The 72,089-nt window shown below is 40.4% G+C and overlaps 6 protein-coding genes and 2 pseudogenes across 6 annotated transcripts in view; 3 read left to right on the top strand and 5 right to left on the bottom strand.

The window, feature by feature from the left end:
• LOC127752588 (acyl transferase 1-like) overlaps window positions 1-840 on the bottom strand; it is a 4,134-nt gene extending 3,294 nt beyond the window's left edge. Inside the window, exon 1 of the mRNA XM_052277998.1 lies at window positions 1-840. This exon is cut by the window's left edge and continues 511 nt beyond it. Coding sequence (XP_052133958.1) covers window positions 1-840 — 840 coding nt within the window.
• Window positions 841-8,673: 7,833 nt separating this feature from the next.
• On the bottom strand, window positions 8,674-13,595 carry LOC127752587 (acyl transferase 1-like; annotated as a pseudogene).
• A 1,178-nt stretch (window positions 13,596-14,773) lies between these two features.
• On the bottom strand, window positions 14,774-16,364 carry LOC127753155 (acyl transferase 1-like). The gene has a single exon (XM_052278622.1). It carries the CDS (start codon window positions 16,346-16,348, stop codon window positions 14,972-14,974), a length of 1,377 nt encoding a protein of 458 aa, XP_052134582.1. The 5' UTR covers window positions 16,349-16,364; the 3' UTR covers window positions 14,774-14,971.
• A 2,751-nt stretch (window positions 16,365-19,115) lies between these two features.
• Window positions 19,116-23,468, bottom strand: LOC127753261 (spermidine hydroxycinnamoyltransferase 2-like). Its single transcript, XM_052278737.1, has 2 exons — window positions 22,945-23,468; window positions 19,116-20,117 (listed from the first exon to the last, which is right to left on the bottom strand). Exons 1-2 carry the CDS (start codon window positions 23,398-23,400, stop codon window positions 19,191-19,193), a joined length of 1,383 nt encoding a protein of 460 aa, XP_052134697.1. The 5' UTR covers window positions 23,401-23,468; the 3' UTR covers window positions 19,116-19,190.
• An 11,279-nt stretch (window positions 23,469-34,747) lies between these two features.
• Window positions 34,748-37,423, top strand: LOC127753074 (spermidine hydroxycinnamoyltransferase 2-like; annotated as a pseudogene).
• Window positions 37,424-39,741: 2,318 nt separating this feature from the next.
• On the top strand, window positions 39,742-41,258 carry LOC127752586 (acyl transferase 1-like). Its single transcript, XM_052277997.1, has 2 exons — window positions 39,742-40,185; window positions 40,329-41,258. Exons 1-2 carry the CDS (start codon window positions 39,742-39,744, stop codon window positions 41,256-41,258), a joined length of 1,374 nt encoding a protein of 457 aa, XP_052133957.1.
• A 1,420-nt stretch (window positions 41,259-42,678) lies between these two features.
• Window positions 42,679-45,934, bottom strand: LOC127753099 (serine decarboxylase 2). Its single transcript, XM_052278564.1, has 5 exons — window positions 45,559-45,934; window positions 44,609-44,840; window positions 44,052-44,245; window positions 43,798-43,931; window positions 42,679-43,424 (listed from the first exon to the last, which is right to left on the bottom strand). Exons 1-5 carry the CDS (start codon window positions 45,809-45,811, stop codon window positions 42,834-42,836), a joined length of 1,404 nt encoding a protein of 467 aa, XP_052134524.1. The 5' UTR covers window positions 45,812-45,934; the 3' UTR covers window positions 42,679-42,833.
• A 9,600-nt stretch (window positions 45,935-55,534) lies between these two features.
• Window positions 55,535-64,902, top strand: LOC127786307 (uncharacterized). Its single transcript, XM_052313662.1, has 8 exons — window positions 55,535-55,852; window positions 57,633-57,911; window positions 58,115-58,374; window positions 60,757-60,898; window positions 61,113-61,484; window positions 61,589-61,720; window positions 62,357-62,485; window positions 62,595-64,902. Exons 1-8 carry the CDS (start codon window positions 55,712-55,714, stop codon window positions 64,665-64,667), a joined length of 3,528 nt encoding a protein of 1,175 aa, XP_052169622.1. The 5' UTR covers window positions 55,535-55,711; the 3' UTR covers window positions 64,668-64,902.
• The last annotated feature ends 7,187 nt before the right edge of the window (window positions 64,903-72,089 follow it).

The raw sequence follows: 72,089 nt of genomic DNA, 5'->3' as shown, positions 1-72,089 counted from the left end.
GGCGAGCAGCTGGAAGTCCGTGCAGCGCCGGCCGAGGCGCGCGGGGAGGAGGCGCCGTAGCGCGGCCATCTCTCGCCGGCCGAACAGGAAGTGCCGGGTCACCATGGTGTCAAGCGGCGTGGAGAGCATCACGTCGTTGCTGCTGGCGCCGTCGATGAGCGGCTTGAACGCCGGGTACGCGGCGGCGACGCTGGGTGGCGCGCGCGCCATGACGAGGTGCCTCTCCCACACGGGGAGCACGAGCGGGCGCGGCTCGCCGCGAGCGAGGTCGGCGATGGCGTTCATGAACTGGCTGGCCCCAAAACCATCGGCGACGCAGTGGTTCCCTTGCATGGCAATGGCAAATCCTCCACATTTGAATTCCGTCACCTGCATGAAGATCAATGGCTTGTCAACGACGGCGACATGCAGGCTATCTGATCTCGCGTTGTCGCAGACGAGCAGCTCGCCAGAGCACGGGAATGGCAGCAGCAGTGGCTCGCCGAGGTCAGCGAGGCGCAGGTCAGCCTCGGCAGCGACGAACACCACCCCTTCCTCGGTGCAGTCCACCACCAGCTTGCCGCAGGGAAGCTCGCGCAGGCGGCCGGCCAGTGGGTAGTAGTACACGAGCGCCTCCCCAATTGCTGTCCGGATGGTCATCGTCGGCGGCGATGGGACGTCGTTGCCGGAGCCGGAGCTGCGGAAGAAGGCGACGAGTGGGGTGTACTCGTAGTGGTTGCGGAAATCGTCGAGGTCGGAGAGAAGCTTGGTTTCGTGTGGCGTCGGCCGTGACGGCGCCACCAGCTCAGGCTTGCTCCGACGTGCTACCAACCTACTCCTACTCGCCATGGTAGTATACATGCTCCGACCCGCTCAGGCTTGCAATTTTATTTAGCAGGGTGCATGCGCGTGTATATATAAAAAGCAGGGCGGCTGTCTCTACCACTCTGGGGCCTCATGGTGATATGCAAATTGGGGCCCTGAGATTTAAATTTTTCATATGTATAGTATATATCAATTATTCAACCTAATTTACAATCAATCATTCAATCCAACATACACATTAGTACAAATTTACAATCTGCTCACTATCTCAACTCTCAACTCCCATGAAACCTACCAACTAAAAAACATGGACGTAATTAATAACACGCAAAAAGCATACATTATATTGTATTACCCTTCAACACGATGACAGCTATGCTACAGAAACTTTGACTTCAAAATCTATTAACTTATCTATTATATATTAAAATTCCATTAAACTTTCTACAAACACCCTCAAGCCACCACGTGGCACTCTAATAATTTAAACAAAAATCTAAAAAATAGAAGAATATCTCACTCTTAATTTTCATTTAAAACGGTGGACCCACACATATATATTAACCATCTATCTATTATCATATAATAAAAGTCTATTAAACTTCCTACAAACGCTCTCAAGCTGTCACGTGGAACTCTTACAAACGTTTTTAAGCCGCCACGTGGCGCTCTAATAATTTAAACAAAAATCTAAAAAAGAGAAAAATATCTGACTATTAATTTTCATTTAAAACGGTGGACCCACGTATATTAGCCATTAGATCAAAATTAACTCCTCCATTACCTATCCCTCCGGACCCACACCTACAGACGTACTTCTCCGCAAGCTCACCCTTGCACGCAAATTATCTACTCTGATTTTCTCTCTTATTATCATCTTTGGGTTAGCAGAATTTCTTTTCCAAATACACTATATACGTGGGCATCATAAATTATTATAGATCTGTTTTTCATGGAGATGGGTCAGCCTCCGCGAGCTTGATTGATGCCATCTAACTCTTGATTCTTTCTTTTTTTTCTAACTAGAAAAAATTATCCGTGGCTGCAATGGGTGAAGGTTATTTTAATTTTATTATTGTTATACGGTTTAGCTAAAGTGAAATTGAATGTGGGAATTTGCATGGATATTTTTTTTAGAAAATCATGAGCTGCAATTAGGAGTCCGCATGCGAATTTTTTAAATAGATTTCTTATATGACTCCTTTTGTATTTCAAAAAGCAAACAAACTTAACATCTGACTCAAACATGAATCTGTATTTCTAAAAGCGAACGAACATTAAAAACCGACTCAAACACGGATGACGTACCAAAATACTGGCGAGAACATCTTCAATTTTGTAATAGTAGAGATATAATAATTTGTTGAAAATACTTCACCCCGGGCGACCGGCGCGGGGGGAGCCGGATCGGGCGCTCCCCCCGCACGCGCCCTCTCCCACATGAGCACCTGTTGGGCCCACCCATTTCTCCCTCCCTTTTTTCCACAAAAGATGTTTCACCCAATGTATTTACAATGTTTCACTATTTGTAGATCTAATGTTGTAGTGAAATAAAATATTCTTTTGCAACAAAAAACCCACATATTTTGGAACCCCTCTATTAAGGGAATTTGGTTTATTTTTTGTTCCACCAAAAATGTTTCACTATGTATAGATCTAATGTTGCAGTGAACTGAAATACTCCATTGCAACAAAAAAAAACCCACATATTTTGGAAACCCCCTATTAACGGAATTCGGTTTATTTTTTGTTCCGCTAAAAAATGTTTCACCTAGTTACTTATAATGTTTCACTATGTATGGATCAAATATTGCAGTGAACTGAAACATTCTTTCACTATTTGCTGAAACATTGTTTTTATATAAGGTGAAACAACACCCGTTTTAAACGAGTGAAACATTTTTGATCTACTTAGTGAAACAACTCCGATATACATGGTGGAACATCGTGCAATATTTAGAATAATTCAATAATAAGCTAAAATTTTTTTTCATCGGAATATATCCATGTCTGGTCTTGTTTTGAAGATTTAATTGCAACGAATTTAATGGTGAATCGGATCATGATTTGAATAAGTAATTTAAGAGAAAAATTAGTTTAAAGTAGTTTTTGCACGTAAATCGGGCGCCCGATTTTTCTCAAATCGATCAGGCGCCCGACGCGTAGAGTCATCCATAATTCGTTATCATAAATTATTAGATCTATTTTTTGCATGGAGATTTGTTTAGGTGAAAACGTGCAAGCACTAGGAATTTACAATCGGAGTGATTTGGTGCTGTCAACAAACAATTATATTAAGATGATCTAGACATTTAGTTTATATACACTTTAGCGTTTGTAGATTTTTCTTAATTAAATCATCAATTCAAGACTCCATATTGACTATGTTTTCACTACTATATCATATATCTTATGTGTCATTCCACCGACACTTCTATCCCGCCACGTGACACTATCTAATATCACTGATGATTTTCACTTAAATTGATAGACATGTTATTTTAGACTATTAGATCTAATCTATATGTAGTTACCTGTTGAAAAAAAAATAAATATGTATTAAAAATAAAGCATACCTACTTTTTTAGGAAGAAATAAAACATGCACAAATACGTACGACAAAAACCGATAAAGCCAAAAAAGAATACGTTGTAGACATGTTATTTTAGACTATTAGATATCTATATGTACCCACCGATAAAGCCAAAAAAGAATACGTTGTAGACATGTTATTTTAGACTATTAGATATCTATATGTACTTACCTGTTGAAAAAAATATATGTATTAAAAAATAAAGCTTACCTACTTTTTTAAGGAAGAAATAAAACATGCACAAATACGTATGACAAAAACCGATAAAGCCAAAAAAGAATATGTTGGGAGTACCATTTGGAAAAAAAAACAGTCTTTAAAATAGAATTTTCTATAATGTAAAATAAACTATATTCCTCCAGAAATATATGCAGATGTAAGATCTATAATATCAAATCAATGGTCTCTAATCATTAATATTTTCAATTATATTTGTATTCAATTGTGATTGTTTTATTCCTTTAATTAAATGAAATATTTATGTCGTATAAAAGTTACATTATGATCCTAAATACATCATGACACATTTGACAGATATATAATAATTCATGTTATGATAATTTTAAAATAATTTCACATCATATTTTAGGGGTCAAATATCACTTGATAAATGTACAAAGCTAATTTAAATCTACATATGTGAAAAATAAAAAAATAATTTAGTTGTGATTTTTAAATGAATCTGATATAATTCTAATTTGTTTTGATATCAAGTTCTCAAACTTTTTATCTGGATTTTTTTCAGAACTTTTTGATTGGTATCTAAGTAGTGAGCAACAAAGGTTCATAGATATGATAAAAGTATCAAAAATATTTCCAGCCAATTATCTTTGCTATAATACAACCCTTTATTCATCATTAGATTTATGGTCATATATGTAAGTTTTTTTCCAAATAGTTTTGGAAACAAATGAACACCATGAATAATAAACTACACATGATATATCTTCAAGGAATTCCAACATGTCAATCATAATTGATGGATGTATGCCAAATTAACACCCCGCCGACGTGACTATAAGTATACTCCCATGAATTAAATATTGTAAAATAATTTTATTTATTTAGGCTTATTTTATTGGTACATATGCAGTTTCATCTACTAATAGATACTTAGCTTTTAAACAATAATAATAAATTGTGGTGATAATAGGAGAAGTTATACGTAATCGGGACAGAGTTATTTTTTTCAATCTAAGAGACATTCCTATCATTGAAGTATATTAAAATTTAAGGTTTATCTCATTGTATAGAAATGATGAGATATGATTTCTTTTAGTATTATTTTATAAACAATAAATAAGATGCCCGCGCAATGCGCGGGCTTGCTTCCTAGTTCTAAATTAATATTCGTCTGGGTGTTCTATCATTGATAAGTTAGGATCACGTAAGTATATAATACAGACATACAGATCAAGTACTATACATTACAACCATATAATATAGCTGAACAAAAGCATGCATCATATACAGACACAAATACATATATACAAGTAGTTACGTACCTGCTGGCTGCTGGCTGCTGGCCTCCGTGCTTTTCATATATACTGGTCAATATGCAATTCCACAGTGTCATCGTATCACCACCGGAGAAACAATCTTTGCTAGGTCAGCTGATTTCCACAATAGTCCTAGTTCTAATAAGAATCGGGACCAAAGATTGTTTTTAGTCCCGGTTATAAAAATTTTGATTTTTAGTCCCGGTTGGTAGTATCAAACAGGACTAAAGATTATCACTTTAGTCCCGGTTGGTACTACAAACCGGGACTAAAAATCTATCTTTAGTCCCGGTTGGTAAATATTTCTCTCCCCTCTCTGATCGGTTAAGTTCTAGACGAAATATTTAGAGATACGATCGTCCCTCTCCAACTCCCTCAGATCCCATCCAAGCCTCCTCTTCCCCTCCCCTCCCCTCCTCCCCCTTCTCCCCTTCCTCCTCCTCCCCTCTCATCCGGCGAGCGGCGGCGGCGGGCAGGCGGGCGGCGGCCGTGGCGAGCGGCGCCGAGCAGGCGGCTTGTGGCCGGTGGGGCCGCTCCCGGCGGTGGCGGGCAGGCGGTCGGCGACCGTGGCGGGCGGAGGCAGCCGGCTTTGTTTTCTTTTTTTTTTTTGATAATCTGTGATTCATTGATTGAGATGTATAATTTTGTGATTCATTATATACTTGTATGGATCTGAGATGTATAATCTGTGATATATTTGATTTGTTTGTAATTTTTTAGGATTTGTGATGTATTTGATTTGTGTGTATGAGTTACTTTAAGATTTGTGATGTGGATTTAGGATGTTACTTTGATTTGGGGATTTGGGGTACGATTTAGGGATATGCATACCACTCGATTTGGGAGAAAATAAAAAAGAAGAAAAGTGTACCATCTGAATTGCCCGCTACCCTCTCTTTAGTCACCACGGTTCAACCTATCGGGAAAGGGAAAAATTTCGGGGGTCACCGAAATTCCGAAATTTCCGAAATTTCGGAAATCTTTCGGAAATTTCGGACGAAATTTTCAAACAAAATTTGAATTTAAACAATAAAAAAGAAAGAAATTTGACCAAGATCAGAGTATAGATAAGCATCGAGTCTATTAAATCCAAAGCAGAGGCACAGGAGAATGAAACACGCAAGGATGCAAGGCTAGTGCGGCTTGTGTCGTCGTCCGGTCGTCGTCGTGCTGCCGAAGAACGATGGAGCCGCCGGCGGCAACTCCAGCCAAACGGAGGATGCGAGGCCCGCGGCTTGTGTCGTCGTCGTGGTGCCGAAGAGCCGCAGAGACGCCGCCGGCCACTCCAGCCTCGCGAGGCCCACGCGGCTTGTGTCGTCGTCGCGCCGTGGAGCGCCGCCGCCGGCCACTCCAACCAACCTGCCGCCTCCGGTTCCGGCCACCGCCGCCGCCGCTGTTCGCTAGCATGGGAGGACGGCGACCTGCTGCCTGCTGGGCGAGCCGCAGGAGGATAGCGAAGCAGCAGCCGCCTTTGGTAAGTGAGGAGGGGATGGGAAATTGGGGATTTTGACCGTGAATTTGGGGATTTTTGACCATGAACAGTGTTTTGCCGAAATTTTTGACCGGAGCTCATGTCTATCGGGACCCACCGAAACGGCCGAAATTTCGGAAATTTCCAACCTGACCGGGACTAAAGATGATGGACCAGGGCTAAAGATGGACATCTTCAGTCCCGGATTCCTACTCCCGGTTGAAAACCCGGGACTAAAGGGGTTACCAACCGGGAGTAAAAAAGATTTCTTCACCAGTGTATGGTCGGCCAATAGATATCATTGGTTGTTTGTACAGTCTTCGAATTAAGTATTTATTTATTTAGGGCAAGCTTTGGTATTTCGTCGCTGTCTCACATCCCGCGTGCAGGTATTACATGTTTCCTCCATCTAAAAATCTAAAACCTATTCCATTGTTTGATATTTTAAAAAATTTAAATTATATTTGTAATCTCTATGTGCTAAATTAAATTATTGATCGGAATTCAAGAAGCTATTTTAGTATTTATTGGTTACACGTTCGTAGATTTTGTCATATAGTGTATGAGTTAATTACTTCTTAATTTTGGTGATAAAATGAATATTTCTTAGATTTTGGAACGAGGGAGTACTGTTACTACTATGTGCAAAAATAACAAATAAGTAAGGTTCTTAGTTAGGATTTAAATTTTTATGCTACGATGGGGGTATTTGGTAGCTCACACGCATGCACGTGGGAACCAGACCCGTACCTCCCAAGCTAGGACGCCAGTAACGCTTAAATCGAGCTTCGCTCGCGAGCCAGGCATCCGCGCATACATGCAGCCTCCTTGTTGGGATCAACGCTTGGACTTCGTCTCATACCCTCACTTAATTATAGCCCCACTACAGTGCTCTCTACTGATAGTAGAAAACAATCTAAATTGTTAATCTCATTTGATCAAAGGGTTCAGAGGGTTCAGATTTATTTTTGTTATCACCCTAGTTAGTGCCAGCAGAAACATAGAGGTGTATTATTGTAAACAAAAGTGTGAACGGGTATTATTGTCATTTAGCACTAACTAAACATTTTATTCTTCCTTTTTATCTTTTTATGGAATATGAGCGATGCCCACACAATGGATGAGAGGTTAGGATTAGGGTTTTGTCGTTTTGGGCATTTTACTAAGGAAAAAAGCCAATATAACTCTCTCAAATATAAGTTTAATCCGATTTGTATTCCTTACCCGTAAAACCAGGCATAATGACTCCTCTAACAGATAAAAGCAGTATTGATGGTGATATTCCCACTACTATAGAAGAGACTATTGGTGCCGGTTGGGAAATACCCATCGGTGCCGGATTTCCCAACTGGCACCATGGAGACGGCACTCATGAGAATAACTCAAAGGTGTCGGTTTAATAACCAGAACCTTTGAGGTATACAATTTGAAAAAAAAACAGCTCAGCTCAATTTGAGCCAAGCTGATGCTTCACAGCCATCAAAAATAAATTCAAAAATTGCTCCGCCGCCATACCTCCGTGCCACGCCGTCGGCTGGATCTGCTAGAGAAAAGCTTCTTCCAAATCTAGAATCAAGATAGGGTAAAGCAAAGAAATGGTACGGATAGAAAGAGATGGATGGAGAGAAAAGAGTATTTGAGTTGGCACGGGTACTCACCAGAGGTAGAAGCAGCAGAAACAACATCGTAGATATGGCTAGATCCGGCAATAGAGGGGAGAGGAGAGAGAGGGGGAGAGAGCCGGGGGTTGCCGGCCATGTGGAGGCGGTGGGGAGAGGCTGTCGCCACCGAGCCACCGCTGTCTCCCTTCCCGCCAGATTTGGTTGAGGGGGGGCACTGTCGTCACCACCACCTCCCCTCCCGCCAGATCTGGCAGAGGAGAGGACGCCATCGCTGCCGCCGCCGAGCCGCCACCGCCTCCCCTATACCGAGAGAGAGAGAGAGTGAGAGAGAGACGGAGAGAGAGAGAAGTATGTGGTGGAGGGATGTGCAGTGGGCGAGGGGATAAGGGTGGGGGCGTGTGGGGCCCTCTATGTCTCGGTTTGGCTCATCTTGATTATATATGCTGGTTTTTTTTTCATCCAGTAAAGACGATATTCATCCAGGTTCCAGGATCTTATTGCAAAACAAATGTTCAGGGTCCACAGAAATGAACAAATGTTCGAATTTTCGGGGAGAAAATGATCAAATTTGATAAATCTGACCAGATTTGAACCAAGTTAAGATGAAATATGGAAGTGACATATTCTCTCGGACCACATCGAAATGGATGAAATTCGTCGAAATTCAGACCATTCATCTAGACTCTACATTCGGGAGCTGGAGGTGGTAATAGCACCCTTGTCGTGCTTACTGCTCAATCTCATCATCAACCCTGCAAGCTCCTCTGCAAACCTCTCCATCACCGAGGCGGCAACAGCATCGACGCCACCACCGCGTCCTCGCCGTTGGCGTTCCTGCACCTCACCAGGAACGTCGCCAGCATCGGCTAGGCCATGCCGCTGACCACCCACTCCCCACACCCAGGTCCGACACCACGTACACCCCATTGAACACCATGTCGTGCCCATGCAGCGACGCCATCAAGTCCACTGTCGATCTCCCGTACTCCTCCGTCACCCGTAGCCTCGCCTCGCAGACCAGCTCCACCATCTGGGCCAGCGTCGCGCCGCACAGATCGCTGGCACTGGCATCGGTGATGGAGTAGGCGAGTGCGTTGCCGTAGTACCCCTCCGGGATGTGTAGCCACCATCTTCCACGCATGCTAAGAGGGAGGTACGCACTCGCCGGTGCGGGGCATAGGGCAGCGCCGCCGTGCGGCACTGCCACAGCGCGGCGGCGAGCAGCAGGAAGTCCGTGCAGCGCCGGGCAAGGCGCGCGGGGAGGAGGCGTCGTAGCACGGCCATCTCTCGTCGGCCGAACAGGAAGTGCAAGGTCACCATGGTGTCAAGCGGCGTGGAGAGCATCACGTCGGTGCTGCTGGCGCGTCGATGAGCGGTTTGAACGCCGGGAACGCGGCGGTGACGCTGGGTGGCGCGCGCGCCATGAGGAGGTGCCTCTCCCACATGGGGAGCACGAGCGGGCGCGGCTCGCCGCGAGCGAGGTCGGCGATGGCGTTCAGGAACTAGCTGGCCCCAAAACTATCGGCGACGCAGTGGTTCCATACATGGCAATGGCAAATCCTCCGTATTTGAATTCAATCACCTACATGAAGATCAATGGCTTGTCAACGACGGCGACATGGCTGTCTCCCACGTTGTCGCAGACGAGCAGCTAGCCGGAGCACGGGAATGGCAGGAGCAGTGGCTCGCCGAGGTCAGCGAGGCGCAGGTCTGCCTCTGCGGCGACGGGCACCACCCCTTCCTCAGTGCAGTCCACCACCAGCTTGCCGCAGGGGAAATATCTCTACGAGTCGAGTGATTTCCAAAGTCCTACTTAGAAGGGATAGAGTTTCTATTTTATCGTACGGGATCCGATGTCTCCGAGTCTTACTTAGAGATCAAGATAATCCACCGTATAAAAGGGACCCTCGGGGAGGGGTGCAAGGTATCGAATCTCATCGCTAACATACCTACCATAGTTTATGAAGCTGGAGTACGCGGAGCCAAGTCGCCGGGAGATCTCGTCGAATACATCAACTAAGATCTCGTCGGTATCATCGAATTCGTCTACTTCCATCGTATTCTGTGGTTTTCCATAATCAATTACATATAAACTGGACTAGGGCTATTACCTAATAAGGGGCCTGAACCAGTATAATCCTTGTCTTTCGTCTGCTTGATATCGTATTACGTAGATCCTCGTTCCAACGTACCACAATACCCAACTCATGTCACGCCCGGAATTTCTATCCAAAATTCCAAACGCTTACATGTGTGTGAACCCTCGTCCAGGAATCAGCCGAGGCACACGATAACAAATTGATAATAGAGTACAATTATTACTCTAATTAATAAGCGAATAAAATGTCATTACAGAGGTAGATAGTTCCTCTCAATCAATAAAGATCTAAGCAGCGGAAAAAATAAGATAAACGGCGCAGACGACTCCACTCCACAGGCAGCTTGACCAGGGCTACACCTAATCCTCCACACCATCAGCATCACTGTAGAACTCCTCTGATGAATGATTGCAAGGTGAGTATATGACATACTCAGCAAGCCACGCAGTAAATATGCAAGTGCACAGGATAACAAAGGATGGCATAATATGGCATAATAGGGTTTCATATGCATAAACAGCATTTAATAAACATTTCAGAATTTAATAAAACAGTTAAACAATAATTAAACAATATTAATCCAACGCTATACAACATACCCTGTTGCATAGACCCAACCAATCTGAACAACCATCCCGGCTGCACAGTTCTATCTCCAAACCAGGAATATACCATTCCAAACTAGGAGCTAATCAAATTATTACCAGTCATAGCATCTTTTATTATGATGAGAAGTGTGAAACTAATCACGAAAGACATTGTTAGACTCGCCCATAACCGCGGGCACGGCTATTCGAATAGTTTTACTCTGGCCAGAGGTGTACCACTGTACCCACAAGACACAGCCCCACAACATGTCACCATGTGCCTCAATACCACCACGGTACCTCGGAAAGGAGCTGTGACAGTACCCCTCGCACTACACAATCCACCACAGCGCACCGTTCCTGGATCATAATCACCCCCTTATAAACAAGGCATGGACTCCCCAGTGACCCCCGTGGGCATATCTCCGCCACTTCTCAGTCTGGTGCCCCGCAATGAACCATGCTATACAAAAGGTAAAGCCGTTGCCCACGCTGGCTTGTGGTTGGCACGGTTAATGTTTCACAACCGAAACTCGTGAACCGGTCCTTAATTGTCATGAGCACGACCATCAAAACCATGTGCTCACAACCCACCATTATCAGGTTTTAGTTGGCAAATTAATTAATTAACCAATTATGATTAACCATCATGAGCTATCATTAAGCCATCATTAAATAATAGTGAATCATAAGTTATCCCAATAGTGTGCTAAAGTTTCTAAGCATGGCTAAGCAATCACATCTAATATCTAGCTGAACCAATATATAAAACTCAACTAGTCAATTTATAATAACCCAAGGTATCAAGGAATAAAGTAATCAAGAACAAAAGGGCTATAACAAACAATAGGTTAATTCCACCCAATGACATTCGAAAATAAATGCAATAGTTGAATAGAAACAATAGCTTTAAACGGGATCAACATGTTCAAAGGGTTGTTTGGGATCCGTGTGACTTGCCTTGCTGGCCTTGGAACTCTTCAAATTCTTCTCCTGCGAAAACGGACTCTCCGGAAACGTCGGAATCTAAAGAGAAAAGAGCAAAAACACCAAAATAGCACATAAACAAGCATGAACAGTACATGTGGATATTTTTAACATGTAGATCTCAATTTTAGAAAAATTTAGAGACTTGAACCAACTAAATCCGAGCTAAGATGAATTAGTTATGAATTTTTAAAGATTAAATCAGATTAAAACACTTATATGGATTTTAATTGAATTATGACGCAATAATGAATTATTTTTGAAAAGGAAAAGAGGATTTATTGCGTCAGCGGCTAGGGTTTGCGGTGGACCGGGTGCACGGCGGCGGTTCACGAGATTGGACGGCCGAGATCGATCCATCCAAAACGAACGGCCGAGATCGACCGGTCCACGGCCGGACCACGGCGGACGGCATCGATGACGTCGGCGATGACGTCACCACCGGCGGCGACCGAACCGCGCGAGCTCGCCGGCGAACCACGGCACGACAGCGCGAACGGAAAGCCTCTACGGGTTGCGGGCGGCACGGCGAACTCACCGGCGACCAAAGCGACGGCGGACGATGACCGGACGACGTCGGTGACGAGGAAGAAGCGGCGGCAACCTTCGGCTTGACGACGGCGACGGAGTTCCGGCGGTCGACAGCGACGGCGGAGGGGCGGACGAGGACGGCGACGCGACGGCAACTATGACGGTGGCCTTCCCGAGCGACGGCGACGACCGGAGCGACGGCGGCGCACGGCTGGAGCGACAACGGCAACGGCGGCGCTAGACTGCACGGGGCTAGGGCGCTACGGGCGGCGAGGGACGAAGGCGAGGGTGGCGGCGGGTAGCGGCGGGCTTGGGGGTGCTTTTATAGCGGCTAGGAGGCGGCGACGGAGGCCCACGGCGACCGGCGGCGGGATGGAAAGTCTAGGGTTCGGAGGAGAGAGACCGATCCGATTCGACCTCGAATCCACGAATTTCCAAACGATTTTAGCCGATGATCCCAAAAGAGAAAAGATAGAGGAGATCGAGAAGATCATTTCCCCTCTATCGATTTCATCGGAAACGGAAAGGATCGGCCGGATTGGAATAGCGGCGGCGGCGCGGCGCGGCTAGGGTTTTGGGCGGCGGCGGCGACGCGAGGAAGACGAAGACTGACAGGTGGGCCCCACCTGTCAGCGGGCGGACGCGCGAGCGGGCGGCGGCTCGGCTGCGGACTGGGCCGACTTGGGCCGAGGAGAAGAGAGAGAGGGTTTTGGGCCGACTTTCGGCCCAAAGCCAAAAGAGACTTTTAAAAACCTTTTTTCAATTTAAATTATTCATGAAATGCAATTCCATTTATTAAAAATACTTCCTTAGCTCAAATAAATCCCAGAAAAATCTAGAAATTATAGAATCAAGCAAAGTATTTAATGAAATTTTATCTGGCCCCATTTTATATTGGAATTTATTATTTAAAAACAGATCTTCTCTTCTAGGCTTTTAAAATAAATTCTAATAATTCCAATTTAGACAACAATTTATATATTTGGGATTTTTAGGGTGTAACAACTCATCCGGTCTAAGAGTATCACTCGTCGACAGTAGTAATCTAAAGTCGGGAGCTGGAGGTCGTAATAGCACCCTTGTCGTGCTTACTGCTCATCATCAGCCCAGCAAGCTCCTCTGCAAACCTCAACTTCACCGGAGGCGGCAACAGCATCGATGCCGCCACCGCGTCCTCGTCGTCGCCGTTCCTGCACCTCACCAGGAACGTCGCCAGCATCGGCTGTGCCATGCCGCTGACCACCCACTCCCCGCGCCCAAAGTCCAGCCGCGTCAGGTTCGACACCACGTACACCCCGTCGAACACCATGCCGCGCCCACGCAGCAACGCCATCAAGTCCACTGTTGATCTCACATACTCCTCACTCACTCGTAGCCTCGCCTCGCAGACGAGCTCCACCATCTGCCCCAGCGTGCCGCCGCACAGATCACTGGCGCTGGCATCGGCGATAGAGTAGGCGAGCGCGTTGCCGTAGTACCCCTCCAGGATGTGATGGAGGTAGGAGCGGGAGGCATATATAGGGAAGCCATAGAGACGGGAAGGAAGTTGGCGGTTGGGATCTTTTTATTCTCTGGAGTGAGGCTTTGGAGTAGGGAGGCAAGGGGGCTCGCAGTTCTTGGCGTGGAACTCGATCACCTGAGAGCGGGTGCAATAACTAAGAGCAAGTATAATAGTGAGCTATAAGCCTACTATAAGCTTAGGTGGAGGAGAGAGATAGTGAAAAATCAAAGGTGTGGGCTCTCATGCAAGAGCTAGCTTATCACAATCTCCAAGACAAATACATTAAATGCATAAGTGAGAGATAAAGAGAAGAGAAGAAAAATATAGCCAACCTTATAGCTAATCTATTATATATGTTGGCTTTAAAATGAGCTAATAGTAGGAAGTGAGCTATACTATTATCCTTGCTCTAATGAGCCATCCCATCAAAACTAATGAGCTGGAGGACAGAGAAGAAGAGAAGTGATAGGGACATGCGACTATTTTGTCGCCAGCTCCAAGGTAAAAAACCTGCAAGTTAGGAATTTTTAACTTTTAAAAATGGCCATGGGTCCATATGCAGTGAGATGAATGCCATGAAAGATGCTTATCAGTTGTGTCCCAGTGGAAAAAAGAAACATATCTCGGGGGCTTTGATGTACTGGATAATTTGCTCTTCATATTTATTGTTAGCTGATATGGATATGGATACAGCCGGCAGCCGGCGATACTATTGAATCTGCTCTGATGGCCGGGGCAGAGAGAGGGTTGTGGTGGCGTGGAGAGGAGGCATGGCTCACCGTCATAGGAGACGTGGTCATGATGACAGAACCGCAGGATGCAGCGACCAGATCTTGTGGCTGCCGACTTCAGCAGCTGCAGACTGCGGTGTTGCCAGCGTAGGCACTATCGCAGGAGGCACAGCTGCAGTGCCGACTTCATAGTTTTGATATGAGCTTTTCGGCTTGAGATTTACTTCTTGTAAATTTGTTAGATGGGTAAAGAAAAGATATAAGATATGTAACGGTATATATTATCTCGAATAGTAAAGACGATATTCATCCAGGGTTCTAGGATCTGATTGCACAACAAATGTTCAGGGCTCATCGAAATGAATGAATTTTTAAAATTTCAGAAAAATAATTTCATCCGATTTGATAAATCTGACCAAGTACGAACCAAGTTAAGACGAAAAGGAAGTGACATGTTCTCTCGGATGTCACCTAAATGGATGAAATTCGTCGTCGAAATTCAAACATTTCAATCCGAACCCAGAACCCTGATTCATCATATATACTCTACAGACGTGAGCTCGAGCTCGTTGTCATCAACCCTGCAATCTCCTCTGCAAACCTCTCCATCACCGGAGGCGGCAGTAGCATCGACGCCGCCACCGCGTCCTCGCCGTCGGTGTTCCTGCACCTCACCAGGAAAGTCGCCAGCATCGGCTGTGCCATGCCGCTAACGACCCAGTCCCCGCGCCCAAAGTCTAGCTCCGCGAAGAGCCGCGTAAGGTCCGACACCACGTACACCCCGTCGAACACCATGCCGCGCCCACGCAGCGATGCCATCAAGTCCACCGTCGATCTCACGTACTCCTCCCTCACCTGTAGCCTCGCCTCGCAGACCAGCTCCACCGTCTGCCCCAGCGTCCCGCCGCACAGATCGCCGGCGCTGGCGTTGGCGATGGAGTAGGCGAGCGCGTTGCCGTAGTACCCCTCCGGGATGTGCAGCCCCTGGCTGCGCCACCGTCTCCCGCGCGTGCTCAGGGGGAGGTAGGCACGCACTCGCCGGTGCGGGGCGTAGGGCAGCGCCGCCGTGCGGCACCGCCATAGCGCGGCGGCGAGCAGCTGGAAGTCCGTGCAGCGCCGGCCGAGGCGTGCGGGGAGGAGGCGCCGTAGCGCGGCCATCTCTCGCCGGCCGAACAGGAAGTGCCGGGTCACCATGGTGTCAAGCGGCGTGGAGAGCATCACGTCGTTGCTGCTGGCGCCGTCGATGAGCGGCTTGAACGCCGGGTACGCTGCGGCGACGCTGGGTGGCGCGCGCGCCATGACGAGGTGCCTCTCCCACACGGGGAGCACGAGCGGGCGCGGCTCGCCGCGAGCGAGGTCGGCGATGGCGTTCATGAACTGGCTGGCCCCAGAACCATCGGCGACGCAGTGGTTCCATTGCATGGCAACGGCAAATCCTCCGCATTTGAATTCCGTCACCTGCATGAAGATCAATGGCTTGGCAACGACGGCGACTTGGCTGTCTCCCACATTGTCGCAGACGAGCAGCTCGCCGGAGCACGGGAATGGCAGGAGCAGTGGCTCGCCGAGGTCAGCGAGGCGCAGGTCAGCCTCGGCGGCGACGAACACCACCCCTTCCTCGGTGCAGTCCACCACCAGCTTGCCGCAGGGAAGCTCGCGCAGGCGGCCGGCTAGTGGGTAGTAGTACACGAGCGCCTCCGCAATTGCTCTCCGGATGGTCATCTGCGGTGGTGGCGCCGACGGGATGTTGCCGGTGCTGGAGGTGCGGAAGAAGGCGACAAGTGGGGTGTACTCGTAGTGGTTGCGGAAATCGTCGAGGTCGGAGAGAAGCTTGGTGTCTTGCGGCGTGGGGCGTGACGGCGCCACCAGCTCAGGCTTGCTCCGACGTGCCACCAGCCTACTCCGACTCGCCATGGTATACATTCTCCGACGAGCTCAGGCTTGCAATTTTATTTAGCAGGGTGCGCGTGTATATATAAAAAGCAGGGCAGCCGTCTCTACGAATTTGGGGCCTCGGGTGATATGCAAATTGGGACCCTGAGATTTGAAATTTGGTGAAATTTTCATATGTATAGTATATATCAATTATTCAATCTAATTTAGAATCAATAATTCAATCCAACATACACATTTCAAATTTACAATCTGCTCACTATCTCAACTCTCAACTCCCATGATACCTACCAACTAAAAAACACACTTAAAATATGAACGTAATTAATAACACGCAAAAAGCATACATTGTAGTACTGTATTACACTACAACACGATGACAACTTTGACTTCAAAATTCAATATACACATAGAAAAAAAAAGATAAATTACACATTTCAAAAAAAAACTTAACATCCGGGAGAAAGATCATGAACCCATAGCCCCAATGACTTTACTACATGAATCCCGGACTAAAAACACACAGAGGCCAACAAATGACTTTCAACTAGTACCGGGTTACCGCAACCAGGCTTGAAATTCACTCCCGTGAGAAGCCCAATCTAATATCTAAAGGTACTACTTGAGTATTGAAACCATTAAACTAAGCCCTTTCGCAACACTGAACATTTTAAATTGCACATTTTTCGCATTTATGTACGAACGTCCAGGGGTACCCCTGTAAAAGTTTTCAACAAGTTTTAATGCATATTGTACAATTCCCGGTACAGACGTGCATTCAGAACGAATACGAGTGTGAAAAACACCAAAATACGCATTGTGGCGTACCGCGCGTACGTGCTTGCGCGATCGATGGCTAATTAATCGATTAGTGTTAGTACTTGGCGTGATTTCACACTATTTGAGGAGATACGGGAGGTATCATATATGTACTATTATAAAAATTAAAAATGTATTTATCAGTATTTTGGTATGTCATCCATGTATGAGTCAGTTTTTAAGTTCGTTTGCTTTCAAAAATACATATCCGTATTTAAGTCGGTTTTCAATATCGTTACCTTTTGCTAATACAGAAGGAATTATATAACAAATCTGTTTAAAAAAACTTGCATGCTAACTTGAAACGATCGGACTCCTAACTGCAACACATGATTTTTTAAAAATATATACATCCAAGCGAACTCCCACAGTAAATTTCATCTTGACTAAACCATATAACAATAATAAGATTAAAATAGACTTCACCTGTTGTAACGCACGTGTATTTTTTCTAGGGAAGGGCCTACGCGTCGGACGTCCGATGCTTTGGGAAAAAAATCGAGCGCTGACATCAGCGCCAGATTTACATGCAAAACTACTTTAAACTGATTTTTCTCTTAAATTACTTATCCAAATCATGATCCGATTACACCATTAAATTCGTTGCAATTAAATCTTCAAAACAAGGCCACACATGGATATATTCCGACAAAAAAAATAGCTTATTATTAAATTAATTTTAAATGTTGTACGATATTCCACCAGGTATATCAGAATTGTTTCACTAAGTAGATCGAAAATATTTCACTCGTTTAAATCCGGTGTTGTTTCACTTTCACCTTATATAAAAACAATGTTTCAGCAAATAGCGAAAGAATATTTCAGTTCACTGCAATATTAGATCTATACATAGTGAAACATTGTGAGTACACTAGGTGAAACATTTTTCGGTGGAACAAAAAATAAACCAAATTCCCTTAATAGGGGGTTTCCAAAATATGTGGATTTTTTTGTTGCAATGGAATGTTTCATTCACTATAAAATTAGATCTATACATAGTGAAACATTGTGAGTACACTAGGTGAAACATTTTTGGTGGAAAAAAAACCAAATTCTCTTAATAGGGGGTTTCCAAAATATGTGGGTGATTTGTTACAATGGAGTATGCGGTGGAGACATATGGCAGGTGGCAGGGACATATGGTGGGGCCCAGGGAGAGAATGTACGCACGTGGGGAGGGGGGGCGCCCGATTTTCTCCCCCTTCCCCCGGGCGACTGTGCGCCAGCATTTTCCTTTTTTCTAGTATGTGTAATATAAAATTTGATTTCTCTCGGTACCTTCAATGCTATGACAGACAAAAATTTACACTAAAAATATTAATACCTATTGTTACCTCTTAAAGAGTTATATATATTGCTTTTATTACCAAGACCAAGGAGAAATTAACTTATCCGACATATCATGAAGATCAAGAAGTGTATATATGAATACAGCCAATGAGTATTAAGATGATTAGTCGAGTTTGGATCAAGCATTTAATATATGTCTTTATTTAAATCATAGATACATGAAGACATATATGATGGACCTAATTGGAAACACCAAAATAAGAAATAAGCCTAATATATATTTTTTTTTGAAGGAGGGAGTACTTATTATTTCCGGTAGTTGTTGATAATAGGTTATTCTCTAGCAGATCTCTACTATTATAAAAATTGAAGATATTTTTGTCGGTACTTTGGTACGTTATCTGTGTATAAATCGGTTTTTAAGTTCGTTCGTTTTTAGAAATGCATATCCGTATTTGAGTCGGGTTTTAAATTTATTCGCTTTTAGAAAAACAGAATGAGTCATATAAGAAATCTCTTTAAAAAAATTTACATGCTAACTTAAGATGATCGAAATCCTAATTGCAGTTCATGATTTTCAAAAAATATATATATATCCAAGCGAATTCTCATATTGAATTTCACCTTAATTAAACTGTATAGCAATAATAAGATTAAAATAATATTTACCCGTTACAACGCGGGCATTATTTCTAGTGATTAATAAAGCATGCACGAGACAAACACAAAGACTCCATGGATCGATATAATTACTATAATCCATCTACAGCCGGGAGGTGATGAGCAACGCTTCTGCAATGTCCTCTGCAAACTTATCCATCGCCGGAGGTGGCAACAGCATCGACGCCGCCACCGCGTCTTCGCCGTCGGCATCCCTGCACCTCACGAGGAACGTCGCCCGCATCGGCTGCGCAACGCCGGCGCCGACCCACTCCCCGCCGCGTCCAAAGTCTAGCTCCCCGACGAGGCGCGTCGCGTCCGACACCACAAACACACCGTCGAACACCAGGGCGCGCCCACGCTGACGCAGCGACACCAGCAAATCCACCGTCGATCTCACGTACTCCTCCGTCATCCGGAGCTTGGCCTCGCAGACGACCTCCACAGTGTGACCCAACGTGCCGCCACATAGCTCGCCGGCGCTGGCGTGGACGATAGTGTAGGCGAGCGCGTTGCCGTAGTACCCCTCCGGGACGTGCACGCCGTGGCGGCGCCGCATCCGTCTGCCACTCGCGTTCGACGGGAGGTCGAGACACACCTGCCGGTGAGGAGCGTAGAAGAGCGCCGCCGTGCGGCACCGCCACAGCACGGCGGCGAGCAGCTCAAAGTCCGTGCACCGCCGGCTGAGGTGTGCGGGGAGGTGGCGCCGTAGCGCGGCCATCTCTCGCCGGCCGAAGAGGAAGTGCCGGGTCACCATGGTGTCAAGCGGCGTGGTGAGCATCACGTCGTCATTGCCGCTGCTGGCGCCGCCGTCGATGAGCGGCTTGAACGCCGGGTACGCGGCGGCGACGCTGGGTGGCGCGCGGACCATGAGGAGGTGCCTCTCCCACACCGGGAGCGCGAGCGGGCGTGGCTCGCCACGGGCGAGATCGGCGATGGCTTTCACAAACAGGGTGAGGCCAAAGCCGTCGGCTATGCAGTGGTTCATGTGGAGACCAATAGCAAATCCTCCGCATTTGAATTCCGTCACCTACACAAAAAGATTAATATGTCCACTCTCCAACAATTTACTTCAGTGAAATATATTTAAACTTACCTAAATGATATTTGTAATACTCTTTCCGTTTCGAAATGTTTAACACCGTTGACTTTTTAGCATATGTTTGACCGTTCGTCTTAATCAAAAACTTTTGTGAAATATGTAAAATTATATGCCTACATAAAAATATATTTAACAATGAATCAAATGATAAGAAAGATATAATAATTACTTATATTTTTTGAATAAGACGAACGGTCAAACATGTTTATAAAAGTTAACGGCGTCAAATATTTCGAAACAGAGGGAGTAGATTTTAACTGGAGGAATGTTGGAATTTGTTTAGCTGTGCCAAACTTTGTGATTCAGTCTGTATAATTTGTGCCTGGATTATTTTTCATTTTTTTTACTACATGCATCGGAGCCGAGCCTGCTATTTTTTTTGGAATCTTCAAACTATGATATTTGTTTTGTTTGGTTCTTCTTCCGATCTACTGAAACTTCAAATTCTTCACGGTCAGATGTGCTTTGACTTCCGACCTAAGTGTTTGGTGGGACATATATATGGGGACGGCTAATGGACGATCGCTCGATCGATCCCCATGCCCCATGTACGCTGTACATACCTCTCCTCCCTTCCGCTCCCTTCTTCTCTTCCTACTATACTATAAACTAGCATCATTATATTTTCTCTCATATAATATCATATATATTTTCTCAATATATTATTCAAATATATTAAAATGACAATATAATTTTAAATTTTGCAATAACTTTACGAAACTACTAATGTATAATATTCATATTGTATTTTATAATTATTTTTAATATCAAATTTTAGTTATTTGTAAATTATATATATTCCTATATGGACTCTAGACTCATCTTTTAATATTTATTTTTTAATTCCGAATTTTCTGTAAATTTATTTCTATATAGACTCTAGGCTCTTCTTCCAATATTATTTATTTTTATTTCTGAATTTTTATTATTTCAAATTGTATTTCTATGTGGACTCTAAACTCACCTTTCAATATTTTTTAATTTTTAATTTCGAATTTCAGTTACTTGTAAATTGTATTCCTATATTGACTTTAAACTCTTCTTCCCATGTTTTTCTTAATCTCGAATTTTAGTAAATTGAATTTTTAAACAGATTCTAAACTCTACTTTTAATTTTATTATTTTTATTCCGAACTATAGTTAGTTTTAAATTCCTATATGACTCTATACTCTACTTCTAATATTCCTTATTTTTTAATTTCGATTTTTTTCTTAATTGGATTTTTATATGGACTCTATACTCTACTTATAATATTCCTTATTTTTAATTCCAAATTTATATTATTTTCTAATTGTATTTCTATATGGATATGGACTCTATAATCTACTTCTAATATTCCTTATTTTTTAATTCCGAATTTCAACTATTTCTAAATTATATTTCTATATGGACTCTAGTCTCTTCTTCTAATATTCCTTATTTTTTAATTCCGAATTTCAGCTATTTCTAAATTATATTTCTATATGGACTCTGCCTTTTCTTTTTCTCCGATTAATGTGAGAATTTCTAGACCATGAGAGCGAACGTGGAGGCTCCTTTTTCTAATCCTTTAATAATATAATAGATTTTCTAAAAAATAATAAACAACAAAGTTGGAAAAATTTATGTATAGAAATACTATATATAAAAAGTATTTGAATTCAAATTCAAATTTGAAACGGGTATGTAAACTTTTGACTTATAAACTTTGGGTCTATAAACTAATATTTGAATTCAAATTCAAATTTGAATTGGGTATGTAAACTTTTGACTTATAAACTTTTGGTCTATAAACTTTAGGTGTATAAACTTTAGAAGTATAGAAATACTATATATAAAAACATTTGAATTCAAATTCAAATTTGAATCGAATATAATTCAAATTCAAATTTGAATCGGGTATGTAAACTTTTGACTTATAAACTTTGGGTCTATAAACTTTAGATGTATAGAATATTATATTAAAAATATTTGAATTCAAATTCAAATTTGAATCGGGTATATAAACTTTGGGTCTATAAACTTTAGGTGTATAAACTTTAGATGTATAGAAATACTATATATAAAAAATATTTGAATTCAAATTCAAATTTGAATCGGATATATAAACTTTAGATGTATAAACTTGAGGTGTACAAAATTTAGGTGCATAAATTTACTAAAATAGGAAAATAATGCGGTGCCAAAAAAGAAAACCACGTAGAGGAGGGGGGTGGGGGGGGGGGGGGAGGGGAGGGGAATCGATCGCCGGCGATCAATTGCCCACTAGGAGTTTCGCATATATATTATGTTTGGGATTTGGGCGTTAACGGTGTGGTTGTGTTCGGTGGTCGTGTGGAGAGTTGGAGACGGAGGATGCCACTCAGTCGGACTTATATGGACGAAAAAATTGTGGGATCTGAAAGTTACCTAATTTTTTTTAAGTAGTTAAGATTTCACCGTCCGTGATAATATGTTTGTTGTGAAAAATCAATTTGCAACTCAAAGGGTGCTACTCCCTCCAAACTTTTTTTTATTTTGGTTAGTTTAATTTTGAAACAACCAAAGTCATAGTACTACATAGTATTATTTTTTTAGCTATGTTGATTTTTAAACATACAGCTATCATTCTTATTAAAAATATGTAAAAAAAAAAGTAATACTAAAAGTATATGTTTAATTATAAAATAAATCACAATGAAATTAATAATAGTTATGCATTATTTTAAAGGAAGAAAAATATTAATAATTAAACATGCATGTGTCATGTGTATATTAAAAAATCGAAGAAGATACCTGCAGGAAGACGAGGGGCTTCCCAAGGACCACCCGAATGTCTCCCACAATACTATTGTGACAGACAAGCTCGCCGACGCACGGAAATGGCGGCAGCAACGGCTCACCGAGGTCGGCCAGCCGCAGGTCAGCCTCCGCTGCCACCAGCACCACCCCTTCCTCCGTGCAGTCCACCGCCAGCTTGCCGGAGGGAAGCATCCTCAGCCGCCCAGCCATTGGGTACAAGTACACAAGGGCCTCGGCAAGCGCCGTCCGGAACACGGTGGTCGCCCACTTCGTCTGATCCGGTGGCGGCGGTTGGTCATCATCACCGGAGACGCGGAAGAAGAGTTCAGGGGTGTACTCGTGGTGGTTTGGGAAATCATCGAGGTCGGAGAGGATCTTGGTGTCGCGTGGCGTCGGCCGTGATGGCGCCACAAGCTCTGCCCTGCTCCGCCGTGCTGAAAATGTCTTCATCACCAATCACCATATGGCCGGTCACTCACAATTGTATGTTGTACTAGTACTAGTATACCTATGATGGATCGATGCAAGGCTATATATTAGTTCCAGGAGAATAAACGAAAACTTGCTGTGTCTATGTCTCACAGCTAATTCAGCTAGCTATATCTCAGCCGCTCGGCATATATATAATAAATTAAGCAGGCCATTCCTTTCAAAAAAAATTAAGCAGGGTAATTAATCGATGAGTTGTTCTTCACAAAGTGACAAAAAATATAAGGAGTTTTAGTTTAGGCACGGTATTAAGAATGTCGATGGAATTAAATAGGGAAACAATTGTATATTCCTTACGGCATGTGAGCTTCCACTTGATATTATCGTCGGGTATGTAAACTTAAATGAACTACTAAAAGTAATCAAATGCATGTATTTTGACTCCTTCGCTATATATATTGATAAAATGTTTACAGCAGGACATAGAATTTTAGAAAGAACCTTTTTACGCCATGCCTAGCTGCACGCATGACCCGTTATATTTGTGTCCCAATTTTACAATTAAAACATACTTCAAGAGGACTGATAGAACAGAAATTTCTGAAATCTCAATATAATTCAAAATAAAAATTGAAACCTTAACAAAAGTCAGATGAATTTAAACAAATCTTACAAAATTCAAAATCGTATAAAATTCTGGAAATAAAAAACATTTTGGGTAGTAGAATGGAAATTTCTAAATATTTAAAAACATTAAAAATTGAACAAATATATACTGACTAAATTTAAACTTCTCTGTTTTTTTTTAAAAAAAGAATGTTTCAAGAGAAATATATCCTAACAGTGGATGGGAAAAAAATAAATTTCAGTACGAAATATACAGCCCAAAGCCTACAACTATAGCATAAAGCGTATATTTTCCAAATTTTATCCCTTTGATCAAGCACAAATATATATATATAAAATGTTGACACTAGAAAAATTCAAAAAAACCTGGCAAATACCACAAAACTAAGGTGTCTTGCCTAAAATGAATCATATGTGTGTTATTGTAGTATTCCATAGTACGTGATATTTTCAAATATATATCGAATAATTCATATATAATATGTTCAGAACAGAAACATGGGTAATAAAACTTTGATGAATGCAAACTTGATTTATTTTTTCAACAACCTCGGCACAAATTTAAATCCCCTAATAATTAAACTTGAGATAATCCAAGAAATGCCATTGACAAGCGTCCAAATCCTAGAAATACTATTGATAAGTGTGAGTTCTAAGAAATGCCATCGTACAAACGACTTTGTCCCAAAAATGTCATCGCCGTTAGGGTTACGTCCATTCTGCGCCGTTAAGTTGCTAAATACACTGTTCATCCTATAGAACTTAACGGCAGAGAATGGATAGAACCCTAAAGTGATGGCATTTTTAGAACAAAATCGTTTGTACGGTGGCATTTCTTGGAACTCTCGATAGCATTTTTGTGACTTGGATACTTGTAAATGGCATTTCTTCGATTATCTCATTAAACTTAGATCCTGTCAATGAAATTCAACATTTGAATGCAAAAATTTTAATTTTGCATGTTTTTATTGTATCAATATATCATATATACACTAAATTCCAATTCCATTATTGGATATTGAATTAGACTTGGATATTTTGCATATTTTTATTGTATCAATATATCATATATACACTAAACTCCAATTCCACTATTGGATATTTAATTACACTAAACTCCAATTCCATTATTGGATATATAATATATACATATCGTCTGCTGACTATGCATGCGTGTATTAGGATGTGTATACATAGTGCAGTACTGCAGTACAGCAGTGCTTGATGGACTGGTTGATTACAGAATTTCGAAGATGAATTAGGGTGTGTTTTTTTCACGCTAAAACTGGAAGTTTGGTTCAAATTGGTGCGATGTGACGGAAAAGTTGGAAGTTTGTGTGTAGAAAAGTTTTGATGTGATGGAAAAATTGAAAGTTTGAAGAAAAAGTTTGAAACTAAACTCGGCCTTATATATTGAAGTACATTGTACATACCTGTACAGATTTCTACGGATGAGTTCGACTGTATTCATAATCTTCTGTACTGTACTGATGATTTTATCTACTTTCATGGAACATGGCATATGAACATGATTCTGCAGTGTGCAGCCTTTCTTGGTTGATTTATCTTAATATTTTTAGTGAAGAGAAATGCGTGTATTTTGACTCTTTCTACTAGCTAAAAGGCCGTGCTCTGATACGGATTTTGCTACGGATTAAGGCCCTATTTTGTTCGGAAAAAGAAATTTTTTTGTTGCATCGGACATTTGACCGGATGTCGGAATGGGTTTTTGGACACGAATGAAAAAACTAATTTCATAACTCGTCTGGAAACCGCGAGACGAATTTATTAAGTCTAATTAATCCGTCATTAGCATATGTGGGTTATTGTAGTACTTATGACTAATCATGAACTAATTAAGCTCAAAAAATTCGTCTCATGATTTTTATGTAAACTGTGTAATTAGTTTTTCTTTTTATCTATATTTAATGCTTCATGCATGTGTCTAAAAATTCAATGTGATGTTTTTGGGAAAAAAGTTTGGTAACTAAACAAGGCCTAAACTGAAGGCCTAAAATTTTTGGGAAATTTTTTTTTGCCAATTATGAGTACAGTCGAACTCATCCGTAGAAATCTGTACAGGTATGTACAATGTACTTCAATATATTAATTCATCTTTGAAATTCTGTAATCAACCAGTCCATCAAGCACTGCTGTACTGCAGTACTGCACTATGTATACACATCCTAATACACGCATGCATAGTCAGCAGACGATATATATATATATATATATATATATATATATCCAATAACGGAATTGGAGTTTAGTGTACATATGATATATTGATACAATAAAAATATGCAAAATATCCAATAATGGAATTGGAGTTTAGTGTATATATGATATATTGATACAATAAAAACATGCAAAATTAAAATGTTTGCATTCAAATGTTGAATTTCATTGCCAGGATCTAAGTTTAATTGTGATCAGGGGATTTAAATTTGTGCCGAGGTTGTTGAAAACAAATCAAGTTTGCACTCATCAAAGTTTTATTACCCGATTCAAAGTTGTATTTAGATTCAAATATTTTTTATATAGAATATTTATATACATAAATTTATATGTGGGATGTTTACCGTACAAAGTATATATATAATTATAAAGTCTATGCACATGAATAAAAGATATTAGATTTGTTTTCTATTTTTTTTAACTTGTTTTTTTAAAAAAAATATGGTGCAGTAAGTAGAAAATAAGGGGAGGAGCCGTGTTAGGGGAGGGACGGAGCGATCACCCGCCCATTAGCACCACTCCACGAGCACAGTGATAAAGGCGTCGTTTCATAAATTTTATCCCTCGAGTTAGGCAACAATATTTATTACTCCCACCTTCCCAAAATAAGAGTTTTTGGATGGATGGGACACATTTAAGTCCTACAAATCTACGTAGGAATCCTACAAACGCTTCTAAAAGATTATTAGATTTCCTACAAACGCTTCTGAACCGTCACATGGCACTCTAATAATCCAAGAAATTTGGAGGAAAAAAGAAAATCCATCTGTTTTCATTTAAATCAGTAGACCCACTTTTTAAAACCATTAGATCAATAAAAAAAATCGTTCTACCCAGTACGTAACCCTCTCTCGATCCATATGTAACTTCGCCCCGTCACGTACGGGCAACCCGGCCATATATTTCCTCCTTTTCTTTCTAGGGTTAATTCCATCCATGCCATTGTAAATATGTCATTTCAGATAAATGTCATTACAATCTGTTATTTCGTAGCCGTGCCACAACCGTGACATTTTCCATCCATCTCCTTCCTCCTCCGTCTTCTTCCTTCTCTCTTCCTATCTTCTTACTTTGCGACCATGGCGGCAGACAACGGTAGCTTGCCAGAGGAGAGCAGGCTCCAGCCCATGGAAACGATTCCCACGCCGACCGTCATTAACGAGAAGAATGAAGTGGAGGTCATGGACATCGCGGCCGACATGGCCGGCTTTGTGGTGCGAGGACAGGAGCGACAGCGGTAACCGACGGTGGCGGTAGAGCAGTGGCAGGGGCAACGGGAGCAGACGACTCGACTGGGCCGCGGCGGAATCGAGCGATGGAGATCTTGCTGTTGCGGCAAGGCCTTGTGAGCCCCGTCGGCCAAGGAGGAGGAGGAGGAGAGGGACAGCACGAGCATCTCCAAGCTGCGTAGGCCGGTGACGGCTGTCTCCTTGATGGCGAGCTAGTCGTCGGTGCGGTGCGGGGAGTAGCAGCCCATCAGGTCCACGACCATGGAGATCGCCGGAGATCGCCACTGCTGCGGGGCGCAGCCTCGCCGCACACTGGAACAGCCCCAGTGTACGTTGCCTCTCCGCCTTCCGCCCTCGGTGTCCGTACCCCCTTGCCCCATGCTTGATGCGTCGCCCCCGCATGTGCAGCACTGCGGCCTCTCGGAAAGGGGTCGGGGACAGCTAGGTGCGGCTCACAGCATCCATGGCAATGCCATCAAGTGAGGAGGGAGGAGAGGACATGATGGATTGGTGGAGAGGCTGAGAGGTGGTTGAGAGAGATGAGAAAAAGAAGCGGGAGGATGGAGGAAGAAGATAAATCTGATAGGTGGGTCCTATGTTCAGACGAGAAAAAAAAAGGAAAACGTGACAACATTGGTACGGTCCTAATTTTGTAAAATTTTCGTCGCACAGCTACGAATAGATAAATTGTACGTAATACCATTTATTTGAATGGTTAATTCGATCAACACCATTGTAAATTTGCTATTTCGGGGCTGCACCAGCCAAGGATCAAGATCAGCGCCCGCCAGCGGTGGCGAACTCTGGCGACCACCATGGTTGTGGACCTGATGGGCTGCTACACCCCGCGCCGCGGCGACGACCAGCTTGCCATCTAGGAGGCGGCCACCGTCGGCCTCTGTAGCCGGGAGATGCTCGTGTCGTCTTTCTCCTCCTCCTCGCATGCCGCCGGGGCTCACATGGCCTCACCGCAGCAACGAGCTCTCCGATGCCCGCTTCCGCCGCGGCCCGGTGGACTCGTCTGCTCCCGCCACCCCCATCGCTTCTCCTCCTCCGCCACCGCTCCCGCATGGATTGGCGTGACGACCACCATCATCATTATTTTCCACGGGTTCTTTGCAACAACGTATCGTGTACTGTTTGAAACAGGGAGCGTGGAGCCGTATACTTGCTGAAATTTTGACATTTTAACCATTTTGAAAAAAAAAACTTAATCTACAATTGGACCAAGGTACTTAGGTACATGGCGTTGAGGCCAGGTTTATTTTCAGTTATATATACTCCCTCCGTTTCGAAATGTTTAACACCATTGACTTTTTAGCACATGTTTGACCGTTCGTCTTATTCAAAAACTTTTGTAAAATATGAAAAATTATATGCCTACATAGAAATATATTTAACAATGAATCAAATGATAGGAAAAGAATTAATAATTACTTAAACTAGGAAGGTAGCCTGCGCAAAATGCGCGGGCACCTTGTTTAATGTTGTTTTAATTTTTATTGCAAATGTTTATGTTAGGATAATATTGTTGAAATATTCTTTGGCTCCATTCTAAACATGTTTTGGTTGATAATTGATTTGAACATTGGTTATGATTTTCTTCTCATTACACTTGCAACGTATAAACTGTATATTAAAATTACTTGAAACCGTACCACCTTAAATTTATTAGAAAAAATGTGTCATAATAATGAAGTTGGTTCATATCTATTTGTACTATGTTTGACTTTTTTTGAAATAATTAGCATATCAGTTTCCAAGATTTTACTAACATTTTTCTTATGTGCTATATATGACTTTATGGATTTATTATATATTAATGAAAGATATTTTTATTAAAAATAGACTACTTTATCTAATTAAAGAAAGACTTATATTTCTTATACTCCCTCGGTCACATAAATCTGAGGAGTCAAATTTTGTCCCAAAACAATAGTGAAATTTATATGTAACTAGGACAAATTTATTTTTTTTTTAAAAAATACCACCAAGATAATCTCCAAAGCACCATATTATTGTTTATGTTTAGACAAATATCTATCATTTATTCTCTGGTTTGTTTTCAACACCTATTGTTTATAATCGAATGAAACATCTTTACTAACTTTAATAATGCATTTAATTTTCCAAAATTATTTGCAATAACTAATTTATTGTAGTATATTTATACCACGTTAGTGTGGTGTATGACATACATCCATCAATTATACCTAACATATTAGAAATGCATGAGTAGTTTATTATGCACATGTTATGGTTGTTCATTTCTTGTCAAAACTATATGGAAAAGAGAACATACATAATGGCCATAAATATCATGATGGATTAAGGGGTTTTATTATAGCAAGATCATTGGCTGGAAATGTTTTTGATAATTCCTTCCACATCTATGTAACATTTATGCTCTCATTTCTCAAATACCAATCAAATAGTCTTAAAAAACTGTGATTTTTTGACAAATTAAAATTAAATCATATTTACTTAAAAACAACTAAAATGTATTGTTCCATTTTTTTACATGTGTAGATTTAAATTAGTGTTGTATATTCATCAAGTGATATCTGACACCCTAAAGTAAAATATGATATAAAATTATTTTAAGAACTATCCTAACATCTCTACTATTATAAAAGTTGAAGACGTTTTTACTGGTACTTTGGTACATTATCCATGTACGAGTCGGTTTTAAGTTTGTTCGCTTTTGGAAATACAGATATGTATTTGAGTCAGGTTTTAAGTTTGTTCGCTTCAGGAAATACAGAAGGAGTCATATAAGAAATATTTTTTTTAAAAAAAACTCGCATGCTAACTTGAGATGATCATACTCCTAATCGTAGTTCATGATTTTCACCTTAACTAAACCATATAACAATAATAAAATCAAAATAGCCTTCACCCATTGCAACGCACGAATATTTTTTCTAGTTATATATAACATGTCGGCTCCATGTGTTGGGATGTATTTTGGATCATAGAGATCAATAGTTTATTTAATTAAATAAATGTGAGATAATAAATTAGATATATAATTTTAAAATAATTTAAAAGATAGAACTTTAAAGAGTGTTGATTGGATACTTTATATTTGTATTATGTATAGATCAAGTTCAACTGCTTTAGTTCCAGAGTAATATATTTAAATCTTATTTTAGAGCAAGTCTATTTTTTTCCAATGGTATACGCATGTTTTTGGCTTTATCGTGTTTTTATCATAGGTACGTGCTTATGGATTATTTTTTGGCGAACAATAGTTAGTAATAACTACTTTCTTGTTCCTTTCTTCAATCGTACATAGGCACGTACAAAGTATTTCTTTTCCTTGGCCAACAGTAATATATTTGTCATGTATATATGCGTAAAGGAGGAAGGTGTTACTTTTTTAAAATAATAGATCTAATCTAATCGTCCAAATTATTGGACCCACCAATTTAATTCAAAATCGATGGTTTGATTAGACAATGTCATTTGGCGGTCTAGGTGTGTCATATAGGGATTTAAGAGTGTTTGTAGGAAGTTTAATGAACACCTTATTTAATGCACGTGAAATTTTATTACGAATGTCCATGTGCGAATAGTTTTCTATCAAAAATAGTCTTTTACTTTATACTAAACTAATATTGAATGCTGGTTATGATTTTCTTCTAATTACCCTTGCAACATATAAATTCTGAACCAAAATTACTTTAAATCGTGCAATTTTCAAGTTATGAGAAGATTTTGTGTCAAAACAATAGATGTGTTTCCTGTTGTTAGATTTTGTTTCAAATTTTAGATATACTTATTTTATTAGTATGCTAAAATGTTTGACTGTTTCTATTTATAATTAGATAAATTTTGTTAAATTTTATTTTCTTTTCATCTTCATTTTTGTTTGGAGAATTCCACTCTGTGAAGAATCCTCGAAATGCTTTGGTGTCTGTAATTCGGGATGAAAATATAAGTGGGTTGATCCTACAAACCTGACATGGGGTAAAGACATCCATTCTAAATTATCTCTCTCCAATTAAGTAACAGAATTTAAAATAGAGGTCATATTATTTTTTTAGTAAATTACCTATAAACTGGAGTGTCATGTAACAAATACATGTTTCTAGATTGTTCTATGCTAAATGTCAGGAATTCACGATGTACCGTAGCAAGTTTTACAAAAAGAAATAAATGGATATGGCCTTTTAATTCCTATATGAAATTGACTTATATATTGCTAAGTCCAAATCATGGTTGTTTCACTGATAAGAATTCTTGGTGCAACCAATGTGCTTAGTATGGTCATTGTGATTTTGAACTGGCCACGTGATTTCTTAGATCATACAAATAATTTAGATGCTATGATCATCTTAAGATTATCTATTTATCTCCTAGAAAGATCATTTATTGATAAAAAGCATTATTATTAAATTGTATTGGTAAATATCTCCTATATACATGCTAAGAGAAAATTTAATTAAGTAGATAGAAAGTTATTAGATGTCTAACGCGATATAAGTAATGGGTCTACCAGTTTTATAAAAAATTAAGGTGATATGTTTTGATTTTTAGTGAGCAATTTTAGTATTTTCTTTTTTTAGTGGAGGCCTCAATATCGATGTGGGTCCAGAATATATTTTTTTTTTCACAAAATATAGTCAATATGGGTATTAAATTATTGATTTCACTTATAAAACAATATAATAGTTCAAACAGATCATAGGGATAGCTAGCTAGACCTAATAGGTTTTCTTTGCCCATAAAGATAATTTTAATTTTAATTGCCATAGAAATAGAAAAATCAGAGAAAAGTAGCGCCACACTCCGCACGGGAACATGGATGGAGGGAGGGTTGGGATGTTTCCTTTTTTTAAAAAAATAAATGGTTGATCTAATGACCTAAAATAATGTGTTTAGGATGTTTTTTTTTAAAAAAGAAATGGATCTAATAACGACGTAAAATAATGTGTCCATCGATTTAAGTGGAAACTAACGGTTAGATGTTTCTCTAATTTAAGAGTGCCATATAATGGTTAGAAATATGTATAGAATATTTAATGGACTTTAACATGTCAGATGTTATTTGCCGGGGTTTTTTTTCTGTAAAGATAATTTCAATTTTAACTGTGATTGGAAAAAAAACGATAAAGGAATAAAGGGAAAAAAGATAAACGAACATAGGGAACGTGCGTACTGCACGGAGGTGAGGCAGGTGGGAGGGTTTTGTTTCTTAGATAGATCTAACAATGTGAAATAATGGGTCCACCGATTTAAATAAAAATCTATGGTCAGATTTTCACAATTTTATTAAAGCGCCATGTGACGACTTGTGAGTATTCATAGGATACCACGTGGTGGCTTGGGAGTATTTGCAGAAAGTTTAATGGATTTTTAGTATATAAATTAAATAATTGTAATATAATTCTTAATTTATTTAGCAATCTAATTATCAAACGACGGGGAGAGCAAACTAACAATCAGACAAAACTTTATAACTATAATTATGATTATTTGCTATCTAACTTATTTTTTTCTGTCAAATTGTTGTGAGTAGAAAAATAGAAAATAATAGAAGAGTAGGAGGGAAGGAGAGGCGGCTAGAAGGAAACGTACATACGTACACAGCAGAGATGTATATGTGTACGTACGAGAATATATAGGTGGGAGTATAGTTTTTTTAGTTGCCCCACCTATTTGAGTTATCTACAGATCTAATGGCTCAAAATAATGGGTCCACCGGTTTAAGTGAAAATTAAGGGTCCGATGTTTAGAGTGTCATGTGGCAATTCAAGAGCGTTTGTAGGATGTCTATGTGGCGGATTGAGAGAGTTTGTAGAAAGTTTAATAGATTTTTAGTATATAATAGATTTTTTGAATAAGACAAACGGTCAAATATGTGCTAAAAAGTCAACGGTGTCAAACATTTCGAAATGGAGGGAGTAGTTTTTAGGGGGTCTAGCTAATTATAGAATAATAAGTTTTCTAGCAGGGTCAAAATGTCAAAAAAGCTGGTACACTTGCACGGGCACCAAATTCTCGATCATGCCCTGAAGATATGAAAATATAAGTATAAACGTTTTAAATGTGTGAACGGAGTACTCCATTGTACTGAATACGAAAGTCAAACAAATCGTAGAATCACTGCTTCGCTTATGAGAATTAGGGGGTATTTACATCTTGAGGTGTAAAGTTTTGGCGTGTCACATCGGGTGTTATATAGGGTGTCACATGGGGTGTTTGGATACAAATAAAAAAACTAATTATAGAATCCATCAGTAAACCACGAGATAAATTTATTAAGCCTAATTAATCCATTATTAGCAAATATTTACTACAGCTCCATGTAGGTGTTGAAATGTTCGATGTAATAGGGTGTAAATTTTTTATGTGGGAATTAAACAGGGCCTTAGTATTATGAAAATTCAACCGATAGGCTGTAACTTATCTTTTCTGCAAATTGAAGTCATGTCACATACATCATACATCGACTCGAGGCTGCATTCGTGGGGAGGTGAAAGTGAGTTTATTTGTTTCGTTTTCCACACACGTGTTTCCCAAACTACTAAATGGTGTGTTTTTTAAAAAAAATTCTATATAAAATTTGTTTTAAAATATCATATTAATCTATTTTTAAAGTTTTAAAAAGTTAATACTCAATTAATCATGCGCTAATGGCTCACCTTATTTTACGTGTCTTCTTCATCTTCTCTTTTTCTCTCCTCTCAAACTCAGCCACTTCAGCAAGTAAAGAAATGCATCGGTGTGGGATCGAGCCGGGCTTTAATTAGCCTTTGGCCATTATGGTTGGCTACCTTCTTACTCAACGTATTCATGGGTGTGTGAGTTAATAGGTGATGTGCACGTCCTTACATATCTTTCGTGTGATATGAAAAAAAATTAGATAAACAAATAGTTAATCTCTGGCAATTTTTCAAATGTTGGGAACGATCGATGCCTACATGGGCGGGTTTTCAATTTTGAAATTGGTTTTTAAGCTGGGTCCCAAATTTTGGAAATTTCAAAAAAAATTTGACTGAAATTATTTGAAATTTTGAATGAATTTAAATAAAATTTGACCAAATTCATAAAAAATTGAAAAAAAAACCCGAAAATTTCGAGCTGAGTTTTGAGCTGACTGGTGGGGGACGAAATTTCAAACCCGGCACGGGCGTACCTGAAAATTAAATAGGACGGCAGACCAAATGAATGGAATAAATAATACTCCATCTTCAGCAAAAATACTTTGTAGATCCTTCACTGGCCACTTTAATGTGTATATATATGCCACGACTCGTGTTGTGTGTATGAATGCAAACCGTTTGCTTGGACCCAGCTCTCTCGACCGGCCGCCATCGCCATGGTCACCTTCACGGCACGTCGGAGCAAGGCTGAGATGGTGATGCCGGCACGACCGACGCCACGGGAGACGAAGACCGTGTCCGACATGGACGACCACCCTGGCCATCTCGTCTACATCCCCTTGCTCGAGTTCTTCCGCTGCCGCTGCTGCCACAACAGCAGCAGCAGGGCGGTGCCTCCGGCGAGGGCCGTCAAGGCGGCCCTAGCTGAGGCTCTCGTGTGGTACTATCCGGTTGCCGGCCGGCTGCGGGAGATCGCCGGAGGTAAGCTGGTGGTGGACTGCACGGCGGAAGGGGTGGCATTCGTCGAGGCCGACGCCGACGTGCGGCTAGAGGAGCTCGGCGAGCCGTTGCTGCCGCCGTTCCCGTGCGTGGAGGAGCTGTTGTGCGATGCCGGCGACATTGGCGTTGTCGTTGGCAAGCCAATCGTCTTCCTGCAGGTATAATAATGAAAATATATTATCAGGCAGACAACCAACGGTATATATGAGCAATTCTACCATCCAACATTGTACCATATTTTGGAGTTAAATTTAAAAATATATTGTTCATTTGATTTTTTTTTTCTCACGAATATTCGGGATGCAAAATTTTTTATAGAAATATACCGTCGGTCTCGCACAACCGTTACACGAAAGTGATATGGGAATAACGTCGCAAGCAGTATCGTGCGGGGAAAACGCGAGACCGAGCGACTCGCGAATTGGAATAGCGAGACCGAGCGGATTGAAAGTGAAGTCTCGCGGTCTCGCTCGTTGCATGAGCGATTAGCGGTTTATCCTAATTATTATTTGTTAATTGTTAATTAAGTAATTAATCGCTAATCAAATCGAGCAGTTGGACATTGTCGCTGTTCGATTTTGCGAGACCGTTCGGTCTCGCTCATCCAATCCGCGAGACCGCGCGGTCTCGCGCTTTTCCTACGTGATACCGTCCGCGACGTTATTTTCATGTCACTTTCGCGTAATGGTTGAGCGAAACCGACGGTATATTTCTGTAAAAAATTTTGCATCCCGAATATTACTGAGAAAAAAATGATTAGTATATTTTTAAATTTAATTCCCATATTTTGCACAGAAAATTTTGGTATCTCGAGATACCAAATTTTACACTACAAAGTCTCTTGAGGCATCAAAATTTGTGATACCTCAGGATGGTAAAATTGCTCATAATATACCCATGCATGTGTCGCCACCTAATCAAAGCGTACACTAGGGGATCGTAGATCGGGACCGTTTTAACACAAAAGTTTCACCGACAGAGGATGACGGCAGAAAAAAAAAATCTATGCCACCATCGCTACCAACGTTTAAAGTAGTATAATTAGTGGTTTTAAATTTTACAATTAAAAATGGGAGAACCAAAATTTTAGAAATTTGAAACAAGCTAGATTGCTATAGGAATATGAACTAAATTGCTATGTACATGTAGGTGACAGAGTTCAAGTGCGGAGGATTTGTGATGGGGTTCTACATAAGCCACTGCATCGCCGACGGGTTCGGCATGATCCAATTCATCAAAGCCATCGTCGATATCGCGCGAGGCGAGCAAGCTCCAATGGTGCTCCCCGTCTGGGAGAGACACATCCTCACATCCCGATCACCACCACCTACCATTGGAGCTACCAATACCAATACCGTCAAGTTCAGCTCAGTCCTCAAGGACTCCACCTCCATTGACGATGACATCATGCTCTCCACGCCCCAAGAATCCATGGTCGGCAACTACTTCCTCTTTCGTCCCAACCACATCTCCGCCCTGCGAAGCCATGTCCACGAACACGGGGCGACGACGGCGACGAGGTTTGAGCTGATCACCGCGGTGATCTGGCGGTGCCGCACGGTGGCGCTCGGCTACAAGCCCGACCACCGCGTCCACTTGCTGTTCGCCGCCAACGCGCGCCGCCACCGCGGGGACGGCACCCTCCGCATCCCGGAGGGGTACTACGGCAACGCCCTCACCTACCACGTCGCCGCCGTCACCGCCGGCGAGCTGTGCGGCACCACGCTGGCTCACACGGTGGCGCTGATACGCGAGGCGAAGCTGGACGGCACGACGGAGGAGCGCGTCAGGTCCACCGTCGACTTCCTGGCGTCGCTGCGCCTGCGCCGCAGCGGCGGCCGGTTCCCGGCGCTGGCGTTCGACAAGGCGTACGCGGTGTCGGACTTCACGAGGCTCGGCGAGGACGGGCTGGATTTCGGGTGGGCGGAGCGCGTCGGCGGCGGCGTGGCCACGCCGTCGTTCGTGAGCTTCCACAGCAGGTGGAAGCTGGTGAGCTCTGACGGCGATGATGGTGAGGAAGAAGAAGCTGTTGCTGCGTCGATGCTGCTGCCGAAGCCGGCCATGGATAGGTTCGACAAGGAGTTGGCATTATGGTTGGATTTGGACAAGCCATCAGTTGGAGGCCTCTCCCTCTCCAGCAAATTTTGATATAAGCGCCGCAATAAAAAAAAATCCATGCACTTCACCTCGCTTGAGTTCAATCAAAAGCTTCCTTTTATATTGAAAAAAAATAAAATATACGTTTTGAGATATACCGGCACAGTTTACTGTGTGTGTAGTATATGTAAAATCATGATGATGATTAACTTTGTCAATATTACTTCCTTCATCTACTTTTGATAGTTACTCCCTCCATTTCATAATATAAGGATTTTTCTAGTTATTACTTATATTCATATAGATGTTAATAAATATAGACACACATGTATGTCTAGCTTCATTAACATCTCTATAAATATATGCAATACTAAAAAGACTTACATTATGAAACGGAGGAAGTATAATTCTAAATCTGAAAAATTTATTTTTGATAGGCATATTTCAATTCAACAACATATCATCTTAATGACTTTCTCGGATGTAATGCATGACTCTCCATTCTTCCACACAAGATTGGCTACATGGACATCGAGAAATGTAAATATTAATGAATCGCTTGTTTACAAGGAATGGCTAGTAGCATATTTAAATGAATGATAAGTAGAATTACTTATCTTTGGTCTATGTGCCAAGATGAAATGTGACTATCAAAAGTAGATGGAGAGAGTATCTTGTATCGATTGGGTTCGACCTATACATGGCTATATGGCCCGAGCCCGTGGCCTGGCCCAAGCATGGCACAGCCCGACAGCCAGGCCATGCCAGGGCTGCACCCTCGGCACGGTGGGCCGGCCCAGCATGGCACGATCGAAGAAAAATAGTATAGGGATGAAAAATAAACTTAAATAACCATATAATGCAAGGCCCAAAGAGAAGAGGTATACAAAATAGACTTACTTTTTCAGCCATATGAACACAGCCCATAGAGTTGAGGGATAAAAATAGACTTATTCCGTGGAGAAGCACGATGGGATGTCGTGCCTTCGGACCGGTCCGACACGGCCTGAGTCGTATTGGGTTGTGCCTGGGCTGTGTGTGCAGCACGTGGGCTGGCACGGCAAATGAAGATGATGATAGTTTTGTTAGTTTGGATCGTGCTTGGATATTTTACGTAAAAAAAAAAAACCCAATCCTTATCGATGTATTTGTCCGTATGCAAGTTCATCAACTGACAAACTAAAGCGTGTATGAATGCATTTTTGTCTCTATATATGAAACTAATGTAATTGTCTTGGCTGAAAATTGGTCACCAATAATCATATTATCTAGGATACTCTCTATTACAATAACCGATAATGATGTGGTTTTGTGTATAGGATTGGCCAGAGATCTGACAAGCTGCCAATGTTGCATATCCAACCAACACATTCTAACTATTTTCTCAAACTAATGTTGGAGCTGCTTTTGGGAGTGTCTAGTTTATATAGATATATATAATAGATATAGGATATATATACCTTGTATATATGACAGATATAGATATAGATATACATAGATAGAGATATAGGTATATATAGATATAGATAGAAAATATAAATGGAGATGGATATAGATATCCTATGCACACAAGTCTTCTTATGCACACACCAACTAAAAATATCATCAAAAATTCTAAAAAAAAGTTATATATGTACTGTTAGTTGTATTACATCTATGTGTAAAGTCTCATCCTCAAATTCTTTATATGTAGGGAGCAACAAAAAGAAAAAATTCTAATAAATTTATACTCTTAAAACTGTTAGAACTTTTTTCTTTTTCGTTACTAAAATATAATGAATCTGAGGTTAAGACTTTACAGATAAGTGTAAAACTATTGAAAGTACGTGTATAGTTTTTTTTTAGTTTTTTGGAGAAATTTGTTAGTTGGTGTGCACGATGTGTAAAAAAAAACTTATGTGCATAGGATATGTTTCCGATGGATATGCCACGTATGTGTGGCTCTACCAAGAATATATATAAACTTGGCGGCTGTTTTTTTGGACGCCAAAGAAATCACTTGGCCATCAAGAAAATTGCAAATTCTTGTAGCGTGGCAACCTATCTATTAATTAACTAGTGATTGTCGTTACAAATATGTCTTTTTGAAGATATTTGCTCCAGTCCAACAAAAAGTATCTTGTGGTATCGGTATCTCATGATACCAAATCGTTTCCGATCGTTGAATCTAGCTAGTCAAGATGGGCATTGTTAGATCCAATGATCAGAATCAATTTGGTACTGTGAGGTACCAGTTCGAGGTACTTTTTGCTGGACCAAAGCTAATCTCCTTTTTTGAAAGTTACCGATTAAAATCCAGAGTTTACGAGAATGAATTAATTAGTATAAGTAAAGATGAAAGAAAGCTATATATATCTGGCTGCTACTATATCTGGTATATATGAAAGAAAGTTGAACAAATAAAATAAAAGATCTATCCACACATGGCTGCACCAGATCGAAATGGATGGATATCTATAGAAATAATTCATTACATAACATAGCGATCGACCATCTATAAAACCAAGTATACCACCACATTGGCTATAAGCTATTCCATTCAAGTGCAAGGTAGTACAGCCATGGTCACCTTCAAGGCAAACCGGAGCGATCCTGAGCTAGTGCCACCGGCATTGGCAACACCTCGAGAGATGAAGGCCCTCTCTGATGTTGACACCCAACCTGCTCTGCGCTTCTACGCCACCGGAGTGGAGTTCTTCCGCCATCGCCCCATCGTCGACGTCGGCCATGATCAGCCGGAGAACCAAGCCAAGGTTGTCAAGGATGCTGTTGCAAAGGCGCTCACATACTTCTACCCGGTGGCTGGTCGAATCCGTGAGCTCCCCGGAGGGGAGTTGGTTGTGGAGTGCACTGGAGAAGGGGTAGTTTTTGTTGAGGCCGATGCTGATGTGTGGTTGGATGAGTTTGGGAATCCCATCATGCCACCGTATCCATGCGTCGACGAGTTCTTGTGTGACCCTGGTGACACTAGTGTCATCATTGGCAAGCCCCTGGTCTTCATGCAGGTTAGTAGCAAAATCTTGTCAAAGTAGAACTGAAATGTGTGGCTTAGTTAATTCTCTTACAGCAACTTGTAATTAAGATCATTGATTATGATACAATTAATGCATATATAACATTCATTCTACATATATATAAATATGTGCAGGTGACTAGGCTCAAATGTGGCGGATTTGTTATCGGCACTTACTCATGCCACAACATTGTGGATGCCTTTGGCCACACCCAATTTCTGAAAGCTATAGTCGACATAGCACGTGGTGATGATCACCCAACTATTCTTGCTGTGTGGGGAAGAGAGCTTATGGCAGCGCGTAACCCACCCAATGTTTCACTCCTGCAGCACTTGACACCAAGCAAGCTATCCCCAGATCACCCGGTAGAGCCCAATTCGGCGGCACAACATGTGTCATCGTCGACAGATCATATGGTTGGCGACTACTTCTTCTTCGGCCCAAGAGAGATTGCAGCTCTGCAACACCATACCCAACTGCAGTACTCAAGCACAGCATTTGAGGTCATCACAGCTGCAATGTGGAAGTGTCGCACAGTAGCTCTTGGGTATGTGCCGGACCAGAATAAGAAGGCATGCTTGTTGATGACCATGAACGCTCGTGGGAAGTGGAAGCGTGATCCACCTTTACCGCAAGGATTCTACGGCAATGGATTCGTCTACCTTGTTGTGGAGACGGACGCTAGTGAGCTATGCAAGCAGTCGCTTGGCCATGCGGTGAAGCTTGTCCAGAAGGCCAAGCTTGATATGACCGAAGAATTCACAAAATCAATGGTGGATTTCATTGCACTTCATGGAGGACCACCATATGTGGCAGGATGGACGTTTGTGGCATCTGATATAACACGTATAGGAGAAGATGCCTTAGACTTTGGTTGGGCTCAACGGGTTGCTGGTGGTGTGCCAATGGTCGGAGATGTCAAATGTAAGCAAGTGAGTTATCAGATGAGATGCATCAATGACAGTGGTGAGGATTGTGTTGTGGCATCCATGTTCTTACCAAAATCAGCCATGGAGATATTTGCCAAGGAGATCTTGGTGTTGTCGTCTAAGGAGATTGAATAAATAAACCTTTCTTTTGTATCCAAGAAGTAAACAAGATGTATGTGTATTGCAACTGCTTGGCATGTTTTAGTTCATTACTTTCTCCCAAAGCTAGCAATTGCTTACTAATAATAAGTCAATAAGCAAGTCGTGCTACTCTTAATATGTTTTTATCTATGATGTACATCCATTCTAGGTGATAAGATCATATCTAGTTTTTATGAATTTGAATGCATCCCACCCATATGTTCGCTGATAATATGACTCTCTCATCATCTGCTTGTTAGCTTATCATCTACAGCTAAAATTTAAATTTTGAGACTTAATTTTAGAGTTGATTTTGGGGATTGTTTCCATTTTTGAGTATTGCCTCTTAAACCGCAAACAACCTATATATAAAAGATTCACCATAGATGCATCGTTCATTTTCTCCACGGGTTAACATAGCTCAAATTAATGATCGAGCTATTGGCATTAAAATCTTTATGCCCAGCTCAATATATCATGCACTACCCATCAACAATTAGACTCAAGGAAGAGTCAAGGATGCTTTATTTTATTAAATATGTTTAGATGTTTTAATTAGTAGTAGTGGCATAAACCAAATATTACTTTGACCTTTATATTAAAAGCAAAGGGGGTTTCTTTTCCTACCGGAACATCTTCCTCTCTCTCTCCACCTCTATATATCTATCTATATCTCTATGTATTTCTCTATCTATCTAAGCTATATCCATCTCTATCTCTCCACTACAGGTGATGGAACTAGTAGGTACATACCTCATTGACATCAGGCCTAGATCCGATTGGCAAACTTAATTATAAGAAACCACTGCCACCTCCTCTAGTTGTTTCCATGGCAGAGGTGGTTGTAGGAGTGGAGCTACAGTACAAGGTCAGTGTCAAGTGCCCCCACAATGACTTAGGCAAAATCTATGACCAATTAAACAACATACCTACACATAGAAAATAGCACCCTGGTTTAAGCATGGCTATCACATTATGACATCAGTAAGTACGTTATGATATTGACATATCTGCAGTTTTCTAGATCCACCACTGGTGGCTAGGTGAAAGGAGTTGTGATCACATTGATAGTGATAGGGTGGAGCCCTAGCACCAAAGTGCTCCGATCGGAGGTAGGACCATGATCCGATGCCCCTAGCTGTGCTATTCCTATCTCCTCAGTTTATAATATAAAGCTGAGTTATGCACCTATAATGAGTGATATCGTTACAATAATGTAATGAAGAAACAAGAATATGCACAGGAGTGTATTTCTTTTTTTTATTTATAGATGACAATATTCAAACATGTATTGTTGGATAGAAGTTTGTAAAGCTTAAAGAAACTCATTTAATATATATAATCCTCTTTATTAAATATCCTGCAGTGTGATGTGTTGTGTTGGTGATAAATAAGAAAGATATTTCCTAAGAATGATTTTTTTTTTCTTAATGCTTTGAGGAAAGGAATAACAAGTTATTTCCATAAAAAAAGAAGAACAAGCTACATTTGTAATGTTTATCATAAGGTTACACTTGTAAAAAAAACAACCAAGTTACAAAGAATATGTAACTTGCAACACTTCTACAGTCACACTTTAGGAATTCTTAACTTTTTTGCGTGAAGGTTGCAATAACAATTTTCCTTGCCAATGTCAACCGCAAGGCATGGAATATCGAATCCCTTGTCCTGATACCAATCTTTTCTCTTCTCAGCAAGCTCTTCAACAAAAACTGTGAGCTTTTCAAAAGTGACATTTGGCATCACAACAATATGTGCTAAATTTCCCTCACAAGCAAGTTGCCACCTACACACAATTCTTTCATCCTTTGGCCTTTCAAACACCACTATGTTGCTTAATGTATTGCAAGATGCGCTTATACCAACTTGTTTCAATAATACCTCGAGGTATCGTGCATTTCCCATACATATGTGTACTTCTTTCAGAAGTCCTTTGTACCCTTTTTTGCTTAATGTATACCAGAGGAAGATTGGAGCATGACCATTTCGGCTTCCAGTGATAGTGGAATCCCTAGAAGCTATGTACTCAATATCTGTTGACAGGACTTCGGCATGTTCCAACCTGGTGATGACTACACCACATGGCATTGGACAACCCAAGAATTTGTGCCCTGACACGCTGATAGAGCCAATTGGTTTTTTGAATGACACCTTTGGGGCCTAAGCGAAATGAACCATTAGTTTAGTTTATTTAATAAAAAAACGAAACATATTATCACATAATGATAGTTCTTCAACTAAATCTCAATCAAAAGATATCTTCACATAAATATTTTTGCGACATGGGCATAATTAGTACTCAAATACAAAATATATACAACGTATTGTAATACTTTATTGCCCTTGTGTAATAGTGGTTGTTTTGTGCTGTATATATAGTAAGGGTCTGTTTTGAGATGGTATAGTGAGTTTTATTGGAAAAATCATGGTTGTTGATAGTATTTTGTCAATCAAATAAAAACATAATTATTTGAGTGCAGTTCACTATACTGTTAATCATCTAAGCACACACAAAAAGAAAAATGGAACCTACTTGTTTCATAAAGGGCGTCATCATTCCAGAGAGAGCGCTGTCACAATGAATGTAGTAACGATTTTGAAATCCACATTTTTCAAGTGTACTTATTATCTGGTCGATATCATCTACAGCTCCTTTAAAGGTAGTACCTATAGATCACCCAAAAAATCAGGGCATAATCAGTCAATATTAGTGTTACTAGAACATGGAAAGATTGGTAAAAACAAATAAAATTAGACAAGTGAATATCACTGGATTTGAAATCTAACCAATATTGGCATTTATAATTGCTGGGCTGTTGGTGTTATGTTGTAGCTTAGATTTTAAGTCTGCATAATTCATCTCTCCAGAAACTGTAGTGGCAATCCTGATGCACTTAACTCTATACATTTTAGCTGCCTTGAAGACAGAGTAATGTGAATCATTTGAAGCATACAAGATCCCATCGGGAAAAAGCTCTCTCCTGTAGTACAATGCAACCGTTAGTTTGCAAACAAGCCAACACAAAAGAAGTAAAGATAGACTAAATTAATGAAAGTTTTAGTAATTGGCCACTAATTTAATTGATTCTGCTGGAGCATCTGGGATTAAATCTGTTCTGTAGTGATAAAGTAATAAGGATTCAACTTGTTTTATTTTTTTTGAAACGAAAAATCAGGTAGCACACCAATCAGTCCATGTAAAATGGGGGTTCACATATATATATATACGATAGATGTAATTTTTTGAAAAACATATATTAGATTATTTATACCTTCAAGTGGTAAGAAATGTAATGAAATTTGAGAGAAAGCTTGCCCACAATATATATTGAAGAAGTACTAACCCAACCAATAGCCCATATAAGTTCCCTTCCGTTCCACCACTAGTGATGTATCCCCAGAATTGGTCTCTTTGTACATCCCAAAAATTAGCAAACCAATTCAATACTGCAACTTCAAATTGTCTTGAGTGAACACTGTTGTTGACCTTAGCAAATGGATCACCAGCATTATTGAGGGAAAAGTTCAGAAAAGGTGCGAGGGGGCTAAAGTCGTAGTCAAAGTTGAGTGGATAACCTAAAAATACAAGTGAATTAATCAATACATATTTACTGAAACAAAGAATAGCACAACAAAAACTTTATTACCTAGTTTAATGAATATATAATATTTCATTTTAAATCATCTGCTATATAACAAAATTGATTGGATGTGGCTTAAAGATCTCAAAAGAGGAGAAACTAGAACAAACTTCCACAACTCTCTTTTTTATAACACTAATCAATTATGTAAACACTAGTTACCTAAAGATATAACTAGAAAAATAAATCAACAGAATAGCCAGTATATTTTTTTTAGATAATAGAAATAGTTCGCATCTCCGGCCTCTATCAATAAGCACACAACCAAACCACTTTATCCATCTTAATGCAAATATTAATAAAATGTAATATGTATATATATGGAACATATATCCAAACTCAAGGCCTAAGAAATAGTTGCAATTGACCATGCATATATATAACTGCTTAAGTCCTTCAGTTATATTAATTATTATAATCCAACTCCAATTTGACTTGCTAAAAAGATTAATCAGTATATATGTAGGCCAATCTGCCATGTTCCTATTAATAACCCAATGCATATTGGCCTACACATGTACTATTTATTATGGCATATATGCAGAGAAAAGATTCTGTATGATGCTGAATCTATAAGCTATACATTTATATGTATTATTGATCGATATATATAATATGTGAATTAATAGCTGTGGATAATTAAATTACCATACCGAGATGGTAGGCAGACCTATGTTGGAGGTGCTGCACATAGCCAGCCATTAACCTAGATATCCCTGCCTTCTTCTCTGCAGCCTCCATCTCATCTGCAGGAGGCTCTTCAATCTCCAAACCTTCCAATATCACTTGGCTTACAAGCTGCTTGTCTCCCAGCATGTCACCACTGCACTGCAGCCCGGCTGCTGCAACAACATCTACCTGATGATGATCATTGCAAGAGACTTCTTCTGAATTCAACAGTACCATCTTAGCTTGTTGCTATACTTGTATCACACTCTGCAGAAACAACAAGTACTGAGATCAGGCCCGTTTAGTTAGCTAGGCTCTCCCTATAGCCAATCAAGTTATATAAGCAGGATTAGCCAATGAACACAAGGGGATGGAGTGATCTGGAGGAGCAGTGCTGGCTATTTGTAGTTCACATGTACATCTGTCCCAAATTAAATGAAGATATGCAGATGACCTGTGATCCATGATGGCCTTATCTAAAATGTACCTAATCCACACTTAGTTTTAAATATGTAGGAATTAGATAGAAAAAGGAATATTGAATACTGTAGATCTTGACCTCATGTATATGCATACATGATGTCTGAACATTCTTCCTAGCTTGACCCTTCATGACCAGTTAAGAAAAAAGGTACAAGTATACAATCTTTCTTCCTTGTCAAAAGCTAGTAGTACCTTTTTATTTAATTAATTAGTTCCTAGATGCAACAAAGGACGAAAATCTGGTAGCTAGTGGTGTGTCATTATATTTGAGAGGTCATCCAACAACTTCATTCCTGACATGCATGCATTCATGCTTGGATCGAGAATGAAGTTGGTATATATTGGCATCAATCTAAGCAACTTGTCTATATTCTGTTTGAGATATCAACCGGCAACTTTCCTGTTCAGTCGGAGAATACAACTGATGCTGCAGGCAAATTGATCTAACTTAAATTCTTTCCCAACAAACCATGTACTTAATTAAGTTTCGTTATCCTTTTGACGTATTGGAGTAGCTAGATCCATACTATCACACACAAAGATTAGTTGCAACAAACCATGCATATATAATTATCAATTAGGAGTGCAATCCCTAGCTAGCTATATATATACTCCCTCCGTCCCACAATATAAGGGATTTTGAGTTTTCGCTTACAATGTTTGACCACTCGTCTTATTCAAATTTTTTTTACAGATATAAAAAACAAAAAGTTATGCTTAAAGTACGGTAGATAATAAAGTAAGTCACAAATAAAATAAATAATAATTTCAAAAAAATTTAAATAAGACGAGTGTCAAACATTACAAGCAAAAACTCAAAATCCCTTATATTATGGGACGGAGGGAGTATATGTGTGTTGTTTAGTTTTGTGTGAACTAGGATGAGCGGTTGCAGACATGATCATTACGTAAGTTAAAACATATTTACCACTTTCCCTCGTCGATGAGTTGTAGGCTTTGTAGCCACGAGTTTTGAATAATTAAATTAACCCGTCTCGTTTTTATCTGAAGTTGGTAGCTAGGTATAAATGATTGGTATAAAAATTCAGTTGTACCCAATTAATAGTAATGTCACTGCACACTTGTCCATCATTGATCGACTGCATATCATAACATTATTCATTAACACTTGTTAATTACTAACTTGTTAATTACTAGTACTCCCTCATTCTCTAAATGTTCGACGACGTTAACTTTTTTAAACATATTTGACCGTTCGTCTTATTCAAAAACTTTTGTGAAATATATAAAGCTATATGTATATATAAAAGTATATTTAACAATGAATCAAATGGTAGGAAAAGAATTAATAATTGCTTAAATTTTTTGAATTAGACGAACGGTCAAACATATTTAAAAAAGTCAACAGCGTCAAACATTTAGGGAAGGAGAGAGTAACATTTAACGATCGATTTTGCTATTCATCTCCCATATGATTTTTTCTATGGCATTTCACACTTTTTTTTCGATTTTGCTATTCATCTCCCATGTGATTTTTTCTATGGCATTTCATCGATTTTTAACGATTGTTAGGTATGGGTAAAAACAATCGCAGCTTGGGGAGATCGAGCTAGCTGGGCCGAGCCAAATATATGGAAATCATGGAAATGGGTTAGTTGGGCCGAGAAATGGGGTTTGGACCCAGAATGAATTGGTGGAATTCCCAAATTTTAGAAAATATGTTCACCTGCCATCCTTCAACTTTACACCGAGTTTGTTTGACATCCCTTGTCTTCAATACTAGAAATCTTCACCTCTAAACTATACAAAACTGTGCAATTTAGGTCCCATAGCAGTATAGATGCCTGGTTTCGCTGATATGGCATCTTAGTCAGCAAAATAAAAATAAAAATAATATGTGGGCCTCACATTTAAGTGAAGTGAGAAGAAAAAAATATGGGGCCCACATCTCTTCTTTCTCTTTTCTTTCTTCTTCTCTTCTCATCAAGGAGGCTGCCAGCGGCAGACGGGGGCAAGGCGGCCGGTGAACCCAGCCGAGCTCTGCCGCCGCTACCGCACCGACGCACACACGCCACTGCAGTCACCTATCTTCTCCCTTTCCCACCGCCCCACCCGGCGTCCACCACGGTTTTGCACTCTTGGGTTGTGGTGGCAGCGGCCGGCGATGGGAAAGGCGGCCGGCCTCGCTGGCGGGAGAGGGGAAGAGGAGGGCCGAGAGAGGGGCGGAGCGGCCAGCGGTGGAGGACCGAAGCCGGCGCGAGCTCGCGTCGAGAGGAGTCCAAGACAGAGACGGCGGCTGGTGGCAGAGCCATGAGTCGGCAGCGGAGGCAGATTGGCTGCTAGGTGACGGGGTCGGAGGAGGGCGGTGCCGGCGGCAAGGTGGTCAATGAGGTGGTAAAGGTCCCTGGGCGGTCCGGGCGAGGCAGATTCAGGGTGGCGCGTGGGGGGCGACGTCGACGACGAAGCCGGAGCATGCCGCCCTCCTCTCCCCCCCCCCCTCTCCGACCGGCCTCCCCCTCCATAAGATAATAGGGGGGAGAGGGGTGCTAGTAGGATAGTGGGGAGAGGATGCAGGCTCCCGCTAGTAGGACGCCCCCCTATCCCCCCCTCTCCAACCGGCCTCCCCCTCTATAAGATAATAGGGCTAACAGGTGGGTCCCACATTTTTCCCTCTCACTTCACTTACATGTGGGGCCCACATATTATTTTTATTTTTATTTTGCTGATTAGGATGCCACATTAGCGAAACCAGGCATCTATACTGCTATAGGACCTAAATTGCACGGTTTTGTATAAGTTGAGGGACGGTTGGTGAACTTATTCCAATTTTAGATGGCTTTGACAAACTCGAATTGTAGAGAAAATTAAAAGGTATATTACCTCCCAAATATATAGCCTAACTTTGATTTTACTCCCTCAACTGACCACATACACCTCCTTGAGTGGCAAAACCAGTTCATTTTAGGTAGTTGACTGGTTTGTTCAGTAGTTTTGTCTGATGTTGCACACTGACTTGGTCTATCCATGCTAACGTGACAATTTTATCAGAAAAAAAATAAAAAATATATATGAAGTGTCAGTGAGGGTACATCTTACTTTCAAACAACCTCCTCCCCCTCCTCTTTCAATCTCATCCTTTGTGTGGTCCATAGTTGACGACAACGGTGATGGCCTCCACACCACATCTGGACCGTGGAGGTGGTGCGTAGCCAACACGGCACACAACTATTTCTTTGTTCAACAATAGGGCGGCAGGCATGTGGCGCCTCCTCCTTCGCGGTCTCTTCCTTGAGCACCTAGTGGCAAGAGGATAGAGGGTGTTCCATCGTTAGTGTTAGGGCTAGTTGGGGCGTGGCAGTGGCGATGACAACGAAAGGATCTCAATGAAGACAGCAAGCGGTAGGAGCTCGGTGTAGAGGGAGCCATGGAGACCATCGGAGTCCACGGGGCGGTGGCACATTAGGACAAATCCATGGCAACGATGGCTTGGAAAGGAATAGGAGAAACAGGGAGATTGAGCTGCGGCCTCAACTTCCAAGTCTCATTGCTACCCTTCGACTGTCACTGGAGTCAGATTTTTGGAGGCACTCAAGGAGAGGGTGGTGGAGCTCGAGCTCGATCTCTCCAGCACTGAGCTCACGAAGCAGAAGTAGGCATGTGGCGATCGTAAGGAGAAGAAGGCACGTGGCGGCGGCTGCTGCATGAGCAGGGCCACCAGTGAGCTCAAGGTGGTTAGTGAGCATGATCGGTGAGAACGGCTAACTCACTGAAAGAGAAAGGCGGGAGAGGACAAAGGAGAGAAAGAATAGGGGTGTTGACGATCGTTAAGTACAAATTTTTACTGTCAATTACCTCAATAAATAAGGCGAGAATTAGCATTTCTTACACGTATATTAGTTATAAATAATGTACTTCTAGCTGTCTTGGAGAATTACTATGGATTCAGGAATTATACAATAAAGGGAAGGAGAAATGAGCTGGCATAAAGAAACATACCTCAAATCACGCTAGAGCACATGGAATGGAGAGCCCACATGTCAGCTCAAACCGACATAATTTGAGCTAACCGACTTAACAGCCCACCAGTCAGTCTTTCAGCTGAAGCACCAACTGAGAGGTGAGGCCCAAGGATCGACCGAACTAAGGGTTCGGCCAAACTGCCATAGCCTCCTCTCATCCTGGCCTTCCACGTGGAGCAAGATTAGGAGCTCCCAATGATGGTTATACGTGTATTTTATGATGTTTCACTATGTTATTAGGAATGTTGCACGATGTGTTCTTTGGATGTTTTTCAGGGGGTATTTTGTGATGTTTAACTAGGCCATTTAAAATGTTACACATGGTGTTCTTTGGATGTTTCAATAGGTATTTATGATGTTTCAACAGTTACTCAATGTTTCATATATAATATAAGAATATTTCAATTAGATGTATAATCATATACTCCATCCGTTTCAAAATGTTTGACACCGTTGACTTTTTAGTACGTCTTTTACCATTTGTCTTATTCAAAAAATTTAAGTAATTATTTATTTTTTTTCATATCATTTGATTCATTGTTAAATATACTTTCATGTACACATATAGTTTTACATATTTCACAAATTTTTTTGAATAAGACGAACGGTCAAACATGTGCTAAAAAGTCAACGGTGTCAAACATTTTGAAACGGAGGGAGTACTTTTTATTCATCCAAAATATAATCATGTGAGATCTCCCTAAAGATTTAATTGATACAAATTCAACAGTTCAATCAACTCGTAAATTGGATAAGTAATTTGTGAGAAAAGTGATTTACAATTTGCTAATTAAGGGTATAGGAGAAGAGAGGGTGAGAAGAGCTTGCATGCAGATGAAACATGAACAGCATGCATGAGGAGGCACCCCGGAGATTAAAAGCAATATGCATGCTCGGGAAGGGTATCCTATTTTTCTCTAAAATTCGTGCACCCAATTTGTAGTCGGGTAAAGATAATATGGTAATGGTTCCTTGTTAACAGGGAATAGATGTGTTTATCCTTAAACAGATATCACATAAAGAGCCTAATTATCATCGGAATTATATAATATTTGAATATTAGCCACCTCTACGACTACGAGACATATTTGAAGATATTCCAGGGCAAGACGTTCTTAAAATGTTTTTTTACAGAGAACATAATGGATTATTTAGTCTTCTTATTAATACTACCACATAACATTGTTGATGTTTCGATTATCAAAAACGAGCTTAGTGAATTTGACATTATATAAAAGAAAAGGAAATAAATAGACATGTTTGGGTGCCAGTTAGCTGGCATGGGAGCAAAGCTTAAATTATCTCTAGTTATTTATAAGTCTCCCACTAAATCTTGTATATTGGATGCATATAATTTATAGGGTATGTATTGGCTGTGGTTTTTAGGACTCGTTGCAAAAGTGAGTGTTAGGCTTGTCTCCTAAATTCTTATAAGAATTATTTAAATTTGGTATAATAATTATTTAAATTTGAGTGAAACTTAATATGAAATATATTAAGGTTTTGTTCTTTGCTCAGGGTTCCAACGCCTCTCTCTCGTCTTCCACGCGCACGCTTTCCAAATTGTTAAACGGTATATTTTTTGTAAAAATTTTCTATATGAAAGTTGCTTAAAAAATTAAATTAATCCATTTTTGAAAAAAAATAGCTAATACTTAATTAATCACGTACTAATGGTCCGCTCCATTTTCCGTGCGTACTGTTCCGATTGGGAACCAGATATGCTGAACACAGCCGCAAACAAGTTAAGCCTTACTCTTGGTGGTTTCCTAGCTCCGCCCCTGCATGTCTTCATACAGAAATATAGAAATGATGGTTATACAGCTCTTCACTCATAGATAAAGATTTAGAACAATAAGATTTGCTTTCAATAATGTCTCGTTTCTTTGATGCAGATGAATGTGCTGCGAACTCTGTAATAGTTTGGCTCTAATTTCTGATGGAGCAGAGGCTAGGATCGTTTTCCCATTATCTTAGAAAAAAGGAAGAAGAAAATTAGCTGGACTGCTCCTGTGAAGGCCTTGGCCTGGTGTGTGGGCTGAGAAGACAGGAAGGTCAGACTTTGGGCCATGGAGTCAACTCACCACAGGCTTTGAAATGCATCTTGTTCTCCTATCTTCACACGAGTTGCATAGTATAGATGGCTTCAATGGTTGGAAAGGGGAAATGGCCAGCTCATCCAATGATTGAGAAAGGAAGATGACATGCCTTCACCAAGAAATAGGTAATTAAAATTAATTACAGTTAATACGCACAATTTTCTCCTTTCTTTTTTTATTTGGGATGTTTTTAGAATGTGATAATTACTTTTATAACGCTGCATTAATATAGAGTGGCTATACAATGGAAATTTGCTTCTTTTTTTTTCGGGGAAAGGGTGATATATTACTCAATCACACCAAGAGTGTATGGGATAAAGTTACGGTTATCACCGGTCAAAAGGCGGTTAAAGACTCTCACCTACCTTTGTTGGCTAAAATATGACAATCTCTACTTTGGATACGATTAATTTTATCTATTACTATCTCCCTACTTTCGTCATAAGATCTCTTACTTCTCTGATTAAAAAGGCGAGTTCAGACATTATCTTCCCTTCGGAACGGATCAGTTGCACCAGCTCTAAAAAAATCTGTTTCCACAATGATTGGCAAAAGTGTCCATTGCAACGCCATGACAATGCCTTCCCTGCAAGCAACAATTTCAGTTTCCAGGCCACTTGCATTTCTGCACATAAAACCACAAGCATCGAAAATTATATTCCCAGAGCTATTTCTGAGAACTGCACCAATGACAACTGTACCATCCCGTGGTTCATATGAGCCATTGATGTTTAACTTCATCCAGCCTACCTTTGGTCTTTCCCATATGCAGGTTTTAGGAATGTTGTGGGATTCTTGGTATGAACCTTGGAGCCCCATATGGAACCACATGTTTTCCTTTGCTCAAGTTAGCAGTTGGGTGTTGCTGGACTTCTAACATGATGAGATGTAACTAGAAATGAAGCGTTGGGATGCATCTGCTGGTGCCGCCGGTTTCCCGTGCATAATCTCATTTCAAACATACTAGATATGCCGCCACATCATCATCAACAAAACCGCATGATCTTTCATTGATAGGATCTCCTTGGCACCCTCATCACCCCCATCTCCGATAGCTCGTGTCTTGGGAATCGCAACCATCTCCCATAGCCTCTCAACCATGCGGTTTCACTCACCCCACCATTAGTTCCAAGCATCTTTACGCTATCCGATGGCCACCCATTGTCGACCTACTCCCGGCCAACCCTTTAAGAGCTCGGGAAAAACCTCCTCCTGAACTCCCATTCCAATCCTAATCTGGCACCTCTATAATCCTCTCACCACCACGTCGGTTCTAATTGTTATTGGGTGAAAATATGAATGAGCAACTTTGCCATACATAGTCATGAAGAAGAGGAGATAAAATAGAAGTGGTAGTCCAAAGTGTAGGATCGAATGCAAGAACCAAGCCAACCAAGGAGATGAATGGTTGGAATACCAAAACCCAAAACTTTTAACGAAAATAAAAGATTACCCTCAAACTTGATAAACTTGCACTGGTCGCATCACCAGATTGCCACCGATCTGACCGCGGTACGTACACCCGTCGGTCTAACTTCCACCTTGCTGCTGGATGGTCTGCCTCCTTGCCAGAGATGTGACCGACGCCACGCCGCTGATTAGACCACCCAATGAACTCTAGTCAAACTGTCGGGATCTAGAAAAATACGTATCGACAAAACTCTCAAAAGTAGATCAATTTCATTGCATCAATGTGTTTACAAAGTGTATCTAAAGCACTCCTCTCTCAACTCACAAACTATGATTAAAACCTCGAAGCAAACCCTAACTTTTCTCTCCAAAAAGCTAATATATTCCAGCCTCAATCCCTCATCTATTTATACCCACAACGTGACTGCCCCTAGCCACGAATCTAGCTAGAACTAGTACTGCTAATCACATAGAAAACATACCAAACCGAGAAAACAACATCCCCATACAACTCCACGCTTCAATCTTTCCAAACTTGGACTCCAATCCAAATTTGACTAATCTTTCTATACGCACACAACGCCACGTGTATGCCATATGGAAACATTCACCTCCACGTGCATTGTCCTGAGTATCCCGCGTGATATCCTTGACCGTCTGGGCCTCAACTTCTCCCATGCATAGTTTTTATCCATCACCGGCTATATTCACATGACCTGAAGCAACACCTGCACATGAACAAAAAAGAAACTCCATATCCGAGAACAAGTTCGCACCAACTTAACTAGCACCCAAATAGTATCACATACGAATAGAAAACCATCTAGAAGTCATAAACAATTAAACATGAAGCAATCTAAAAATCCCACGAAAACAACAAGAAACCGACTCCCTCCCGGAGTCTACCGGTCTGACCGTCGGGTAACCCAGTTAGACCACACCAACACAGTCGGTCTGACCAGCGGCGGCATCTATCAGGTCTGACTGGCTTCACATTGTCGACTACCGTCTGAAAACACATTATTGTATTTCTTTTCCCACAAATACTTACCTTTAACAATTTGTTCATCACATGATTTCACACATATGTAGAAGATGGCCTTGTTCGAGAAGCTCTTGGCAGCTACAGCTTCTCATAAAATCTCTCACTTTCCAAACAACCTAGGTTCTCACAGAGATTATGAGAATCTATAATGCAGAAAATCAACTAGATGCTATGAATCTAGTTTATTTAGATTCTCACCAGTTGGCTACTCGCTATTTGCTTATTAGAATCTAAAGCTTGCCCCAAAAGGCAGACAACTCCGTCGCTGTTACTTCCTCTATGCCAAAACATAAGCATTTTGTAGGTTGGCACGGGTATTAAGAAAGTAGGTGAGAATGATTGGGAGAAATGTATGATTGGTTGAGAAGAGAAAGTAGACGAATGAGAATTATTATGATTGGCTGATAGGAGGTAGGTGGAGAAATAGCTTTATATTGGGACAAGGTAATATGCTAGAAATAGCTACATTTTGGGACGGAGCTAGTAGATTTTAATCCCATAGTTGTAAGATGTGACATAGATATAAAAAAATTGTAGTTACCCAAAATGACGAATAGAAAAGCTGGAAAATTGGTGCTAATGGCTTGTTTTTTTCCATATTACTTCTCTATCTCCTCACCTCACCTCACCAGCAACATGATAAGGTCATTAGAAACAAATTTCCTTTTGCATAAAGAGATGATATATATTGAAGAAAAAATACAGAAAAAGCAAGACATGAAGCAACAAACAAAAAAAAAAGGAAATAGTGTGTTGTCTTACCCTAAAAAAAAAAATCCAAACCGATCCCTCTCTTCTTCTAGTCGTCTCTCACTTTTTTTTGTTTTTTGCTTTTGCTATTATTTAGTATATATAGAACATAACAAAAGGAAAAGGAAAAGAAAAGATAATTGAGCCCATTTCCAATAACACTATCTGATAGGAGTAGTCATACACCCCCACCACACCCTCTCTCTCTCTCTCATCAGACAAGCAAAAACAACAACAAACAAGAGAAGAAGAAACCCTTGTTCATTCCTCCTCGCCTCGCCTCGCATCTCGGCTCGCCGCGCCGTCAGATCCCTCGCCTCCGATGGCGCACCGCCGCCTCTGACCAACCACCGCCCCCACCGCCGCCCACATGCCGCCGCCCATGCTCGCGGACGCGGCGGCGGCGGCGCCCTGCTCCTCCTCATCATGCTCATCCAACTCCAGCTCTTCCTCCTCCTCCGCGATCTGGTCGCGCCGCCGCGACGAGATCACCTTCGACCGCCTCGACAAGGTATCTCCCCACGCCCCACGCCCCCAAGGACTCAGCTCGCCTCGATCGGATCTGGGGGCTTCGCCGTCTAGCTCACGCGGATCTGTCTGACTTTTTCACTGTGCCTCTCGCGTTGCCTAGCTCCACGCCCGCATATCCGTACCAAGCTTGGGATATTGGATTTGATTGGTCGTCGATATGGGATGATGCTTACACGGCCACGCTTCCCGGTTGCTGTATATCATTCATTGGATTGTGGACTTGCTCGCAGTCGGCGTGAGCTCCCCATGGGGGCTATTAAGTGCATTCGCCAGGCGAAACGGCTGTATTTCACTGCCTGCCTTAACGCGGATATGCGAATTATCCGATTGCTTTGTCCTCTTTCAACGATTGGCCGCACTTACTGCCGGTGCTGCTCAGCTAGCTGACTGGGCCAGTTAGAGCAACCTGAAACTGTGATAGGGTAATTGTTGGCCCTTTACTAAGGGCCAGTCATGGACTGTTACCGGTGGTAGCCTAGCCGTTACGCTTCTCTTCCGTCCATCTCACCATCGACTGTACCTTACTACTGAAACCTTTGATTTGGGGTTTGGGTTACGATTGTAGGTATGTGCTCCGGATTTCCATTTTCCTTGGTTACTCTCTGCATTGCTGAGGCGCCACTGAAATGATTCGATTATAACCTACTATGACTTGACCTTAGTATTTTACTAACCAAAAGTCATGTAGTGATTCATGCTATGTGCTATTCTCTTATATGGAGTTCTACCCATACGGCTTGATTCTTATAGTCTGCATTTGGCAATTCATAATTTATTGCCTAGACCTTTAAATGTGATGCTTATTTTTCCTAGAATTATGAGCTACCTTTTCAAGAGAAAATCATTACTTCGTATACCTTACAAAGCGGTCCTCCCTGATATCTCAGTACATGCTTATACTTGGTAATGTAAGGAGTAGGTGCTGTTTAGTCCCTTTCACCTCAAATTAGTCACTGTGCTTCTTGCTCTTCGTTCAAATATTCTCTACCCAGGAATCCAAAACATTTGGGTATCAACATATACTCCAATACATTTTTCTTTGTTGCGTGAAAAATACTAAGTCTCTAACTGCTTTGGTTGGATCTGATGAATTAGATCATTGCAATCTTTTATTGGAGTAACAGTTGCTGTATTGTGCTATACAATGATAGACCTTGGTTCTCTCTGTTTAGAATGATCATTTTTTTTTCCTATCATTCTTTCGAATTGGCCTTGTTGTAGATTGAGTTGCTATAATGTTAATGGCACCAAGAGTAGAGAATGCATAGCACCTTCTTTGTTTGTAATATATTATCATCTTTATATTTGTTTATTTTGGTTTGGGAACTTAAGGCCATCATGACTCCTGACTTAAATGGCGTAAATGAACTTGCCTTACACCTCACATTCTATCATTCTATGGAAGAATGAGGAGTCTCTACCCACAATTCCGAACTTGTTTCTTTATGCTATAGATGCTGAACAATATGTAATTTGCAGACCCACCAAACAGTTTGTCTTTTTTGTAGAAATGTCACACTTTGATGGTCTATGCTGGATAATGTTATACATGTATTAAGCTGATAGTTGATGTTTATATTATTCATTGCACTATATTTTTCCTAGTTTATTTGAAAATGTTTACTATCATCTCTCCTGCAAGAACAGGTTACTTGTTTAAGCTTTCTTGATTTGTTATTGGAGTAATGGAAGATCTAAAAAATCATATTTTACTAACAGAACCGATCATTTTTATTGATGTGAGTTCCATTTTTTCCCAGTTCTGGAGTGCCTTGTCGCCTCAAGCACGGCATGAGCTCCTCAGGATCGATAAGCAGACTCTCATTGAGCATGCCCGCAGGAATTTGTACTGTTCAAGGTGCAATGGGCTGCTTTTAGAAAGTTTCACACAAATGGTCATGCATGGGAAGTTACTGCAACAAAAAGGTCCAGGTGTTGTACAAGATGATTCTTGGGGAGGCCTTTCGACAACAAAGGATGGCCTCCTGACTCTTCTTGACTGCTTCATAAATACAAATTCCCTTCATGTACTCCAGAATGTAAGCCTGAATAACACCTTATGGTTTTATACTTTTCTATTTTTCTACTTGTTCTTGTTGGGTTAGCAATTTATTGAGAACACTACTGAAGTTTTCTCTAGACCATGCCTGTTCATTTAAAAGAATATTTGCATGATGCTGGGTTAGGGTGCACTAATTTAACCATTCTAATTTTCTCCGAATTAATTTGACTCTTTTAATAGATATTTGACAATGCACGGGCGAGGGAGCGTGAACGGGAAATGCTTTATCCTGATGCATGTGGTGGAGGAGGAAGAGGGTGGATTAGCCCAGTAATAGCTAATTATGGCAGGGGGCATGGAACACGAGACACATGTGCTTTGCACACTGCACGCCTTTCTTGTGATGCTCTGGTGGGTTACTGGTTTGACCTGTGTGAAGAAACTAGATCATCTCTTCTGCGGATGAAGGAAGAAGATTTCATTGAAAGACTTATGCATAGGTGAGTGCAACCAAGTACAGTTTGTTTGATACAAGATTAAAGATCATGAAATTGATGCACAGTTAAGCATGTGAACAAATCTATCTAGCTGGAGTAAGAGTATAATAGCCCAAAAACTTTATTTGCTTTCCCCAGTAAGGAATCAACTACTGTCAACACAAGTATGCTATCATCAATTGGGATGATTTTGTGTACTAATGCCTCCATCCATAATTGTGTGGGTGCATGGCGCATTTTTCCAATGGCGTTGTTCACAAATGCAGGCCATATCTAACATTCCAGCCTCCTTGCATGCTTCCATTGAATGTTGTGCTTAGAGCTAATATATTATGGTAATTTAGTCCTATCCAAAACCTCCTTTGTACATGTCCAAGACAAAATTTCCCCCTACATTTGTGATTGAAGGGAGGTTTTTTGTTACATCACTTTATCTATTTGCTCCTTGATCTGATGAGGGCGTCTTATGAGTTTTTAATGTTTGGGGGAGTACTATTAGTCGTTTTTTATTAGTTCTCGTTACTTATAAAGCAATAATGCATCATTGCACTAGGAAAATCGAAAGCTTTATTTACAAATGGTTAGATTTGTATGGTTCATGTAAGTGCTATGGTACCTTGGTGTGCAATTTTGTGTACTTTGGTAGAAGTCGATGTTTCTCTGTGATTCAAAAAGGATATTTGTTTTTTTTCCTATTCAAATAGTTACTGCTTACCAGCAGTTTCTAAATCGGATTATGAGGATAACTACATACTCCCTCCGTTTTTTAATAGATGACGCCGTTGACTTTTTCTCACATGTTTGACCATTTGTCTTATTCAAAATATTTACATAATTATAATTTATTTTGTTATGAGTTGTTATATCACTCATAATACTTTAAGTGTGATTTATATCTTATACATTTGCATAAAATTTTTGAATAAGACGAATGGTCAAACATGTGAGAAAAAGTCAACGGCGTCATCTATTAAAAAATGGAGGTAGTAGTATAGTTGCAATAATATGTTTTTTATATCCGGACTTTGTGGGAAACTTTTGGTCTGCTATGTTCCGAGTGACTGCATTTCACTTAGGGTATGCTTGGTTCATGGCCAAGGTTGGATAGGATATGGCCATCCATATTTTCAGGGATATGGTGATCCAACTTTTTGTTTTGTTGCGTGGATATGGCCATCCAGTTTCTTGTATGGTTAGATGGATGAGGATGGATGGATTGATAACAATAAACTATTAATTAATAAGAAAGTATATTAATTATCATTAATCTTAGCATATTCTATACTAATTAACAACAAAATAGATTAATTGTATATACTCCCTCCCTTCCAAAATATAAGGCACAACCATCCTTAACCCAAAGATCAAGAAACAATTATTATCACCTCCTAGTTTGGATCACCCTAATAAATATAATGCACCCAATAGAATTAGAGATCTCGAAGGTGGAGGATTTAAAAAATAATAATTTAGTGGAGAGGAGTTACTAATTGCATGCATGCATGCATGCATGCACGCCTTATATTATGAAACATCTAAAAAAGTAGTTGTGCCTTATATTATGGAATGGAGGGAGTAAAGCACTAAACCTCAAGACCAAGAATAATTTAAATTGCATCAATCAAGATACCATGCACACATTCTCCCACAATGCATGCATCGATTAAAATACCATGCCAATTACACCCTAGCATTCACACATTCTCCCATGCTGCATTAATTCTATTTCGATGAAATCCATGTCCATATAGTTATATGATGATGAATTTGAGAAATTTTGAATTTCATTATATGATGATCAATGTGGGAATGAGGGAGTAATTAACAACAAAAGTTATTAATTATTGCTAATAAATTACTACTACCTCCGTCCTAGAAAGACTGCAGTTTGCATTGTTTATGTCCAACGTTTAACCGTCCGTCTTATTTGAAAAACTTTTACGATTACTATTTTTATTGTTATTAGATGATAAAACATGAATAATACTTTATGTGTGACTATTTTTTTTTATTTTTTCATAAACTTATCAAATAAGACGGACAGTCAAACGTTGGACACAGAAACCCACAACTGCACTTAAAATGGGACGGAGGTAGTAATGAATTGAGATTAGCAAAGGTGGGCCAAATGAGCTCATCCAGCATCTTCGTGGAATATTCCCTCTCCTGACCACCCCATCCACCCTTGCCCACCAAGGCACCAACCAAACACACTCAAAAGTTGGATCGCCAACTCCTATCCAAGGATATCCCTCCAACCACCCTTAGTATATGTGGGATAGTTACGACTTGTGATTGGAAGAATGCTTAATAGACTTTTATGCTCTTCACAGGCTGGTTTGGTGTGTAATATTTAGCTAACTCTGTGGATGAATATCTGGACAGGTTCGACAGCAAAAGATTTTGCAGAGATTGCCGAAGGAATGTCATTCGTGAATTTAAGGAACTGAAAGAATTAAAGCGTCTGCGACGGGAACATCACTGCACTAGCTGGTTCTGCATTACTGATACAGCTTTCCGGTGTGAGGTAAGGATGGTGCTCCTTTCTATATGCACTCTCACAATTGTTCTTTCTTTGTTTCTGCTTTCTCTTCTTCGAATACACTCAGCTAGCAAAACCTTATAAGGGTAAAACTATGGAAAATAAGACTAAAAGGAGTTGCATTCCCATTTTTAATTGCACAGTAGATGACATGGAGTTTGCCTATAGGTGGTTAACATCTGGCATTTTATATTTTCAGGTGTTTGAGGATGCTGTCTTAGTTGATTGCCGCCAATCTTTCTTGGATCAAGATAAGTCCTATAATCGTTTTGAGTTTGCTGTTGGAACAGAAAAAGGGAAATCTGATATACTAGGATTTGAAGCTGTGGGGATGAATGGGCAAGTGCACAGGAAGGGCCTTGATCTTGACCAGTTTGAAGATTATTTTGTTACTCTGAGAGCGCATTATGCGGATAACAAGAACACAGATTTCTATGTGAAGGCCCATGCCTTGAAGGGCCAATCATGTGTTCACCGCAGGCTGATCGTGGGGGATGGGTTTGTGACAATTACTAAGGGAGAAAGCATTCAAAGTTTCTTTGAGCATGCTGAAGAAGCTGAGGAAGAGGATGTAAGCTTATTTCTTAAGTAATAATATTAGGATGATCAGAACATTTGTTAGTCCATGTTGATGGTCTGCCAATTCATATAGTCTAATTTGTTATACATGAGCAGGAAGATGATGCTATGGACAGGGATGGAAATGATACTGATGTCGATGGTGTTCATCCACAGAAGCATGCTAAGAGTCCTGAACTTGCCAGAGAGTTTCTTTTGGATGCTGCTGCAGTGATATTCAAAGAACAGGTAGTGTATATCATGCAATTTCTAAGTCCTAATCATTAAAAGATACATGTTTTTTTTGTGATATTAGCTGTATATATAGCAAACACTTTTCTAAATTTATGATCTGCGTCTGAAGTATCATTGTTGTTGTATACAATATCGATGTCTTCTGTGTAATATATATACTAGGATCTTTAGCATATGACTATCGCTTCAGTGTCATTAAGATGTTTAGCATTTACTGCTAAGTTATGAAAATATGACATGGTATTCTAAAAGAACTTTTTTTAATATAAAACTACCCTTTTCAAAGGATGATTTTCTTTGTGGTCTAGATGAACTAATCTTTACTCATACTCATCACAATATATGTAATATATGTATTGTATTAGAATAGCCAACATAGTTGATTAAATCATGCGACATAGTATGTTCTTAACTAGTTCATTGAACTGTTTATGACATTAGATGATTGTACTCACTCTCCAGTGTATAGATAGATTGTACTCGCTCTTCAATGTACCAAACATTCATGGTCAATGTAATCAGCACACGTGTCAAGCTATTGTTGTTTCCTCTTTTCTTTTTAAGATAGTCGTACTTAAGCCTGCAGCATCATCTCGTGTTGACATATGAAACATTGTTTTTCCTGTGAAGGTTGAAAAATCTTTGAGGGAAGCCACGGCACAACAAAATGCACATAGCGTATTTGTGTCCCTTGCATTAAAATTGTTGGAAGAGCGGGTTCATGTTGCCTGCAAAGAAATAATTACATTGGAAAAACAGGTGAGCTACACATACTTTGTTGTGTAGAAGAAGAGAGAGGGAGCAACTTTTGTTAGGATTTGTTGTGCCTTAGTTGACATGTAGTAAATTCGATTAACTTGCCTTGTAGACCAAGCTTCTTGAGGAAGAAGAGAAAGAAAAGCGTGAAGAAGAAGAGCGCAGGGAGAGGAGGAGAACAAAGGAGAGAGAAAAGAAGCTTAGAAGAAAAGAACGTTTGAAAGAAAAGGAAAAGGAGAAAGAAAAGATACCAGTTCAATTGAAACCTTACATTGGTACCTCGTCATCACCCCTGAGCAACTCAGCAACACCAATTAATGATCAGTCACCAGATATTGCCCACTCCAAATACTCAGCTAGCGATGATGAAGATAAAGATAGTATTGTGGTCACGGAATCGTTCTCTCCTGATACCTGTGTTGATCAATCTCTAACAAGGGAAAGTGATGGACAAAGCAATGAGTTTCATTGCAGTACAACACTGGAATTTATTCCATCAGATTGCAATGGTTCTTTCATGTGTGAACAATCTACATCCTCAAGGAGGAAACTCAGATTTAGAAGGGATTCCCTTCAAGAACAGACCACTGGTTTTTGGTATGAAGATTGCCAAGATGACACTGGGGGTGTTGGAAATATTCACTGGCAATCTAGGGAAAGGGCAAGGAATGCAGGTAGAGGCTGCAACTCTTTGTTCAGTGCGAATAACCGGACAAGAGAAAGGTATGAGTACAATGCCTGCAGTTGTGGCCAGCAGGAAGATTATGGGTATTTTTCTCCAACAGCTAGATCAAGTAGAGAGATGAAGATGTCCAGGAAAACAATGGTTGAGAAGCCCCGGTTACAGTACCGCAGGTGCTATCCATTGGATAGCTTCATAGTGTCAAAAGGAAGCCGAGTTGGTAGTACGCCAAACAAGAATGCAGCTCCAAAACAAGTATGGGAGCCAATGGATGCTAGAAAGAAAGCTAGCTTAGGGAGTTTGAATGGTTCTTCTGAAACAGTTAGCGGTGTTGATCGATCCAATCAAGTGGGGTGTTCAAAGGATATTGTCAATTGTAGCCAAATACTTGGCTCGGAGCATGAAGAACTAGCTGAAGCTTCCTCTGATAGATCTGAAGAAGCTTGCAAATCGATAACAGATCAGCCATGTGAAAGCAGTGAAAATAATCAAGCTGCTTGCAATAGTGAACCTCCTGTGGTGAACAAGCCAGACAGCTGCTTTACCAAAGATGGTGGTCAGACAGCAAACATGACCAGTTCAGATAGCTCTTCATGTCTAAGCGAGGGAGACAGAGATAGTAGCATGAGCAGCATGACCTCATTGAGTGCTCAGAATCCGGAATCCTCGTCTACTTCTGATTCAGAAGGATCTTCAGAAAGGAACAATAGCAACCCAGGCAATCCACCAACCAAGAACGGTTCGCGTTCATTACTTGAAATGTGTGCAGGAAATGGTTTCAGAGAATACCAGCCACAGAATATTCACCCTTCTGATGGCAATCAATTTGGGTTTGGTGTGACCCCTTTCCAGGAGCAGCTGTTACATCAGCAAAAGATTCATGCAGCTCCATACCCGTCAACCTTGATGGGTTTCCATAATCATCACGTGTCAGTTCCAACAAATGGATACCTAGCATACCCTCAACCTGGTCATTTCTACCCAAATGCTGTTGGATATGGTGTGGCTGGAAACCAATGTGTTGACTTCCCAATGCAGTACAGTAATGTGCATCCTTATGCAGGTCCTGAATTTGGTTATGTGCCTGCACAGCCAGTCCATAAGGCTCCGGTGAGCTTTAATGCCATGGTGCCAACTGCTGCGCTCTTTAGAAATGGAGCGCCAGAAGTCATAAACCCTGTCATTGTAAAACCAGACAGGCAGCATCGCCATACCCTTCCTCCTGAGCCGAAGCGGGTGGATCCTGATCCTCAGAACGGCTGTTCAGAAGATAACAAGAAGCCGCAAGATGGCTCTGTGCCTTTCTCGTTGTTCCATTTCAACCTTCCCATATCCTCGCCTGCCCAGGCATCATCTGAAGACGAGGTGAGTGGAGGATGTTTGGCGTCGAGATCGCCAACTCCAAGTGCTCAAAAAGCTCAGCCTTGCTCAAGGGAGGAGACCAACATAAAGGAGTACAACCTGTTCTCTGCAAGGACTGGAGTGGAATTTCCCTTCTTCTAGACAACAGACGCGCCTATTATTTGGCACAGAACAATACATAGCGAGTGATTTGTATTCTCCAAAAAAACAAAAACAAAATAAGTTACCTCGAGGTTTTTACCGTGTTCCCTCGAATATTTATTTATTTCTTCTTCCATTTGTTTTGGTTGCCCTTGTGTGTAAGGAAATTGCAAAGATAGTGAGTGGTATAGTTTCTAAATTTTGAGATATGTTAAATGTTTGTTGTCCCGTTTTCCACCGTTGCTTTTCTACCGTATTACTATGTTTGTTCCAGATTTTCAGCAAAGGTGGTACGTAGATTGGTGGACGCTGTTGACATGTTTTGCTGTGATAAATGGACGCATCAAGTTCAATTGGTGGGTACCAACCATCACACAATCTTCCATCGATCGCTGTGAATTTATCTGCTGAATGGTTTTCTTTTTTTTTTTTGAGAGGGTACAATTTAGGACGCTCACGAACACACACCACATCACACGCTTGTGCATCCCTAACACGCTAGAATTGAGATTGGAGACCCTAGGCCTCAGACCATGCACCCTCGGTGCATGGAAATGACAGTCCCATAAACATGTGTACCCTCCCGGTGCGAAACCTGTGCCGAGTAGCGCTAGAACATAAACATGTGTACCCTCCCGGTGCGAAACCTGTGCCGAGTAGCGCTAGAACGTGGGTGGTGAGCGCTTCACCGAGCCATCGGCTCGTTCGCATCTGCTAAATGGATTTTGAAGTTGAAAGGTGCTGTTCATGGCAGGTCATCAATCACCGTGATTTTGGTTGTGATCTACTTCCTCCGTCCCATTTTAAGTGCAGCTATGGTTTTCCGTATCCAATTTTGATCATCCGTTTTATTTTAAAAAATTTAAAAACTTAAGTCACGAGTAAATTACTATTCATGTTTTCTGATCTCACAACAACGAAAAATACTAATTATAAAAAAATTTCAAATAAGACGGACAATCAAAATTAGGCGCCGAAACTTATGGTTGCATTTAAAATGGGACGGACCGACGGAGGGAGTATTGGCTATGAAATATATCTAAGCACGCAAAGTGGCAGCCTCCGAATAGACCATTTTTACGGAGAACCTATGTACAAACCATAAAAGTAAACTACATGTGGATCCGTGGATCTGTTCGGTTGTATCCGATCCCTAAATATATTTGAGCTATGCTCCGGTGCTTTCTAGTGGCCAGTATTGTTATGGATAAATTAATAATTTACTAAAATAATAATTAGAAGTTACTATATCATTTATGTGTATTCCCGGCTAAATCGATATATAATTATCCATTACGCTAGCATCGCTCATATTTCATCGAAAAAGCTAAAAAAGGAGAAAAAAGATTAGTCACTGCTAAATGACGATTAGTCATTTCTAACAATAATGTTCATCTATGTTTTTACTACCGCTAACTGGGATGATAATATAAATAGATCTAAAGCCTTCGATCAAATGAGATCAACGGTTCAGATTGATTTCTACTACCAATAAAGAGCACCGTAGTGAGGATAAATAAAACATCATTTTACAACATCTCAATATGGAGCTTAGCTAAATTGATTGTAGCGTGTATATTTTGCTGGTTTGGACTAGACGAGTTAGAGATGGCCAAAAATGTACCAAGAACCGAACAAGAGTGTCTTTCCCTTCTTTCTTTCTATTGTACTTCGGTTTTGGGGCCTATTCACTTTGATGCCATTTTTAACCTTACCAAATTTTAGTAAAGTTGTCAAAAAAGTGGCTACATTTAGTTTGCTGCCAAATTTTGGTAACTATATAAGAAATCCTGTCAAAATTTTGGCAATGCAACTATGCTAAAATTTTGGTAATGCCAAAATTTGGTAAGGTTTTTTTTGGCATCAAAGTAAACAGGCCCTTGCTCTTTCAGAAGTTCGTTATTTAGTCTTTGGCTCAGTTTGTGACTTCTGGAAACAAAACTACATATGTAAAAACCCGCTTTAGCCTCATCAATTCAAGCCCTATATATGTTGGCAAGGTCCGTTACATGTTACATCCCTACGTTGGCATATGCCTAAATCATAACTTTGACAGGCTTACCGTATGAAACGGAGGTAGCACAAAATTTTCAACGTATGTACGGCTATCATCTATCTATCTTCTATCTATCTATTATCTATTATTATATACTAAAAATCCATTAAACTTCCTACAAACGCTCTCAAGCCATCACGTGGCACTTCTACAAACGCTCTTAGACCGCCACATAGCAATGTCTAATCTCACCATTGATTTTCACTTAAATCGGTGGACCCAATAATTTAGACCATTATATTAGATTAGATACTAAAAATCCATTAAACTTCCTACAAACGCTCTCAAGCCGTCACGTGGCACTTCTACAAACACTCTTAGACCGCCATGTAGCAATGTCTAATCTCACCGTCGATTTTCACTTAAATCGGTGACCCAATAATTTAGACCATTAGATTAGATTAGACGTATTTTATTTAAAAGGAAACGAATACCATACTGTTGGGCGGAAAAAGAACGGAAAACATAAGTACTCCATAAATACTTAAGTACGACTAAAAACAATCAAGTTTACATAATGTTGATCGAAGAAAAAAGACCTACGCACAGACTTGCTTAAAATAAATAAAGCCAAAAACAACATAAGTACCTAATACCATTGAAAAAATATAAAAAACAACAAAGCCAAAAAAAATATACGTACGTAATACCGTTGAAAAAACCGATGATCTTTAGATATAATTTTCTATTATTTAAATATAAAATATAACACTCCATAAATTTAACCAAATATTACCGTTGGTTTTTCACTTTTCCAATTTTAACGTAAACTAAGCACACTCGAAAAGACATACAAGAATCTTAGCAAGTTGATTGAAAGGCACGGCAAGTGGGACTGCCTAGACATCCGTTTACTTCTGCAGTAATATGTAGTTTTACGGACACCAACACATACATAATTTGTTCAAGAAAAAAACATACATAATCATACTTACTGCAGTAACATGCAGTACATTTTCTTATTGCAATACCACACTATTAACACATAGGATGAGGCACACTATGACAGCAACACACTATATATACTGTAATATGCAGTAACATGTATTACTTTAGGCAGTTGGCACGACGGCGACAGCGGTGTTGGCGGCGTCGACGGGGTGTACCGTGCGAGCCCTCTTCCCTGCCGCCCACCACCGGGAAGCGGCCTTCCAGCCGGCACAGCAAACAAGAGTAACTGCAGCGAGAAGTACGACGATGACCACAATCAAACATGAAAAAATCATTATTTAGTAATTCCGAAAGAAAAAAAATATATGAAGAACTAGGACTTGAACGTATGACCTCCTAGCTGACTAGCTGAGGAAAACATATTTTCTCATGGCTAATGATTTAGTATAGATGATCCTCTTGAACCTTTGATCGTTTAAGACTCATCGTCATTATTACGGGTTCTTATTCTAAATAATAAGGATAAAGATAAAGAAGAGATAAAATCCAACCAATCTAAAAAATAGATACTCCATCCGTTTCATATTATAAGTACTAGTCAATTTTTTTTTAAGTTCGACTAAATTTTTAGAAAAACATAGGCCTTGTTCAGTTGGGGAAATTTTTGGGTTTGGTTATCACATCGGATATACGGATACACATTTGAAGTATTAAACGTAGTCTAATAACAAAACAAATTACAGATTCTGCTAGAAAACTGCGAGACGATTTATTAATCCTAATTAATTCATCATTAGCAAATGTTTACTATAGCACCACATTGTCAAAACATGACGCAATTTGGCTTAAAAGATTCGTCTCGCACTTTACACGTAATATGGGTAATTGGTTTTTTCCTACATTTAATACTCTATACATTTGTCCAAACATTCAATGTGACCACGTGAAAATTTTTGTTCTGGGAACTACACAAGGCCATACTAGTATTTTCAACACAAACTAACATGAAAATATATTCAATGTTAGATTTAATGATATAATTTCATATTTTAGATGTTGTTAAAATTTTTATAATTTTGATCAAACTTAACAATTCAAACGTCTTATAATATAAAACAGAGGGAGTACTAACATTACAAACATGCTCCAACTCACCGCCGATAATCGTCATCAGTAATAAGTACTAACAAACATTCAAAAGACACCACCGATAATCGTCATCAGTAGTAAGTCCTAACAAACATTCATAAGAATCAGGGGCGGATCTAGAGTGTAACAAGCGGAGCCCTTGGCCCCCACTCAATTTTGCAGCGAGTGGGGGCAAATGCCCCTTTAACACTTTTTACTTCCTTAGTCTACCTAAGCAGTAGATCCTTAGCCCCCACTTATACTATTTTCTGCATCCGCCCTTGAAAAAAATCAGTCGACGGGGACGCGGCGCATTATTTTAGACCATTAGATTAGATGTATTTTATTTAAAAAACTAATACCTTATTACTCTATGTACGTATACAGGAGATTAAATAACTGTTGGCTAAAAAATACAAAAAATAATACATAAGTAGTCCATAAGAAGGTACGACCAAGAGAAAGAAATGAAGCTTATCGACTGTCCAGCGGAAGAAAAAAAATATGCGCACGGACTTACTATAAAAACAATACAACCAAAAAAGTATGTATCATTAGAAAATGATCGATGGTATTTTGAAATAGTATTTTATACTATTTAAAGATAAACATATTACTCTACAAATTTACGTAAATATACTTAGTTAAACTAGATTTATATTATAAATACGAGATATCCAATCAACGATCTTTAAATGTTCTATCTTAACTTACGAGGCTAATATATATAATAACTAATGCTATGATTATTTTTTTTATTTCACATCATATTTCGGGGTGTCAAATATCACTTGACGAATATACAACACTAATTTAAATCTAAATATGTAAAAATAAAAACAAAACAATTTAGTTGTTTTATTTTACACCATTATATTAGATTTATTATTTAAAAATAAAATATTTCTCCTATATACGGACACATGAGAAATATATAATTGTTAACCAGAAAAAGTACTCCATACGTTCATATGATTGAAAAAAAAATAATGCTTACGTATCGTTTGCCGTAAGAATAGAAAACATAGTTATGATAAAGCCAACAAAATCGATAGTCCTTAAAATAGAACTTTCTAATAAAATATAATAATATTCAAATTTACGCAAATATAAATATAAAATATCCAATGAATGCTTTTTGACGTTCTATCTAATTATTTTAAAACTATATATCCAATTTTTTTTGATCCCGTTGTATTCCTTTAAATAAATAAACTATTAATTTGTGTAACCCTAAATACAACACAATATATGGAGCCGATATGTAATAATTAATGTTATGATAATAATTTCACATCATATTTTAGATTAAAAAACACTTGACGAATATACAACACTAATTTAAATGTGTATATATATTCTCCAAATTACTAAAGGTGTCTCATGTGATAAGATAGGTGTTAAAAACAAACCAAACATTGAACTAACATGCACTACACTAGATATCACTTTGTCTCGGTTACTGTTAACAGTGAAATTTGGTAAGCCTGGAGTAGTCATCGGCTTAGAGTCAGCATCGTCTTCGAAGTCCTGAGATTAGCCGATGAGAGTTGTCAAGTCGTCAGTTGTCGGATTCTTGCTATATTCGGTTAAGGAAATTGATCTACTAAAGGAAGCTTATCCAGAAGAGACCGAGTTCAAAGAGAATGCGGCATGGCAAGTTATCTATTAATTAGGAATATAGTTTGTTAGTTTCCTTTTATATTTAGGAAAGTGTGTTTAGTGTCCTATAAGGACTTTATCTTTTCCTTTTATCTTTAGGAAAGTTTCTTTCTTGTTCGATAAGGACTTGTATCAACCCATGGGTATAAATATGTACACCCGAGGTCTATGTAATTTATCTTCACGATCAATACAATTCGGCGCATCGCCACCTTTTACCTTTTCTACTTTATTTTATCGTCCGACGGGACTTGGCACCTGACGCGGGGCTGCATCGGTGTTCGATCTCCAGCTAAGGGGTAAGTCCAATGTTCCGCCGGCCCAGGCAATTGTATCGTCTACGTCGGCGTCGTTCAAGGCTGCATTAGTACATTCGACCTCTTGGATTGCTCTGGTTTGGATGATATATTTGCCTACCTATTTATCGTATGTCTTTGCTAATATAGTCTTAGTATATCGATTTAGCTCTATCAGCTGCTTCTCGTTTTAGGGTTTCTGCCGGTATCGGCTAAATCGCGTTGCTAGATTAGATTAGCTTAGACATCTACCACCCTGAAAACTCAGTCAACGGCTTGATTGTCTAGATATTATGTTTCTTTTCATACTTAGTGCTGCATCAGTTAAGTTTGATCTACTAAGTCGTGCTTAGAACCATAATCTCTGGCCTGCATCTAGGCCCCTGGTGTTAATTTTGGTAATTAATGACAAGCGCTAATTGTGGACTAACCGTTGTCTTTGAGCTATACATTTTAAGTTAGGTCCACGTCATATGTGCGCATGGATGATTATCGATGGATTAAAATTAATGGCGCAAAACAAAGGGAAAGAAGACGGTAAAACTAGCGCTTTAATTTAGAATTAATTGAGGTGTAGGGCGATCAAATTTGCTAGTTTATTTTTAGTTTCGCCGTACTATTAAGAGGGGTACTAACCTAGCAAAGAGATGATTTTAATTGCCACATTAGGTCATTGCATTTTCACATGTGCTCACATTTTCATCACACACACAAAAATCACTTTGCACTTTCACTGGGTTCGGCCTGACCAGGGACAGTCAGACCGGCCACATAGTGGCGGTCTGACCGGCGTGCCCTGGCCGGTCTGACCGGCCGCAATAAGGCGGTCTGACCGGCACATAAGGCCGGTCTGACCGGCGGCACATGCCCGGTTAGACCGGCCCCCTGGAGGCCGAGATGGTGCTGCTCGGGGTGGCCGATACAGAGCCGACGGAGCCGTAGTCAGTCAGACCGAGCCGATGGCGGTCTGACCGAGCCGAGGCCGGTCTGACCGCCCACTCAACGCCGGTCTGACCGGCCAGGCCGATGGGGCCCTCTGACAGCACTTCAATGGCTAGTTTTCTAGCCATTGCAGAGTAGCACGGTCTGACCGGCCACATACCTCCGGTCAGACCGGCAGAGCACAAAGTTGGGGGATTTCGCCCCCAACGACAAGTTTTGTTGGGTGGGAGTATAAATACTCCCCCACCAGCAGCAAGGGGACTCTCTTGGCACCCAATTCAATTGCATACACCTCTTGCACCTCTCTCACACTCACTTGAGCTTTGTGTTCATCCATCTAGTGTGTTAGAGGGTTGATTAGACAAGAGTCAAGTGCATTTGCTTCCATTGTAGAGCTAGTGTGGCACTTGATCATCTCCACGCCGGGTCATTGCTTGTTACTCTTGG

Source organism: Oryza glaberrima, chromosome 10, assembly GCF_000147395.1.
Source record: "Oryza glaberrima chromosome 10, OglaRS2, whole genome shotgun sequence".
NCBI lineage: Eukaryota > Viridiplantae > Streptophyta > Magnoliopsida > Poales > Poaceae > Oryza > Oryza glaberrima.
Note: the sequence above shows the minus strand (reverse complement) of the source record. Positions and strands in the feature narration are given on the sequence as shown.

Bases quoted from the DNA above. Each gene is read 5' to 3' on its own strand.
- LOC127753155 (XM_052278622.1), bottom strand. From the start codon at position 16,348: ATGTATACCATGGCGAGTCGGAGTAGGCTGGTGGCACGTCGGAGCAAG.
- LOC127753261 (XM_052278737.1), bottom strand. From the start codon at position 23,400: ATGAAGACATTTTCAGCACGGCGGAGCAGGGCAGAGCTTGTGGCGCCA. The intron at 20,118-22,944 runs GTATCTTCTTCG...CTTTTTGTGTAG, and splicing joins AGCCCCTCGTCTTCCTGCAG to GTGACGGAATTCAAATGCGG.
- LOC127752586 (XM_052277997.1), top strand. From the start codon at position 39,742: ATGGTCACCTTCAAGGCAAACCGGAGCGATCCTGAGCTAGTGCCACCG. The intron at 40,186-40,328 runs GTTAGTAGCAAA...AAATATGTGCAG, and splicing joins AGCCCCTGGTCTTCATGCAG to GTGACTAGGCTCAAATGTGG.
- LOC127753099 (XM_052278564.1), bottom strand. From the start codon at position 45,811: ATGGTACTGTTGAATTCAGAAGAAGTCTCTTGCAATGATCATCATCAG. The intron at 44,246-44,608 runs GTTAGTACTTCT...ATTGTACTACAG, and splicing joins TTATATGGGCTATTGGTTGG to GAGAGAGCTTTTTCCCGATG. The intron at 43,932-44,051 runs GTTAGATTTCAA...GGTGATCTATAG, and splicing joins AATTATAAATGCCAATATTG to GTACTACCTTTAAAGGAGCT.
- LOC127786307 (XM_052313662.1), top strand. From the start codon at position 55,712: ATGCCGCCGCCCATGCTCGCGGACGCGGCGGCGGCGGCGCCCTGCTCC. The intron at 61,485-61,588 runs GTAAGCTTATTT...ATACATGAGCAG, and splicing joins AAGAAGCTGAGGAAGAGGAT to GAAGATGATGCTATGGACAG. The intron at 62,486-62,594 runs GTGAGCTACACA...CTTGCCTTGTAG, and splicing joins TAATTACATTGGAAAAACAG to ACCAAGCTTCTTGAGGAAGA.